Raw genomic sequence first — 63,121 nt, forward strand, 5'->3', positions numbered from 1 at the left:
CAAATCAATTCATAAACTTTTTGACATGCGTTTTTCTGGATTTTTTTGTTGTTGTTATTCTGTCTCTCACTGTTCAAATAAACCTACCATTAAAATTATAGACTGATCCTTTCTTTGTCAGTGGGCAAACGTACAAAATCAGCAGGGGATCAAATACTTTTTTCCCCCACTGTATATATTTTGATTTAGAACTTTTTTGTTACTGCATATACATGATTCCATGTGTTATTTCATAGTTTTGATGTCTTCACTATATTATTCTACAATGTAGAAAATAGTAAAAATAAAGATAAAGCCTTGAATGAGTAGGTGTGTCCAAACTTATGACTGGTACAGTATATCTTTTTTTGAGGAGTGGGAAAATATCAGATCATTAGGCAATGATGTCTCCCTGGAGTTAGACTGAACTGGATTGACTTGGCTCCACCTCTGGTGGCTGTATTAGGTTTTCTCTCTGTCTCCGTCTCTCTGTGCAAGTCTTATGGATGTGATTCTGAAGGTGAGTGTTGTTTGCTTATTTTATTTAAGAAGAAAACATTTCCAGAAAAAGTATTGGGGAGAAAAAAGCCCCCCCAAAAGGTATGAATGTGATCCTTGTAGAGTAAATCATCAACTTCAGTGATGTATTTTGATGCTGTTAACTTCTCCATCCTGACTCTCTTTAGGTGGGGGTGGCGATTGTCAGATTCCATGCAGTCAGTTGAAAACACAGAAAATAGATTAATTCAGTGAGTCAGCCTCACAGGAACTGAATAGGTCCCCGTTTGTGCTTTTACAATAATCAATGGCTCAGCACAGAGTCAGAGGGGCCACACAAGCTTTTGTGCTATAATGGTGTATGTGTACATGCATCTGTCTGCCTTTCTGTTTGAGAGTGGTTCATGCTACAGAGGGATTCCTGTGTTGAGGCAGAAACAGTGTCACGTTCGTGTGTGTATAGACAGACCAAGGCGCAGCGTGAGTAGCGTTCTACATCTTTATTATAAAGTGAAACTTAGCAAAATACAAAACAGACAATAAATGAATAAACAAACCGTAACTACAGCGACGCTACGTGCACTAACTCAAAACAAACAATATCCCATAACCCACAGGTGGAAAAAATGCTTCTTAAGTATGATCCCCAATTAGAGACAACGATAGCCAGCTGCCTCTAATTGGGAATCATACCAAACACCCAAACATAGAAAAACTAAACTAGAACCCCACATAGAAAATAATAACTAGAAAAAAAAGTCGCGCCCTGACCTACTCTACCATAGAAAATAAGAGCTCTCTATGGTCAGAACGTGACACACAGATTGTAGTGTGCTGTTCAAGTGGAAGGGGTCGAGATCTGAGGACAAAATTATGTAGATTTGGAAGGAGAAGTGGTATTCCTTGATTATGTATGGTTGGATGGATAGAGGAGGAAGGGTTGGAGAATAAGGGTTAGTGCTCCAACAAGAGAGAGAGATGGAGAGAGGGGTGGTATTACTGTAATATCTCTGATCACACCCACGTTCTTGGTCGCTCGATTTCCCTGCCCCCAGTGCAGCCCTGACTGGAACCCTCCAGTAGGTTTTCTCAAGGAGAAAGCCTACACATTTATGTGAAAGATAATAAAACAAAACATTATAGTAAATACTACAGAATACTACAGTCCGCAAAAACACTACAGTAAATACTAGTGATAGGGAAACTAAGCTTCCTGAAGCATTGAGGTTTTCCAGACAATTGTGTCAAAAATAAGTTAATTATTCAAGACTTTGATCAACACATTGTACAGTAGTGGCACCTGCTGAGCAGCCAAATGAATATAGATAACATCCCACACCTTTTTGTCTTCTACCAATCCAATACCAAACTAATCAGGTGGTTGTTCGACGAAACTAATCTTCAAACGTCAGTGATCACGTACTTCTGATAAAGGGATACAGGCATCGACACATTGCTTCGAAGTACACTGCTTAGCGATTCCGACGCATGCCTTGGAGCTCCGGTATCAAACGTAGTAAATACTACAATATAGTACAGTCCGCAAAAACACTACTGTAAATACTACAGTATACTACAATTTGCAAAACACTACATTAGTTACTATAGTGTATACTACAGTTTTTTACTATAGTATTTATACTATAGTTAACTGTAAATACTACAGTATACTACAGAATTCACTGTAGTGGTTTTGCAGACTGTAGTTCACAAAAACACTACAGTGAATACTACCGTAAAGTCAGCAAAAACACTACAGTGAGTACTATAGTATTTATACCATGGTATACTATAGTATTATTTCATGTAGGTTGCTCAATTAGACTAAGTTAGTGAGAGCTGTGAATTTATGAGGCATATTATTTACGTGACATGAGCAGCTGGGATGAGTGACAGGTTTGCTAGGCAGCTCTGGAGTGTGCTGTCACAGAACATAAATCCTCAGATTGGCTGCTGAGTTTATTTATTCACTGTTAGCACCAGTTATTGTTGATGTTCATAGATGAACAACAAAAATGACTTTTTTCCAACTCAAATATGAATCATTTTCAGATGTGTTATAAAAGTGAGACAGCTTGAGACTATTCGATATCCAAATGCAACATATACCCGGTATCCAAATGCAACATGTACCCAGTAAGCAAAATTACTTTGAAAATATGTATTATTTTCCAGACGTTTGAAGTTAGGTTCATTTTAGGTTCTGAATGAAAGGTGAAAATAAGCTCCAGCCATTGCCAAGAGCCCGTCCTCCCCAATTAAGGTGCCACCAACTTCCTGTGTTCCATATACACAACTGTGTTTCCAGCGTATAATTGTCCGGACACTAGCCTGTAAAGCACGGAAGGAGTGTTTGAAATGTATTCGTAATCAGTTTGAGGCCCAGACAAATAATGAGATAATTACACCCATGGAGATTTCTATCAGACCTAACCCACATGGTGATGTGCCACCAAAGCCTCTGCACTGTTCTCATCAGAATAACCATTCTAACAAAGTGTGTGTTTGCGTATGTGTGTGAGTGTTTGTGTATGTGTGTACACCTTTACAGTGTCAACCCTGCATTTATTTCTCTCTCTCTCTCTCTCTCTCTCTAGCAGCTATTTGACCTCCTGCTGGGGACATGCGTTATCACGAGGGGTGTGTGCTTGTCATTAAATTCTGGAGGTGGCAAAGAGTCCTCCTTCAGGACCAATAAAAGTGCAAGGAGAGAGCCAGGATCTCTGCCTACGGCTCCTCTGACAGGTCATGCAGCATCTCGGCTCACATGGGAATTGAGATAGGCACAAGGGGGTTTGGCTGGATACAATTCTGGAGATATTGCTGGTACGTGGTGATGTTTTGAACAACACTGTTTCTGAACTGGTATGTCAAATTAAATTAAATTGTATTAGTCACATGCTTCGTAAACAACAGGTATGGACTAACAGTGAAATACTTACTTACGAGCCCTTCCCAACAATCTTTTTTCCAAGATGGCGTAGCAGTCAGACGTCTTTGTCCTGTCGTGTCCCTTGTATATATCTTTTTACATCTTTTTCTTCGCATATCTTTTAAAAATATTTTCCTAAACCTCAACTTCTAAACACTCTCCTGCCACCCGCCACACCCAATGTGGCGTGGATCTGTTTATAATTTTTTTTCTAAAGTATTTATATTTACTTCGGATCTGGAATCCCTCAACTGAAGCTAGCCAGCTAACTACCTACCAGCTATCAGTCAGCAAACCATTGCTAGCGGTCATCAGCTAACCTTTAGCTCGGAAAGCTCTCGCCAGTTCGAACAACATGACTCAAACCAGAGCATAACGGACCTATTATTATTTTATATATTTTTTTCCCCATATCCCCGGATTCCTACCGCAAACGCTGAACATTTTCATCTGGATCTTCGCAACTAGCTAACCGCAATCCCAGGTGACTACTCCTGGCTAGCGTTTCCATCCCGGAGCAAGCACCAATTAGCCTGAAGCTAGCTCGGCCATGGCTCCTGTGCTACCACCAAAGCCCACTCCTGGGCTACAATATCCAGACCCCTTCTACTGCCGGTACGGGGCACAGAACCCCGCCGATCCTCTACGACTGGAATACCATCATAATCTGCCCGAGGATTCCAACAGGCCTCTCAGGCGCGACGTCCGCTGAAGGCCCATTCTGCTAACCGGCCTGCTAGCTATCTAGAGTTACTTGAACCCTACTAATTCCACGACTGGTTTATCGACGTCACCGCACGAAGAGGCAAAAACAGACTTACCTCCATCGCGACTTCCCCCAAAGGCTAGCTTGCCTGCCCCGGTCTGCTAACTGCTAGCTTGCCTGCCCCGGTCTGCTAACTGCTAGCTTGCCTGCCCCGGTCTGCTAATTGTTAGCTTGTTAGCACCGGCCTGCTAACTGTCTGAATCGCCGTGTCCCCAGTCAGCCCAACCAATCACTGGACCCATATGTTCACATGGTTACGCATGCCTCTCTCTAATATCAATATGCCTCGTCCATTACTGTCCTGGTTAGTGATTACTGTCTTATTTCACTATAGAGACTCTAGCCCTGCTCAATATGCCTTAACCAACCATGTTGTTCCACCTCCTACATATGCGATGACATCACCTGGTTTACACGTCTCTAGAGACTATATCGCTCTCATCATTACTCAATGCCTAGGTTTACCTCCAATGTACTCACATCCTACCTTACCTTTGTCTGTACACTATGCCTTGAATCTATGCTATCATGCCCAGAAACCTGCTCCTTTTACTCTCTGTTCCGAACGTGCTAGACGGCCAGTTCGTATAGTCTTTAGCCGTACCCTTATCCTACTTCTCCTCTGTTCCTCTGGTGATGTGGAGGTTAATCCAGGTCCTGCAGTGCCTAGCTCCACTCCCACTCCCCAGGTGCTCTCATTTGTTGACTTCTGTAACTGTAAAAGCCTTGGTTTCATGCATGTTAACATTAGAAGCCTACTCCCAAAGTTTATTTTACTCACTGCTTTAGCACACTCTGCCAACCCGGATGTCTTAGCCGTGTCTGAATCCTGGCTTAGGAAAACCACCAAAAACCCTGAAATCTCCATTGCTAACTATAACATTTTCCGCCAAGATAGAACTGCCAAAGGGGGCGGTGTTGCAATCTACTGCAAAGATAACCTGCAGAGTTCTGTATTACTATCCAAGTCTATACCCAAACAATTCAAGCTTCTACTTCAAAAAATTCACCTTTCCAGAAACAAGTCTCTCACTGTTGCCGCTTGCTATAGACCTCCCTCTGCCCCCAGCTGTGCCCTCGATACCATATGTGAATTGATTGCCCCCCATCTATCTTCTGAGCTCGTGCTACTAGGTGACCTAAACTGGGACATGCTTAACACCCCGGCCATCCTACAATCTAAGCTTGATGCCCTCAATCTCACACAAATTATCAATGAACCTACCAGGTACAACTCCAAATCCGTAAACACGGGCACCCTCATAGATGTTATCCTAACTAACTCACCCTCCAAATACACCTCTGCTGTTTTCAATCAAGATCTCAGCGATCACTGCCTCATTGCCTGCATCCATAATGGTTCTGCGACCAAACGACCCTCATCACTGTCAAACGCTCCCTAAAACACTTCTGCGAGCAGGCCTTTCTAATCGACCTGGCCGGTGTATCCTGGAATGACACTGACCTTATCCCGTCAGTAGATGATGCCTGGCTACTCTTTAAAAGTGCCTTCCTCACCATCTTAAATAAGCATGCCCCACTCAAAATTGAACTAGGAATAGATATAGTCCTTGGTTCACTCCAGACCTGTCTGCCCTTGACCAGCACAAAAACATCCTGTGGCATTCTGCATTAGCATCAAATAGCCCCCGTGATATGCAACTTTTCAGGGAAGTTAGGAACAAATATACACAGGCAGTTAGAAAAGCTAAGGCTAGCTTTTTCAAACAGAAATTTGCATCCTGTAGTACTAACTCAAAAAAGTTCTGGGACACTGTAAAGTCCATGGAGAATAAGAGCACCTCCTCCCAGCTGCCCGCTGCTCTGAGGCTAGGAAACACTGTTACCACCGATAAATCCACTATAATTGAGAATTTCAATAAGCATTTCTCTACGGCTGGCCATGCTTTCCACCTGGCTACCCCTACCCCGGTCAACTGCCCGGCACCCTCCACAGCAACCCGCCAAAGCCCCCACCATTTCTCCTTCACCCAAATCCAGATAGCTGAAGTCCTGAAAGAGCTGCAAAATCCGGACCCATACAAATCAGCTGGGCTAGACAATCTGGACCCTCTCTTTCTAAAATGATCTGCCAAAATTGTTCAACCTCTATTACTAGCCTGTTCAACCGCTCTTTCGTATCATCTGAGATCCCTAAAGATTGGAAAGCTGCCGCGGTCATCCCCCTCTTCAAAGGGGGTGACACCCTAGACCCAAACTGTTACAGACCTATATCTATCCTACCCTGTCTTTCTAAGGTCTTCGAAAGCCAAGTTAACAAACCGATTACTGACCATTTCGAATCCCACCGTACCTTCTCCGCTATGCAATCTGGTTTCAGAGCTGGTAATGGATGCACCTCAGCCACGCTCAAGGTCCTAAACGACATCATAACCACCATCGATAAGAGACATTACTGTGCTGCCGTCTTCATCGACCTGGCCAAGGCTTTCGACTCTGTCAATCACCACATTCTTATCGGCAGACTCGACAGCCTTGGTTTCTCAAATGATTGCCTCGCCTGGTTTACCAACTACTTCTCTGATAGAGTTTAGTGTGTCAAATCGGAGGGCCTGTTGTCCGGACCTCTGGCAGTCTCTATGGGGGTGCCACAGAGTTCAATTCTCAGGCCGACTCTCTTCTCTGTATACATCAATGATGTTGCTCTTGCTGCTGGTGATTCTCTGATCCACCTCTACGCAGACGACACCATTCTGTATACTTCTGGCCCATCTTTGGACACTGTATTAACTAACCTCCAGACGAGTTTCAATGCCGTACAACTCTCCTTCCGTGGCCTCCAACTGCTCTTAAACGCAGGTAAAACTAAATGCATGCTATTCAATCAATCACTGCCCGCACCTGCTCGCCCGTCCAGCATCACTACTCTGGACGGCTCTGACTTAGAATACGTGGACAACTACAAATACCTGGGTGTCTGGTTAGACTGTAAACTCTCCTTCCAGGCTCACATTAATATGGCTAGGGGGCAGTATTTTCACGGCCGGATGAAAAATGTACCCAATTTAAACCGGTTACTACTCTGGCCCAGAAAATATAATATGCATATTATTAGTAGATTTGGATAGAAAACACTCTGAAGTTTCTACAACTGTTTGAATGATGTCTGTGAGTATAACAGAACTCATATGGCAGGCAAAAACCTGAGAAAAATGTAACCAGGAAGTGGCAGAAATGAGAATTGTAGTTCTTCTTTTGAATCCCTTGAGAAACTACAGTGACATAGGGGTCACGTTGCACTTCCTAAGGCTTCCATTGGCTGTCAACAGTCTTAAGAAACTGGTTTCATCCTTATCCTGTTACCGGGCAGAAAATTGTGGCTCAGTCAATCAGTGGCCAGTCTGAGGACAGGTGTCTCGTGACGCGCATGCACGCGAGCTCGCTGTTCGTTCTTTTTCTTCTGGGATGAATACCTATTGTCCGGTTGGAAAATTATCGCAATTTTACGTAAAAAAATACCCTAAAGATTGATTGTAAACATCGTTTCACATGTTTCTACAAACGGTAATGGAACTTTTAAACTTTTCGTCTACAACCCCTCACGGCATTGTAATAGTGTTCTGGATGCGCCAACAAAACGGAGGTATTTGGACATAAATGATGGACTTTGCAGAACAACTGAACATTTCTTGTGGGAGTCCTTCCGAGTGCATTCCGCCGAAGATCAGCAAAGGTAAGAAAATATTTCAAACATATTTTAGAGATTTGTCGAAGCCGTGGTTGTAGGCTAAGTTCTGTTCTCAGAATATTGAACAATGTGCTTTCTCCGTAAAGTTATTTTGAAATCTGACAGAGCGGTTGCATAAAGGAGTAGATTATCTATAATTCTTTAAATAATCATTATAAATTTTGTCAACGTTTATGATGAGTATTTCTGTAAATTGATGTGCCCATTCAACAAAAGTTATGGGGAGAATACATTTTATGAACGTCACGCGCCAATGTAAAATGAGGTTTTTGGATATAAATATGAACTTGATCGAACAAAAAATGCATGTATTGTCTAACATGATGTCCTAGGAGTGTCATCTGATGAAGATTGTCAAAGGTTAGTGCTTAATTTTAGCTGTATATCTGGTTTTGTGACGGCTATCCGTGCTTGGAAAATGGCAGTGTTTTTTTTTTGTTGCTAAGGTGCTATCCTAAAATAATCTAATGTTTTGCTTTCACCGTAAAGCCTTTTTGAAATCGGACAATGTGGTTGGATTAACGAAAAGATTATCTTTAAAATGCCGTATAACACTTTAATTTTAATCTAGAGATTTTTGTGTTTTGAATTTCGCACCGTGCTATTTCACTGGTTGTTGTCCAACCAATCCCGTTAACGTGATTTTATCTCGAAGGGGTCCTGTAAGCATCTCCAATCCAAAATTAAATCTAGAATCGGCTTCCTATATCGCAACAAAGCATCCTTCACTCATGCTGCCAAACATACCCTCGTAAAACTGACCATCCTACCGATCCTCGGCTTCGGTGATGTCATCTATAAAATAGCCTCCAACACTCTACTCAACAAACTGGATGCAGTCTATCACAGTGCCATCCGTTTTGTCACCAAAGCCCCATACACTACCCACCATTGCAACCTGTACGCTCTCGTTGGTTGGCCCTCGCTTCATACTCGTCGCCAAACCCACTGGTTACAGGTCATCTACAAGACCCTGCTAGGTAAAGTCCCCCCTTATCTCCAGTCTCTGCTAGGTAAAGCCCCGCCTTATCTCAGCTCACTGGTCACCATAGCAGCACCCACCCGTAGCACGCGCTCCTGCAGGTATATCTCACTGGTCACCCCCAAAGCCAATTCCTCCTTTGGTCGTCTTTCCTTCCAGTACTCTGCTGCCAATGACTGGAACGAACTGCAAAAATCTCTGAAGCTGGAGACTCATATCTCCCTCACTAGCTTTAATCACCAGCTGTCAGAGCAGCTCACAGATCACTGCACCTGTACATAGCCCATCTGTAAACAGCCCATCTATCTACCTACCTCATCCCCACACTGTATTTATTTATTTATCTTGCTACTTTGCACCCCAGTATCTTTACATTTACATCTTTACATCTTCACATTCATCTTCTGCACATCTACCATTCCAGTGTTTAATTGCTACATTGTAATTACTTCACCACCATGGCCTATTTATTGTCTTAACTTTCCTCATTTGCACTCACTGTATATAGACTTTTTGTTTTCTTTTGTTCTACTGTATTATTGACTGTATGTTTTGTTTATTCCATGTGTAACTCTGTGTTGTTGTATGTGTCGAATTGCTATGCTTTATCTTGGCCAGGTCGCAGTTGCAAATGAGAACTTGTTCTCAACTAGCCTACCTGGTTAAATAAAGGTGAAATAAATAAAATTTAAAAAACAATGTAGAGAGAAAGAAAATAGAGAAATAACAGAAAAGTAAAACACACAGTAATAAATACACAATGAGTAATGATAACTTGCCTATATACAAGGGGTATCAGATGTGCAGTGGTATGAGTTAATTGAGATAGATACAGTTGAAGTCAGAAGTTTACATACACCTTAGCCAAATACATTTAAACTCAGTTTTTCACAATTCCTGACATTTAATCCTAGTAAAAATTCCCTGTCTTAGGTCAGTTAGGATCACCACTTTATTTTAAGAATGTGAAATGTCAAAATAATAGTAGAGATAATTATTTATTTCAGCTTTTATTTCTTTCATCACATTCCCAGTGGGTCAGAAGTTTACATACACTCAATTAGTATTTGGTAGCATTGCCTTTAATTTGTTTAACTTGGGTCAAACGCTTCCCACAATAAGTTGGGTGAATTTTGGCCCATTTCTCCTGACAGAGCTGGTGTAACTGAGTCAGGTTTATAAGCCTCCTTGCACGCACACACTTTTTCAGTTCTGCCCACAAATGTTCTATAGGGTTGAGGTCAGCGCTTTGTGATGGCCACTCCAATACCTTGACTTTGTTGTCCTTAAGCCATTTTGCCACAACTTTGGAAGTATGCTTGGGGTCATTGTCCATGTGGAAGACCCATTTGCGACCAAGCTTTAACTTCCTTACTGATGTTTTGAGATGTTGCTTCAATATATCCACATAATTTTCCTGCCTCAAAATGCCATCTATTTTGCGAAGTCACCAGTCCCTCCTGCAGCAAAGCACCCCCACAACATGATGCTGCCACCCCCGTGCTTCACGGTTGGGATGGTGACATTTCTCCAAAAAGTACGATCTTTGTCCCCATGTGCAGTTGCAAACCGTAGTCTGGCTTTTTTATGGCGGTTTTGAAGCAGTGGCTTCTTCCTTGCTGAGCGGCCTTTCAGGTTATGTCGATATAGGACTCGTTTTACTGTGGATATAGATACTTTTGTACCTGTTTCCTCCAGCATCTTCACAAGGTCCTTTGCAGTTGTTCTGGGATTGATTTGCACTTCACACCAAAGTACGTTCATCTCTAGGAGACAGAACGCATCTCCTTCCTGAGCAGTATGACGGCTGCGTGGTCCCATGGTGTTAATACTTGAGTACTATTGTTTGTACAGATGAACGTGGTACCTTCAGGCATTTGGAAATTGCTCCCAAGGATGAACCAGAGGCACTGAGTTTGAAGGTAGGCCTTGAAATACATCCACAGGTACACGTCCAATTGACTCAAATGATATCAATTAGCCTATCGGAAGCTTCTAAAACCATGACATAATTTTCTGGAATTTTCCAAATTTTTTAAAGGCACAGTCAACTTTGTATGTAAACTTCTGACCCACTGGAATTGTGATACAGTGAAGTGTTAGTGAAGTAATCTGTCTGTAAACAATTGTTGGAAAAATGACTTGTGTCATGCACAAAGCAGATGTCCTAACCGACTTGCCAAAACTATAGTTTGTTAACAAGACATTTGCGGAGTGGTTGAAAAACGAGTTTTAAAGACTCCAACCTAAGTGTATGTAAACTTCCGACTTCAACTGTATGTACATATAACTAGGAAAAAAATGACAGATAGTAAACAGTAGCAGCAGCGCATGTGATGAGTCAAAAAAGTTAGTACAAAAAGGGTCAATGCAGATATGCAAAAATAGTGAACATTGAATTGCCAAAACATTGAAAATATTCTATTGAAACTGTCAGGTCCACATTGAGTAGACATCAATCGAAAAATAGGAAATAAAAAAATTATTTTGAATTCCTTAAAGTCATCTCATCTCTGCTCAGGCAGTAGGAGCCAAACAGCCAGGTAACGTTATCTCTGAAGCCTACTCCCCATACTGTTCTGTCTTTAGTCATGCAGCTGCAGGACTGTCTGACAAAGATAAGGCATGCTTTCACTGTCACCCGTTTTGAGCCCCACCAGTTCAGCAAAAATAAATAAATTAATGTAAATCACCTGTTTTGCATGTTATTTTGGCATTCATTCATGTCACATATCAGTTTGCAAACAATGTAAAAAATATATAAACGTTATTAATAAAGCACATACAAACATGGTCTCTTTCTTGAGTAAGGCAGGTCCAAAATGCAGGTGTTTCAGCCAAGCTCAGTGCTTTCTGTGGTCAAGGGGCAGCCAGCAAAATACTAATCAAATCAAATTTGTCACATGCGCCGAATGCAACAGGTGTAGACCTTACCCTGAATTGCTTACTTACAAGCCCTAAGAAAATATTTACTAAATAAACGAAAGTTTAAAAAAAGTATAATAAAGAAGAAAAAAAGAACACTAAAATAACAATAATGAGGCTATATACAGGGGCTATGTGCGGGGTACAGGTTAGTCGAGGTAATTTGTACATGTAGGTGTGGGTAAAGTGACTATGCATAGATAATAGACAGCGAGTAGCAGCAGTGTAAAAACAAAGGGGGGGGGGGGGGTCAATGCAAATAGTCCGGGTGGCCATTTGATTAATTGTTCAGCAGTCTTATGGCTTGGGGGTAGAAGCTGTTAAGGAGCCTTTTGGAACAAGACTTGGCGCTCCGGTACCGCTTGCCATGCAGTAGCAGAGAAAACAGACTATGACTTGGGTGACTGGAGTCTTTGACAATTTTTTGGGCCTTCCTCTGAGCGTACAGAGTGTATGCGTTGGTAATCTTTATTTGCGCTGTGATTGGCTCATGGTTCTGTCACTCATGGGGACACTACGTCACTGCAAAATCTACAGAGAGAGCTAGGCAGTTAAAGCCCACTTGGGTGCTGCCATAGAAGTGCCCAACCAAGAAGGCTCAAGGTCATTGGCCACAGATAAAATGGCGTCAAATTTACCATAGTTTTGATTGGACTGATCATGTTACTTTCAAAATCTTAGGCAGGCAAGCAGTCATCATCATGAATCACGTCGACAATCTAGTGGCAAATCCTTTTCAATCCTTGACATATGAAGATAAATTATAGATAAAAGGTATCGGGGCTCATTGGCCATTGGACATACACATTACACAGTCGGAAATCGCAAATTCAACAATGAGTAGTTTGGAAGGAATCAGTGGCTAAATGCAAGCATTGCAAAGCAATAACTATTTTGCTTTGCGTGCCTGCTATTCGGTGGAGAGGGTGTGTGGTCCAAGTCTGGATTTAAGGATTTAAAACATCTGTCTAAAAGGGTCTCTTTTCCAAGCTTAAAAGGATAAACATTCGCTCGCAACACCATGGGCCAGAAAAGGTTGAATACATTGGCCATGCTGTCAATCCAGCATGACTTCTGCCGCGTTCAAAACAACTGGAAACTCGGACCTGGGAAATCTCAGACTTGGCCATACTGACAACTGGGAACTCTGAAAAAGCCTAGCTTCGACTGGGAAAATATGTTTGGGAATCCAACTCAGAATTCCAAACCGGGAATTCAGGCCTCTTTCTAGAGAGCCAACCTGAAGATTGCTGACGTTTTGATTCAACCTTGTTTTTTTAGAGTTCCCAGTTGTCTTGAAAGCACCTTTGATGACAAACTTTGCCCACAAGAAGGACCGCTGTGCCTCCTTCCTGTTCAAGTGAGCACAGCACAACAACGGTGAGTCCAAAAATGTCTTGTAAGCTGCTTCATAAATGAGTGCATGCGCTTTTCTTCACCAGGACAAGATACTATATAATGTTGTTGGGTCTGTAACCATGTTTGCCAGTGACAGTCTCTACCCATTCAAATATTTGTTTTTTTTTAAAGTTCAGTAATAGACCCATGTAATTCTAGTTGATATTGCAAGGGTTGTTTTTTGTTTTGTTGTCACCGTTATTGTGCAATTAATGTGTAGTGTAGTGGCTTTGCTGGCATGCATAAAAAAATTATACTTTGCCCGACCAAGATTTACATGCTAAAACAACCACTGTGTACATTCCTCTCTCTATGCCGTCTGTGTGTGTCGAGGCATAAACATGTATCCATCTCTGCCTGAGTCGGAAAAAACTGTTGCAATTGATTATGGTAATTGTAGTTAATTACCACTTTATGCACAAACTAGGTTGAATATTTACTTAAAAAAACTACAACTCCCTTCAGCCCAGCGTCCCACCTAAACTCAGCAAAAAAAGAAATGTCCTCTCACTGTCAACTGCGTTTATTTTCAGCAAACTTAACGTGCAAATATTTGTATGAACATAACAAGATTCAACAACTGAGACATAAACTGAACAAGTTCCACAGACATGTGACTAACAGAAATGGAATAATGTGTCCCTGAATAAAGGGGGGGTCAAAATCAAAAGTAACAGTCAGTATGTGGTGTGGCCACCAGCTGCATTAAGTACTGCAGTGCATCTCCTCCTCATGGACTGCACCAGATTTGCCAGTTCTTGCTGTGAGATATTACCCCACTCTTCCACCAAGACACCTGCAAGTTCCCGGACATTTCTGGGGGGAATGGCCCTAGCCCTCACCCTCCGATCCAACAAGTCCCAGACGTGCTTAATGGGATTGAGATCCGGGCTCTTCGCTGGCCATGGCAGAACACTGACATTCCTGTGTTGCAGGAAATCACGCACAGAACGAGCAGTATGGCTGGTGGCATTGTCATGCTGGAGGGTCATGTCAGGATGAGCCTGCAGGAAGGGTACCAAATGAGAGAGGAGGATGTCTTCCTGTAACGCACAGCATTGAGATTGCCTGCAATGACAACAAGCTCAGTTTGATGATGCTGTGACACACCGCCCCAGACCATGACAGACCCTCCACCTCCAAATCGATCCCACTCCAGAGTACAGGCCTCGGTGTAACGCTCATTCCTTCGACGATAAACGCAAATCCGACCATCACCCCTGGTGAGACAAAACCGTGACTCAGAGCACTTTTTGCCAGTCCTGTCTGGTCCAGCGACAATGGGTTTGTGCCCATAGGCGACGTTGTTGCCGGTGATGTCTGGTGAGGACCTGCCTTACAACAGGCCTACAAGCCCTCAGTCCAGCCTCTCTCAGCCTATTGCGGACAGTATGAGCACTGGTGGAATGATTGTGCGTTCCTGGTGTAACTCGGGCAGTTGTTGTTGCCATCCTGTACCTATCCCGCAGATGTGATGTTCGGAAGTACCGATCCTGTGCAGGTGTTGTTACATGTGGTCTGCCACTGCGAGGATGATCAGCTGTCCGTCCTGTCTCCCTGTAGCGCTGTCTTAGGCGTCTCACAGTACGGATATTGCAATTTATTGCCCTGGCCACATCTGCAGTCCTCATGCCTCCTTGCAGCATGCCTAAGGGATGTTCACACAGATGGGCAGGGACCCTAAGCATCTTTCTTTTGGTGTTTTTCAGAGTCAGTAGAAAGGCCTCTTTAGTGTCCTAAGTTTTCATAACTGTGACCTTAATTGCCTACTGTCTGCAAGCTGTTAGTGTCTTAACGACTGTTCCACAGGTGCATGTTCATTAATTGTTTATGGTTCATTGAACAAGCATGGGAAACAGTGTTTAAACCCTTTACAATGAAGATCTGTGAAATTATCTTTAAAAGACAGGGTCTTGAAAAGGGACGTTTCTTTTTTTGCTGAGTTTATATGGACGATGTGGTGATGGTGATGACAGAGCGGAACGGACTAAGATACAGTAGAATAGTTTAGAATACAGTATGTACACATAAGATGAGATATGCCAGATGTGTAGACATTATTAAAGTGACTAGTGTTCCATTCCTTAAAGTGGCCAGTGATTTCTAGTCTATGCCTATAAGCAGCAGCCTCTAATGTGTTAGTGATGGCTGTTTAACAGTCTGATGGCGCCCGAGAAGAAGGCTAACGTTTTGCGTGTTCCTATCCAATTGAGTTTATTTTTTTTGCGTTGTTTGTGACTTATTATTTTACTTATTTTGTACATAATGTTGCTGCTACCGTCTCTTATGACCAAAAATAACTTCTGGTCATCAGAACTCCGATTACTCACCACGAACTGGCAGAATCCTTTCTTTAATGAGTCCGCCAGATCCCCGTCATTTGCGTGAAGAAAAGGTGGAGAAAATGTGACCGGAGGGCGGGCTGCCTTCTGAGAATTTGTAGACGATCGAATAAACCCCCACTTCCTTCCATTCTGCTAGCAAACGTGCAATCTTTGGAAAATAAAATCGATGACCTACGTGGAAGATTAAACTTACCAACGGGACATTCAAAACTGTAATATCTTATGCTTCACGGAGTCGTGGCTGAACGACGACATTATCAACATACGGCTGCTGTTTATTCGCTGTATCGGCAGGATAGAACAGCGGCGTCTGGTAAGACATGGGGCGGCGGACTATGTATTTTTGTAAATAACAGGTGGTGCACGATATCTAAGGAAGTCTCAAGGTTTTGCTCGCCTGATGTAGAGGATCTCATGATAAGCTGTAGACCACACTATCTACCTAGAGAGTTATCTGTATTTTTCGTAGCTGTCTACATACCACCACAGACTGACGCTGGCACTAAGACCGCAATCAATGAGCTGTATTCCGCCGTAAGCAAACAGGAAAACACTCACCCAGAGGCGGCGCTCCTAGTGGCCGGGGACTTTAACGCAGGGAAACTTAAATCGGTCTTACCAAATTTCTATCATTTTACATTTTAGTCATTTAGCAGACGCTCTTATCCAGAGCGACTTACAGTAGTGAATGCATACATTTCATACATTTTTTCTCCGTACTGGTCCACCGTGGGAATGGGGGCATTCTATCAGCATGTTAAATGTGCAACCAGAAGGAAAAAAAAAAACTCTGGACCACCTTTACTCCACACACAGAGACGCATACTCTCCCTCACACTCCATTTGGCAAATCTGACCATAATTCTATCCTCCTGATTCCTGCTTACAGACAGCATAATGAACGCTAAGTACTTGGTGTTATTTGGACATAAATTATGAACTTTGTCAAAAGAAACCACATTTGTTCCGGACCTGGAATGCCTTCCGGACCTGGGATCCTGCCTTCTGATGGAGATAATCAAAGGTAAGGGGGTATTTACAATGTTATTATCGATTTTAGATGATGCTAACTGTATAGCATAGCCTGTTGTTCTTAGCATAGCACCCCGTTTATTGCAAAATGTGATTTCCCAGTAAAGTTATTTTGAGATCTGGCCATTCGGTAGCAATTACGAGATGATAATATATTATTCTTTGAATGACAATATTATAATTTACCAATGTTTTCGAATAGTAATTTTGTTATGTTCACCGGAAGCATTTCAGAGAAGAAAAAATCTGAATTTCACGCTACTGTAAAATGCTGTTTTTGGATATAAATATGAACTTGATGGAACAAAAAATGCATGTATTGTATAACATAATGTCCTAGGAGTGTCATCTGATGGAGATTGACAAAAGTTAGTGCATAATTCAAGCTGGTTTCTGCTTTTGGTGACGCCTGACCTTGAATTGAAAATGGATGTTTGTACTTTTGTGGCTATGTACTGTCCTAACATAATCTAACTTTATGCTTTTGCCGTAAAGCCTCTTTGAAAATCGAACAATGTGGTTAGATTAAGGAGATGTTTATCATTTAAATTGTGTAAAATAGTTGATTGTTTGAGAAATTGAAATTATTAGATTTTTGATGTTTTGAATTTCCAGCCTTGTTAGCAATCCCGGCTCGGGGTTCATTGCTAACCTGTAGCCCCAACAGGTTAATTCATTCCTACTTAGATTTGTGGGTATTGAGTATATGTTGTGTAATTTGTTAGATATTACTTGTTAGATATTACTGCACTGTTGGAGCTAGAAGCACAAGCATTTCCCTACACCCGCAATAACATCTGCTAATCACATGTATGTGACCAATAACATTTGATTGGATTTGGATTTCATATCTAAACTGTTGGAGTGCTGGGTAGAGTGAAGACTGTGAGGATCACGAGAGGCGGGCTTGTTTAAAAAAATGTATGCTTCCGCGGATCAGAAGAAACGTGTTGTGTCTCACCCGATTTGATAAGTTTGAAGTGTTGTGTGTGTCTCTTAGGAACAGGGCATCCCTCAAGTGGGTTATATCTGGTGTCTCTTGGTAAATCGATGTTGAAGAGATTCAAAATATTCCTAGAGTGATTCATGCATGTCGGATTAATCGTGTGGTGAATGAAGAAAAAGTGAAGTCTCTGTTCTTTTGGTTTTTGATATGGAGTCTTTCCCTACTCAAGTGCAGTTAAGGTATATTAACTACAGTCAGAGCATTTATCCCAAGACCAATGCAGTGTGATCATCGTAAAGCATTTGGTCATGTTTCAAGTGTTTGCAGAAGGGATAAGCCGAGGTGTCAAAGTTGTGGAAAAGATCATATCATGTGTTATTGAAGTGATGAAAATGTGACAAGAGAATGAGGTGGCCAAAGTCAGGGCTGTCCAGAGCATTTCATATGCAGCAGCTGTTAAAAAGGTTAAGGGTTTGAATGGTGCACCTGAAGAGTCCATGGCGGTAGATAGGCCTTCACTGCAGGCTGCAGTGGTTGCCTTTCACGTGCAGGATCCTGACATTTTAAAGGTTAAGAAGGTGGACTTGGTGGCCTTTATAGCTATGGTGATTAATGGCACTGCCAAGTGGAGAGAAGATCCAGCAAGATAAAACTCATTGTGGATGTGGTGGAACGGTTCCTGGGGCTGAAAGATTTCTCGGCAAAGGAGTTACATGGAGCCGTACCACCCTCTCTGGTCCTAGAACCTGAGAAGGGAGATATGGAGATTTGAAAGGATAAGTGGGAGTTTGGTTTTGTCAATGTACTATTTTTATTTGGGTGGATTAAGTTAGTTTCCCTATTATGTATGGATTTTTTTTTTATCATGTTTTGGTTTCAAGCTGTCCAGTTGGTGGTGGCAATACACCTTTTTGGTTTGTGGTCAGCCTTGAAACCCACAGAAGAAGAATATCACACATTTCCGGGAAATTTCATCACGTTTGTAGCTATTTGCCATCAGTTAAGTTATACTTCTATTCAATACTTTTTGATAAACATATTTGTAGCTCTCTTCACGACAACAGACACGGGTTGGTTCCTTGAAACGGGCGTTTATTGCATTGCACGTCTTTTTCTCCGATGCATCCACGTCACGCCGTGAGAACTATATGTTTGAATGAACACAGTAACGTTGATAAATTATACAGTACTGAAACAAAGAAATACAAATGGCGCTTGGCGCGACAATACAAATGGAACTTGGCGCGACTTTAAACAAAGTTCTATAGGTTGAACAAAATACCTCGTTGGCTGCTTGTCCTGAAAAGAGGTTCTTGAATTCTTAAAGTCCCTTGAAAGTCCCTTTACTGTCTTTCTTAGCCTCTGCCATCAACAATTATGACTCAGACTAAGATCTGCTTAAGTTAGATTGCACAGTCAATTAACAAATTCCGTAGCAGTAACACAACAGAGAACGTTAGTTCCGGGATGGAACATAAAAACACAATCAATGGCCTAACGTTAATTTACCTGTTACATCACATTTAAATTCTTATCTATACATCAATAAATCATTTATTTATTTACTACATCAAATAAACCTTGAATTATGTATTAATCATGCATAGTGAACACAGCATCTATGTAACAACACTTACAATATTTCATCAATCTTAAATTAATAATTGTTAGTTTGCAGGAATGTTGATTAACGAGGCTTTTCAGAGACAATTATCTACCATTGTCGAGGTATTAGTTGCAGCGGCAGTTGCGGAGATGGGCAGACTCCTCGATGAGTGCTCTGCTGCCGTTATGCCTCTAAAGTTGGTCCAGCAGAATGAGGAAAGTATTTTGCTGAAGAGTAGGCTTCAACGTGCTAACAAAATCAATACAGTGAGTGCACATTTGGTCGTCTACCGTTGGGAAAACGAGTTTGCAGATGACTGACGACAAACTTGGCTAGCTAGCAAATTGTTATTTAAAAACTTTTACCAGAATCCTGTAATTTTTTTAAAACCGTGTACTTCAAACGCAAATATAAACTTGAGTTTATAGAATAGAATCCATATATACATATGAGATGAGTAATGCAAAATAAGTAAACATTATTAACGTGGCCAGTGATTTCAAGTCTGTGTATATTGTGGAAGTGTGGTTTCGTCGGATTGAGGCAAGCATAGCTGGATGGATCTGTGTTTATATTTGAAAAATTCCATTAGGTCCATCGCAGCTTGGTTCTATTTGTTTCCTAAACGGTTTCCGTTACAATACGTAATGAATATACCCCATCAAACGTTAGTTAGTTACCTACTAGTCTCAAACTATGCGGCCTTCTCCCTACAGTTTTCAGCCAAGCTTCGCCCACAACTGCCTCATCTGAACTACAACCCCGACGCTGTGTGTTTAGAAACGTCAATAATCATAGCTTGCGATACGGTTTTGGAAATATATGGCCCATAAATTTCATCAGGTAGAAAGAATCCTTGAGTTTTTCACAGATCCATACAGCTATGTGGTCCTCAATCCGACGAAACTACACTTCCACAATATACACAGACTTGAAATCACTGGACACCTTAATAAGGTTTACATATTTTGCATTACTCATCTCATACATATATATGGATTATATTCTACTGTATCTTAGGTTATGCTGCTCTGGCATTGCTTGTCCAAATATTTATATATTCTTAATTCCATTCCTTTACTTAGATTTGTGTGTATTGTTGTGAATTAGACTGCACTGTTGGAGCTAGAAACACAAGCAGTTTGCTACACCCGCAATAACATCTGCTAAACACATGTATGTGACCAATAACATTTGATTTAGATTTAGACTACACTTCCCCAGTTACGCTTACACACAGGTGGTTAGAGATTGCTAGATAGCTTAATAGAACAGGTCTCTGTTCTGTAAACAAGCTCTGTAACAGATAGATATGGCCGTGTGGGAACTCTAACCCTATCAAGGTGTGTATCAATTTAACCTTTTGTTTTTTGAAAATTATTTCTTGGTGATATGAAAGATAAGGTCCTTATGCTAACAAAACTGTACCGCAAGCGATGCAGACTGAGCGTCTGGTGTCTTAACAAAACTACGTCCAATGACTTATGTGTAATGGAACTGAGTCATTGTCAAGTGCTAGCTACTTACTTACTGAACCAAAGATACTTCCCCTTTCATCTGTGATTGAACTGTCGTTAGCTCACCTAGCTAACCTGCTAGGTCATTAACTTCATATTTTAATCTTTCAGAGACAATTTTCATCATTCATGGAGATGTTGGGTAAAACATTGTTGGGAAAAATGGCAATGTTAATGAATGTGATCATGGTCGAAAAGGAGAAGACTGCCACAGGCATGAGCGCCCAGAGGCGTGTCAGTCGGGCAAGGGGGACAGAGGAAGGAGCACCAAGAGGTACACACCCATAGGGAAGATTTTCTTGTCTCCTTCTCAAAAGGTCAGAGGGGAGGGACCTCTGCAGGGCCTAAAATTAACACCCACCAAATGCGGGTAGATTTTGGCATTGGCGGGAAAGATGTCTATTTCATCAGCAATGCTGGTGAGTGGTCAAGGCTCCACAGTGTAAGCATTTAACTTGAATTTGCAAATACAAAAACGTTCAAAGTCAAGTATGAGCACATTAATAGTAAAGTAAATGCTGCATTAGTTGTTTACAAAGTTTTGTTTCATAGCTGGTAGACAATGACACAAACTACAAATCCTATAATAATATTACACCCAATTGTGTGGAAATTGACTCAACTTTGTCCTTATTGACTATTTACATTGTTTGGTTCACAAGCTCCCGCCCTTAAAGGGGCAGCTGAACATTTTGTCTTGTGATATTTAGTTTAATTTTTTTTTTTAATGAAATAACATTGAGCAATATACCACAACACTTTTAACTAGTAATACATTTGTTTTAGAAACATTACCAAGCATGCTCATCTGTCTTTTGGGGGGGGTTGGTGTAAAATATATATTTTGACTGGTAAAAAATCGGAGTGGTTGGTAGTTTAAAAAAAAATCTAACTCCCACAGTGGCTGGTAAACCAAAAGGTTAGTTTTAGGCCCAGGACCTCTGACCTCATCCAATGGGTTTTCATAAGGAGACGAGGAGAGAGGGTGCGAGGAGTATGTACAGTGCATTTGTAAACTATTCAGACCCCTTGACTTTTTCCACATTTTGTTACATTACAGCCTTATTCCAAATTTGATTAAATCATATCAGAAATACTTGAGAAATTAGCAAAGTGTTTCCGGCTATGGCTGGGCAATGTATGTTTTTGCGCAATATTCCAAATGTCTGTATTGCAATTTTTCCAAAAACATTTTATGAGCGTTTCTGTCCGCTTGTTCTCATGTTGTCTTTTTGGTCTTGTCTCCGTCGCTCCTTCTGTGCTGTTAGCACCTTCCCAATTACACCAGAGATCTGTATATAATGACGAAATGCCCATGTCTCTGCGTTAACTATGGGAGATGTTATTCCCAAAGGCGGGAAGATGGGCGACAAGCTTAAGTCCAAAATTAGCCCACAGAAACGCATTGGCCGTATTTTGCCGAGAGTGAAACATCTTACTTCAAAGGGTTTAGGTTAAGTGCATTAAGACACATTTCAGTTCAATGCATTCAGTTGTACAACTGACTAGGTATTCCCCTTTCACTTTGCCTCTTCCTTTGTTTACACACACACACCAAGCCCCTGCCACTCACACAACAAAGAAATCACTTCGTCCTCTTGACAAGCGGTTTCAACTCGCTATTTGCATTTGAGGTTTGGTCCGACAATCGGTCATATGGACACCAACACATTGAGACATTATTTTACTGTAATAGAGAAGTGAACCTTTCTAACAAAACCCTGGTCTATTTCTATGGGTACAAGTACTGTTCACACCCCTCTTGTTGGTGGAGAGAATTTAGCAGGTTTAAAGCTTATTTCCCGCAATTCTACACATTTTGTCACCCCCCCACATTTTGTCACCCCTGACACCCTCCTGCCGACATCTCGCCCCACAGTTTGGGGACCACTGTTCTAGCCTAGTGCAATTTGTACTCCTAACTGACCCACTTAGCTAGCTACCTCACCAGATAATGGTAACAACAAACAGTGCACGTGTATTTGTATGATGTAAATACTAGGCTGATTTCTAGCCATATCTATGACTAAAAAGGAATATGTTTTACAATGGGAGTTCATTATATCAAACACTGGAGTTAAATTCTTAGCTATCTGATTTTGAATGTGGAGTATTCTTATGGTGTTTTTGATGCATGTCTTTTTAAATATTGATACTGTTTTTTTAGGGGACAGTCTTCATTTCCACAACTACTGCACTGACCCTGTCTCTGAGAGTGCTCATCAAGAGGAGGATGACTTTAACCCCCAGACCTCACCTGCCTCAGAGACACAAGACGACCAGAGAAACACGGAGCCAAACTCAGGCAGGAATGGAGAAGATGCCCAGTGTGGAGGGGAATCTATTGGAGGTATGGGCAGAATTACACTGGATATAGTGAAGTCAATTAGCCATAACGTGTGCTGTAATTTTATGAAACTTAGTACTTGAATCAGTAAGCTAATGACATTGTGGCACCACTACCATTAAGCCAACTTTTGAAGTAGTGTTTGTCCTGACTATACTTAATCATAATCAGTCAAAAGCCTATTTAATGTTCCTTTGCATTTATTTGGAAAATGCCACCAATTAAGCCATATTCAGACAGGTTTAGTTTTACTGGGGGAGGTCGGGTAATTGAATAATGTGCACGGGCACAAAACACCACAGCTGTAATTTTTTTGGCAGGAGAGTAATAATTCCACCCTGAATAACAAACCTTTTTTGTTGTTGTCAAACTCCAAGGTCCTCTGATAATACTATATCTGTCCTGTGTGAATCAACATCCCTGTGTTTGAGGGGTATTAGTGTTAACATGTGCTGCCCGCATTTTGGGTAAGATCATGGGAACAAATTGATGCTTAAAACAAAGTGCTAACCACATAGCCTAAGTCTTCTGTTTACACACACCAAGCCTCTGCCACTCACACAACAAAGATGAGATATCACTTCTTCACCTCTGACAAGCGGTTTCAACTCGCTATTTGTATTTGAGGTTTGGTCCAATAGAATGGGTCACATGGACACCGAAACACATTGAGACATTATTTTACTGTAATAGAGAAGTTAACCTTTCTAACCATACCCTTTTTTATGTCTCAACTGCCAAAATGACATGCAGAGTAGACACCACTGAAACAGCAGTATCAATGAACGTTGATTCTGGAAAATGAATGCACAGTTTGTCACACAGCATTGAAGTAGCGAAAGCGGCACTCTAGTCAAAGACTGTTATACTAGCTGTCTCAAATTTTTTCGCATTTTTTAAATATATATATATATATGTGTGTGTGTGTGTGTGTGTGTGTGTGTGTGTGTGTGTGTGTGTGTGTGTGTGTGTGTGTGTGTGTGTGTGTGTGTGTGTGTGTGTGTGTATGTGTACAATAAGCATAAAGACTTATTTATTAAATTGGCAAGTCGTTCTCATTCTGAGAAATAAGGTAGGCCACTTCTTTTTTAACATCTTAACAAAGTGGACAGGCTAGCATTCTGGTCAAACAGTTGGAGACGGACAGAAGGGTGTGTTTATAACAATTCATCTGTTCTGCCTTGTAGGCTAGCAAATATATCCAAGTTGGCTTAACTTGAAATATAAAGATTCCTTTAAAGATTGTCTGGCTACTATCAAGCTAGCATGTGGGCTTGTGCTTGAGACATTGTTCGAGACCTGTGTTCATTTTCTATAATGTCTGCTACAAGAAGTTAGTCATTATTCGTGAACGTGCATTATGCATGGTTCTGGTTAGTTGTAACAAAAAAGGCATTTTCATAGACTTGAAAAGCAGATCAGTTAAATTATTTGATAGCACAATTACATTATTAGTGGTGGAAGGCTTATATTTAGCCAAGGTATAATTTCACAAGCCCCGAATTCATTAGATTATTGCAGATTGTTTGAAATCAAGTGTATCTGACCTTTACTTGTAGAACAAAGCTTATTTAGAGAACATTAAAACGTCTAGAAAAATATTGTGTATCGCCCGTATTTTGGAGAAAATCTCAAGGAGATTTTTTTTAGGCCATATCACCCAGCCCTATTTCTGGCTATATCAGAATAAAGGTTTCTACTTACATTTGATCATTTAATCATTGGTCATTCAAAGGTGTGTGTGTGTGTGTGTGTGTGCTGAAGTATGCTAATTGTGTAAAATGTATCCAAATTCAGCAAGTGTTGTAGCCTAGTGCAATTTGTACTCCTAACTGACCCACTTAGCTAGCTACCTCACCAGATAATGGTAACAACAAACAGTGCACGTGTATTTGTATGATGTAAATACTAGGCTGATTTCTAGCCATATCTATGACTAAAAAGGAATATGTTTTACAATGGGAGTTCATTGTTTCAAACACTGTAGTTAAATTCCTAGCTAGTTAACTTCGAATATGGAATATTTTGATGTGGTGTTTTTGATGTATATCTTCTTCTTTTTTTAATATACATACTGTTTTTTTTAGGAGACAGTCTTCATTTCCACAACTACTGCACTGACCCTGTCTCTGAGAGTGCTCATCAAGAGGAGGATGACTTTAACCCCCAGACCTCACCTGCCTCAGAGACACAAGACGACCAGAGAAACACGGAGCCAAACTCAGGCAGGAATGGAGAAGATGCCCAGTGTGGAGGGGAATCTATTGGAGGTATGGGCAGAATTACACTGGATATAGTGGAGTCAATTAGCCATAATGTGTGCTGTAATTTTATGAAACGTAGTACTTGAATCAGTAAGCTAATGACATTGTGGCACCACTACCATTAAGCCAACTTTTTTGAGTCAGTGTTTATGATTTAAGGATACTCAGGAGAATCAGTTACACCCCCATTTAAAATGAGTGTTCCTATGCATTTATTGGGTAAAATGCCACCAATTAAGCCCTATTCGGACGGGATTCGTTTTACTGGGCGAGGTCGGTGATGTAACCTTTACACTGCAGTTGTAATTTTAGTCCCGTGTGAATCTGCCACATCAGTCATTTTCACATTTCTGGAGAGTAATAATTCCAGGCTGAATAAACTACAGTTTTCTGATGAGATCTTCTGATAATACTATATCCCGTGCGACTCGACATCCCTGTGCTGTGAGGGGTATTACAGCGTTTACCATGTGCTGCCTGCAGTTTGGGTAAGATCAGGGGAACAAATTGATGCTTAAAACAAAGTGCTATGCACATAGCCAACAGATGAGATGAATGATCTGTTTTGTCATATAGCCTGTCACCTTTCCCAGTGCTTATTTCTCTTTTAAAAGATTAATCTGATTTATATTGTGCCAATTAATTGATAAATTGGCAAATACGTCAGTTAATTTAATGTCTGCATACAGTTTATGTATGCATACATGTTATTTATTATATTATTTAGAATATTTAGAATTTGTCTGAAATGAAAGCCAGTTGAAATCATGCTCTGGAAAAACATGCTGGCGTAATAACTACATAACCAACGTTCTATAGTCATTCAAGTGCCGTTGAATAGGGCTTTAGACTGTTGAGGAATACCTTTCTTTAGGGTGGGTTTATTGTTAGCTGTTTAAATTATTTCTGAGAAATGTTAGTTAATATCCACCATCTTATTCATACATGTAATGCAGTAGTTTGTTTTACATTTACACCTCAACAACGACAATGACCCTCTCTGTTGCAGATGTGGTATTGCTCTCTGAATTTGATCATCAAGAGGTAGTTCACCTTAATCCCCAGCTCTCACCTTCATCAGACCCAGAGAAACAAGACAGACAGCCCTCAAACACGGAGCCAAACCCAGGCAGGATTGGAGAAGATGTCCAGAATGGTGATTCTTCAAATACAGACCAAAATTCAGATGCAAGTGATGCCAGAGCAGTGAAGATGCCCTTCATTTGCGACTTTTGTGGAAAGTATTTCAATTGGAGATGCACTTTTAAAGCCCACCGTAATCATCACACCAAACCCTTTAGCTGCCCACAGTGTAGGAAAGGTTTTGGTACGAAGAATGGGTGTAATAATCATCTCTTGGTTGTGCATTCTACAGACAAGCCCTTCAAATGCACAGATTGTAGGAAGGTGTTTGCAATGAGAAATAGTTTGGCCAAACATAGGGTTCTCAACCCAACTCTGCACACCTGCACAACATGTGTGAAATCGTTCTGTGGGGAACGTACGCTAAAACGGCACAACTTCAGTGATCACCCGGAAAAGGCATACATCTGCTCTTTGTGTCCAAAAACCTTTCGGTCATGGCCAATATGGAAGCATCATAAGGCAGAGCACTCGGAGAAGAAGTATTGCTGTGAAACCTGTGGCAAGCTTTTCTGTTCATCTTCATCCTTGTCATCAGAGAACAGTTCATAGATGTCATAAGGCAGAACACTCAGGGGAGAAGGGGGAGAAGTATTGCTGTGAAACCTATGGCAAGCTTTTCTGTTCATCTTCATCTTTAGCCAGTCATCAGACAACAACTCATAGAGCAAAGGCTTATAGCTGTGATGTATGTACTAAAGGTTTCAGGGATGTAACCAATTTCCAAAACCATATGACCTCCCATATTAGAAAAGGCCATGTTAGTCTAGAAAAAGCTTTTGCCTGTAGTGTATGTGAGAAATGTTTCTCATGTGCACGCACTCTCAGAGATCATCTGACCATCCATACCGGAGTAAAACGTTTTGGTTGTAGCATATGTCACAAACGTTTTCGTCTTTCAACCAGTCTCAAAGGTCATATGACTTTACATACTGGAGAGAAACCTTTTGTCTGTGGTTTATGTGGCAAGAGTTACTGTCGTGCAAGCAAGCTCAAAGTGCATGCGCTTGCCCATACCGGAGAGAAACCTATGGCCATCACCCATACCAGAAGAAAAGACTACAGTTATGTCTGTGACGTATGTGGCAAACATCTCCCTGATGCAGCTAGGCTCAAATGCCATATGTTCGTACATACTGGTGAACAACCTTTTGCCTGTGATCTATGTGGCAAAAAGTTCAATCACCCAAGCAATCTCAAAAGACACAAGCTGTCTCACACAGGGCAGAAATTGTATGTTTGTAATACTTGTGGTAAAGGTTTTACTCGTTCAACAACCCTTAAGATACATCAACGCAGTCACACTGGTGAAAAGCCTTACTTGTGTGATATTTGTGGGCAAGGCTTCACCTCGCATGCCTACGTCAAGAAACACAAGATGATTCACCTGCTATCTCAACGTCATTCAAGACCGCAGAACACTGGGCCAAAGTCACATGTCTGCAGCTACTGTGGTAAAGGCTTCTGTTACAGATCTGTGTTGGATCAGCACATGCGCACTCACATAGGAGAAAAAACATTCAACTGTCTCATTTGTGGGAAATGTTACATGTTTAAGGCTACTCTTGAAATACACATGCGCAGTCACATGGGAGAGGCCATTCAAATGTCGCAATTGTGGGAAAGGGTTCATGTGTAAGAATACTCTTGTAATACACATGTGCACTCTCACAGGGGAGAGACCATATGCTTGTAATGAATGTGGCAAGAGTTTCTCCCAGAGTAGTCATGTAGTATTTCACCAGCGTGTGCACACTGGTGTCAAAGCATTTGTGTGCAACAAATGTGGGAATGCCTATGCCTGTAGCCGAAATCTGAAAGTTCATAAGTGCAAGTTCAACCAGAAAACAGTCCATGGACAGAATGTACAGGATCACTGAAGAAAACTGCTCACATGATCACTCTGGACCCAGTTTCCCAAAATAATCGTAAGGCTAAATTCATTGTTAGTCTTTGTAGGAGTATCGTTAAATCTCCAAGCTGTTTCCCAAAACCATCATTGCACTTAAACACTTATTTACCAACTGCCTCAGACTGCCCCCCCCCCCCCCATAGTTGCCAATGTCTTTGCAGTTGTTACAAACCGAGGATAAAAAGATGCTTCAACTGAAAACCGAGATGACTACATTAAATGATAAATAGGCCTATGGTGCAGCTAATTATTATTTAGCTAATTGTAGGCAACTATGTATTTTTTGCCTCAAAATATATATTATGTGTAACAACGTGCTCAATGATGTGCCAAAGTGCATTTTATAGGTAATGCTTATAAGCGTTAGAATAAGCCGCCTCAGTATTTGCAGTTATCGGTGATATCTCCAGAAACTGATCTGTTGTGTATATTGTTAAAATTCTAATGTTATGGTAAGATTTGAATGGTGAAAGCTGATCCGAGAGCAGCGCTGCTTTTCATACGATCATATCACAGTAACACGTTTCAACGACGCACTTGGCGAACATTCTCTGTGGTGTTTTGGGAAACGCATGTTACATCGCAGTTTATAGGAACGATGCATCGATAAAACACTTGTATGCCTAAATTCCATCGCTGTCGTGAAACTGGCCCTGGATAATAGGATGGGCTTACTTCATAGATGTTCCCAGTTTCATATGTTGGACTATAATTTGAATTCTAAATTAATAGTGGCAAGTGTTTCGCCCAGATAATTCAGTTTTTTTTTTTTCTGGAAATACATTTTGAAAGTATTTGGTGTTCAGGCTTTATCTGTAAATAAACCAACCACCTTAGTTATGGTGGTCATTTTTAAGGAAAGGGGACTCGTTTTAAAAAAAAAATTATATATACTTCAAGGCTTTTCCAGAAGGTTCTCTGACTACTAATAGTATGTTATTTTCTGATTCTTTGGGGGCATGATGGTATCTCTAAAAGTTTAAATTCAGATGCAGTTTGTAAAACATAACATCTCACAACACCTGGTCTTCAGCAAGTCTTAATACCCGTTGACTTATTCCACATTTTGTGTTGGCCTGAATTTGGAAGATTTATTACATTTATTTTTGTCACCCATCTACACACAATATTCCATAATGAGACATTTTTGCTAATTTATTGAAAATGAAATACAGAACTACTGTGTACTCCACAAGTATTGGGACAGTGACACTTTTTTGTTGTTGTTTTGGCTCTGTACTACAGCACTTTGGATTTGAAATGATACAATGACTGAGGTTAAAGTGCAGATTGTCAGCTTTAATTTGAGGGTATTTTCATCCATATCAGTTGAACTGTTTAGAAATTACAGCACCTTTTGTACATAGTCCCCCCTATTTTTAGGGGACCAAAAGTATTGGGACAAATTCACTTGTGTATTAAAGTAGTCAAAAGTTTAGTATTTGGTCCCATATTCCAAGCATGCAATGATTACATCAAGTTTATGACTACCAAGTTGGATGCATTTGCTGTTCTTGTTTGTTTCAGATTATTTTGTTCCCAATAGAAATTAGTCAATACATGTTCACCTTTGGCAGCTGTGAGTCTTCATGGGTACGTCTCTAAGACCTTTCCACACCTGGATTGTACAATATTAGCACATTATTATTTTTATTTTTTTAATTTCTTCAAGCCCTGTCAAGTTGGTTGTTCGTTGCTAGGCATCCATTTTCAAGTCGATTTAAGTCAAAACAGTAAGTAGGCCACTCAGGAACATTCAATGTAATTGGTAAGCAACTCCACTGTATATTTGGCCTTGTGTTTTAGGTTATTGTTCTGGTGAAAGTTGAATTTGTCTCTGTGTCTGTTGGAAAGCAGACTGAACCAGGTTTTCCTCTAGTATTTTGCCTGTGCTTATTTTTATCCTAAACTCCCTAGTCCTTGCTGATGACAAGCACACCCACAACATGATTCAGCCACTAGCATGCTTGGAAATATGAAGTGGTACTCAGTAATGTTGTACTGGATTTGCCCCAAACATAAAGCTTTGTATTCAGGTCATAAAGTTAATTTCTTTGACCCATTTTTTTTTACAGTTTTACTTTAGTGCCTTATTGCAAACAGGATGTATGTTTTGGAAAATTGTTCATTCTGTATAGGCTTCCTTTTCACTCTGTCATTTAGGTTAGTATTGTGGAGTAACTGTTGTTTATCCATCCTCAGTTTTCTCCTATCACTGCCATTAAACTCTAACTATTTTAGTCACCATTGGCTTCATGGTGAAATGCCTGAGCAGTTTCCTTCGTCTCTGGCAACTGAGTTAAGAAGGACGGCTGTATCTTTGTAGTGACAGAGTGTATTGATACACCATCCAAAGTGTAATTAATAACTTCACCATGCTCAAAGGTGAAGTGTCTACTTTTTTGTTTGTTTTTGCAATCTGCCAATAGGTGCCTTTCTTTGCGAGGCATTGGAAAACCTCCCTGGTCTTTGTGGTTGAATCTGTGTTTGAAATTCACTGCACGACTGAGGGACCTTAAAATTATCTGTATTTATGGGGTACACTATTATTGCACACAGTGAGTCCATGCAACTTATTGTGACTTAAGTAAATTTTTACTCCTGAACTTATTTAGACTTGCCATAACAAAGGGGTTGAATACTTTGACTGAAAATATTTCAGCTTTTCATATTTAATGAATTTATTTATAAATCTATTTTAAATTCAGGATGTAACACAACAAAATGTGGAAAAAGTCAAGGGCTGAGACTACTTTCTGAAGGCACTGTATTTCATTATTTTAATTTATTATTGAAATGACCAAATAAATATTTTAGAGAAATTGATAGTCGACAAAAAATAATTTTTCACAAACTGTGTGCACCGTAGGTATGGTGCTGGAGATAATGAATATGATTTTAAAAAGTGGTCAAAGAACTTGAATAATATTTTACAATTAATTTGAGTTAATCTTACTGAAGGAGAGTGATCTTCTGTGTGACTTTCTGTCGTACTGTAAAATACTATGCCCTATGAATTCACTCTTATGGTGGATGTAAAAGTAATTTTACAGTTGTGTCTACAGTGGATATATTTCACATACAGTATTTGTGTAGTGTTCCATAAGTTAAATTGTAGGTATCTAGTGGGGTCTTCACGTGCGCGCGGGAAGTGGGAAACCGCAAAGTGGTAAGTCATAGGTCTGACATGATTGTGATCATGTGCTTTTGAAGTCGGACCAATTATTCAACCAATAAGATTTTAGCTAACTTAATAAGCTAGCTAGATTGTTTAACATTGACAATATGGTCAAGCTAGTTACCTTGTCCATATAAGTTTGTAATTGTAAAACAAATTGATTTGTCTTCTTTTGGTTTCAAAAGTGAAAGTTCAGTCCTGAAACGCTACAACTCGGCATCTCGGGTAACAAAATGTCGTCAAAGTTTCTCACTGGAAATTACGAGTTGGAGGGTCGTTCAAATGAAACTTCCCAGTCTGAACTATGAACTTAAGATAACACGTGAACGCCCCCATAGACCTACAGTCACAGCAAGACATGCTGAAGAAAATGCTGCTTTTATAACCAAGTGGGGAGGTGGTAGTTACCAGCAGGGCTGGCATTATGGGCAGGCCTTATGGGGACTGGCTCGCCCTACTGTACCTCCTTTCCGTCCAAATAAAATATTTAAATATTGATCATTTATTTGACCGAGATGCGCGCTGACAAAGACATCAATCTCAGATAAAGTATCTGAGCGAGCGAAACAGCGCCCCTCTCTCGGTACGTGTTGCCAGTGTATCTGATGCTGTCTGAACAAAAATAGTATGGCATGTCATACTCTTTTTGGCCAGACAGCATCAGGTATATAGGCTACATATAATACGACAGTGGCGCTGTTTTGCGCTCTCGGATGCTTTCTCCTGTGAAATAGTGCGCTGTTCGGATTAGGGGTGTGCCTAGTAATCGGACAAAACGAGTATTGTAAAGGACATGGGCAATTGTCCTGATACCGTTATGATCCAAGTATTGTTTTGCTATTGTCCGTGATCTAAACATTTTAATTTTAGGATGTCGTTCACGGCACACATCTTTCAATGAAATGCAAGGTGCTACACGGTCTATATAACTCATCTGGCTAGTTTTTGCTTGTCTGTAAATAGAAGGGCGGGCTCTATGTTTGTCCTGCTGCTCTGATTAGATCGAGCGACGCTGTATTTCTATGTCCACTCAGTTCATAATTTCACCAGACCACTTCTCCTTGCATGTTTCAGTGTGATCATTTCTTTGATGCTGCCTTCTGTTAGCCTGCTACTATGATGCATCAAAGGGTAGAACAGCTCAAGCCATCAATGTGCATAGTATCTAATAAGTGGGGCGAGGGTAGGGAGAAAATATGAAACGTTTATGTGCATTCTGAGTGACAGAAAACTGCCCGCTGCAAATCAAGGACACAGACCTCTCCGTGCACAGCTCCTAATCTGCAGTTTATTTTTGCAAGGAGATTGGTATTTTGCCAACATCTATTTAGAAGTCTTAAAACACATCTGTGTTTTTACTATCACAAGTATCATCCTACTATTAACTGTTAATTACTTATAGGAGTATGGTCAGGTCGGCACACCCCTATTTCTCATACTGAAATTGTTTTGGAAGAAAGTACAAAGGTAACCTACTTTTTGAAGCAATTTTTTTTTGACAATCAGATCAAACCATTTGGTTGTGTTCGTTCATGCCACATTAAAATAATACATTTAATTGAAATTGTATAACTCTCTAAAACCCATTAAAAATTACACAGTAGGTCCAGTGAAGAAAAAAAAAGCATGCCCCCTATAGATTTTATTTTATTTAACTAGGCAAGTCAGTTAAGAACAAATTCTTATTTACAATGATAGCCAAACCCGACCGACTTTGGGCCAATTGTGCACCGCCCTATAGTACTCCAAATCACATCCGGATTCGAACCAGGTTCTGTAGGGATGTCTCTTGCACTGAGATGCAGTGCCTTAGACCTCTGCGCTACTCGGGACAGGAAATCAAATGACTGTCCGGCCCTGATGACCAAATCCAAAGAAAGGTTATTGATCATGTATGTACACAGTTTAGCAGATGTTATAGAGGGTGCAGCGAAATACTTGTTCCTAACAATGCAGTAAAATGTGGCCAACAAGCTATGACAATAATGCTTGTAAACAAATGATAGTGTTCAGAAACCATATTTTTGTATAAATGCTGTTATCGAAGGTAATTTCCTTAGTAGGTGACGTGACAAGTCAGCATGTGGGAGAAGTCTGAGTCTTACAAGTTTCCCACTAGTAATGGCAAACGTGTTTAAAGATGGCAGAGTACAGATGCGACACTTTTTTTTAGCAGTATCCAGAGTTTTTAAACTATGGGGCGCAACATAATTCAAATGTACCAATAAATCAGCACAATCTACTATCTCGTTTTTTCAAATTGCTTGCGTTTTGGGAGCTAGAATTGGATCATGGACACCGTGCTAATGCCGACACAAAAACATAATGTAGAGCCATCTATAATATGGCTAACATAGCAAACTAAGCATTTGTGATAAGTGCATCTTTATGCACGCCTGCTATTGCGAGTTGGAGGGACGTTCAATTGGATTTTCAAAGTAGTATGTGATAAATACCACCTTCCGACTTGGTTATGAATGCAGCAAAAGACTCATATCAATCTACACCGTTTCTGTCTAATCTATGCTGTGGCTGAAAACAGAAAAATAGCAAATTGGCCATCAATTGGAACCATTTACTAGGGATATCAGACCAAAACAGGAGCGGAATGTTTGAAGTGTAACGCCCCGTAATAGAATTTACTTTTTAAATGTTTTTTTTCCCAGGGCCATCCAGTTGGTGGCGGCAATACAATGCAAATTGTGGAACGCCATAAAATCTCAACGAAGAAGAAGCAGAGCACCATCATTTCCGCAAACATTTAAATTGCTGGTATTAGCTGTCGAAATCACTGAGGTATAATAAGAACCTTACATATTTTTTTGAGATTCATGAATCTTTTAAGAACTGTTAGCTTGCAGCAATGTTGATTAACGAGGCTTTTCAGAGACAATTATCTACCATTGTCGAGGTATTAGTTGCAGCGGCAGTTGCGGAGATGGGCAGACTCCTCGATGAGTGCTCTGCTGCTGTTATGCCTCTAAAGTTGGTCCAGCAGAATGAGGAAAGTATTTTGCTGAAGAGTAGGCTTCAACGTGTGAACAAAACCAAGACAGTGACTGCACATTTGGTCGGTTGTTGGGACTACGAATTTGCTGTCGAATGCCGACAAACTTGGCTAACTAGCTAAGTTACATAACAGTTTGCGAGTTACTAGTAACAGTTTGTTAAGCCCAGACTTTTACAATGGGTGTATTCGTTTGTCAAATTCCGTTGGAAAACGTTTTCCAACGGAAACAGTTGAAGCGTTTATTCAAGGAAACAAACAGAAAGAAACGGGGAGGGACCTACCAAAATTTGGCCAATACAAACTCGTTTTCTTTAAACGTTTGGAATAAACTGTTTACGGAATAACGATATCACCCCAGGGGTCGTCTGTTGTAAAACGTTATGCAGCAGATCGTATACTCCAAACGTTTAACGAAAACGAGTTTGTTATGGCCAAATTCTGTGAAGGTCCCTCCCGGTTTTGAAACGTTTATTTGGTTCTTTAACGGTTTCTGTTGGAAGACGTAATGAATACAGCCCAGCTAACCAGCTAACTGTAGATGGCTAACTAACAGTAGATGGGCATTGAATCAAAGATACTTCTCCTTTCATCTGTGACTGAATTGTCGTTAGCCAACCTAGTTAGCTACCTGAACATCAGTTGGAACCTGCTAGGTCACTAACTTCATATTTTAATCTTTCAGAGACAATTTTCATCATTCATGATGATGTTGGGTAAAACATCATTGGAAAAAATGGCCATGTTAAGGTGATCATGGTCGAAAGGGAGAAGACTGCCACAGGCATGAGCGCCCAGAGGCGTGTCAGTCGGGCAAGGGGGACAGAGGAAGGAGCACCGAGAGGTACACACCCATAGGCTATATCAGAAATACTTGAGAAATTAGTAATTTCTTGAATTATTTCTGGATATAGCAGCTAATAAATGCTTCCACGTACATTGATCATTTAATCATTGGTCATTCAAAGGTGTGAGCTGAAGTATGCTAATTGTGTGTAAATGTATAGCTGTCATCCAAATCCAGCAAGTGTTCTAGACCAGTGGTTCGCAAACTGTGGGGCGAGGGGGCGGCAGGGGGGCTGCGGAACTCAGTCCGGCTTTAAACTTACTCTTGAAAGTTGTAATAGTAGAGTGCACAAGCTGCAATTTCGAAATTGGGTAGTTCATCACCAGTTCCTCGTGTCATGTTAGTCATTGCATACCTTAGAGAGCCTTAGAGAGCTATTTATAACTTGTCAGAAATGTCCAGATGAACTAGCCCATGTCGGTTAATGTTTTATTTTTTTGTTTTTTTAGTAACCACAAGTGGAAAAAGTTTGGGAACCCCTGTTCTAGACTAGTGGGACTTAATGGTGCCGACAGATATGGCAGGTCTGCTTCTAACGCCTAAGCAACTTTGCAGTGTTTTGTTTTTTGTGTTATTTCTTACATTATTAGCCCAGAATTTTGTGTTATTACATACAGCCGGTAATAACTTTTGGATATCAGAGCAGCGGTAACTCACCAGCGTTACGACCAGGAATACGACTTTCCCGAGTTGGATCCTTTGTTCGTACCCCCCAGGGCAATTAAACTTATTCCAGAGGCTGTACCAAAACACCTCCGGCTGTGATGTATTCGAAGTGGACTTCTAGTCCGACAGGAGGTGTGCACACCATCCACCTCTTTGGGTATATTACTCGCTAATGTTCAGTTTCTGGACAATAAAGTAGACGAGTTCAGGGCGAGGATTTACATCCAGAGACATCAGGGATTGTACCATACATTGTTTCACAGAAACATGGCTCTGTCGGGATATACTGTCCCTGTCCATACAGCCAGCTGGGTTCTCAGTACATCACGCAGACAGGAATAAAGAACTCTCCGGGAATAAGAAAGGCAGAGGTGTATGTTTCATGATTAACTACTCCATGGTGTGATTGTGATAACATACAGAAACTCAAATCCTTTTGTTTACCCAACCTAGAATACCTCACAATGAAATGCTGACCGTATTACCTCCCAAGAGAATTCTCTTTGGTTATAGTCACAGCCGTGTATATTCCCCCTCAAGCCAATACCACGACTGCCCTCAAAGAACTACACTGGACTTTATACAAACTGGAAACCACATATCCTGAGGCTGCATTTATTGCCTACAAGCCCCCCCCCCCCCCTTAGGCAAATCTGATCATGACTCCATTTTGCTCCTCCCTTCCTATAGGCAGAAACTCAAACAGGAAGTACCCATGCTAAGGTCTATTAATCACTCGGACTGGGATATGTTCCAGGTAGCCTCTGAGAATAACGTTGACTAATACACAGATACGTTGACTGAGTTAATCAGGAGGTGTATAGGAGATGTTGTACCCACTCTGACTTAAAACCAACCCAAACCAGAAACCGTGGATAGATGTTTTAGCATTTGCGCAAAACTAAAAGAAGGAACCACCGGATTTAACCATGGCAAGGTGACTGGGAATATGGCCGAATACAAAAAGTGTAGTTATTCTCTGGTAAGGCAATCAAACAGGAAAAACGGTACAGAGACAAAGTGGAGTCGCAATTCAACGGCTCAGACACGAGACGTATGTGGCAGGGTCTACAGACAATCACGGACTACAAAGGGAAAACCAGCCCCGTCGCGGACACCGGCATCTTGCTTCCGGACAAGCTAAACACCTTTTTTGCTGGCTTTGAGGATAACACAGTGCCATCGACGTGGCCTGCTACCAAGGACCTTCTCTGTGGCCGACGTGAGTAAGACATTTAAGTGTGTAAATCCTCGCAAGGCTGCCGGCCCAGACGGCATCCCTAGCCGCATCTTCAGATCATGTGCAGACCAGCTGGCTGGAGTATTTACGGACATATTCAATCTCTCCCTATCCCAGTCTGCTGTCCCCACATCCTTCAAGATGTCCACCATAGTTCCTGTACCCAAGAAAGCAAAGGTAACTGAACTAAATGACTATCGCCCCGTAGCACTGACTTCTGTCATCATGAAGTGCTTTGAGAGACTAGTCAAGGATCATATCACCGCCGCCTTACCGGGCCACCCTAGACCAGTGGTCGCCAACTAGTCGATCGCAGAAGCGCCCCTTCAACCTCAGGAGGCTGAAGAAATTTGGCTTGGCACCTAAAACCCTCAAACTTTGACAGATGCTCCAATTGAGAGCATCCTGTCGGGCTGTATCACTGCCTGGTACGGCAACTACATCGCCCGCAACCGCAGGGCTCTGAAGAGGGTGGTGCGGTCTGCCCAACACATCACGAGGGCAAACTACCTGCCCTCCAGGACACCTACAGCACCTGATGTCACAGGAAGGCCAAAAAGATCAAAGGACAACAACCACCCGAGCCACTGCCTGTTCAGCCCGCTACCATCCAGAAAGCGAGGTCAGTACAGGCGCATCAAAGCTGGGACCCGGAGACTGAAATACAGCTTCTATCTCAAGGTCATCAGACTGTTAAATAGCCATCACTAGCTGGCTTCCACCCGGTTACGCAACCCTGTTTTATATACATAGACTTGGAATCACTGACCACTTTAGTAATGGAACACTAGTCACTTTAATGTTTATATACTGCTTTACTCATCTCATATGTGTATATACTGTGTTCTATTCTTTCATGTTTATATACTGCTTTACTCATCTCATGTGAATATACTGTATTCTACTGAATTTTAGTCAATACCACTCCGACATTGCTCAGTCTAATATTTATGTATTTCTTAATTCCATTATTTTACTTTTTAGATTGGTGTGTGTATTGTTATGAATTGTTAGATTCTACTGCACTGTTGGAGCTAGGAACACAAGCATTTTGCTACACCCGCATTAACATCAGCTAAATATATGTGATCAATAAAATTTGATTTGCAATTTGTACTCCTAATTGACCCATTTGGCTAGCTGCCTTAACATTATCTGGGAACAACAAACACGATGAATACTAGGCTGATTATTAGACATATCTAACTAAAAAGACAAGACCTTTTACAATCTGAGTTCATTATATCAAACACTAGAGTACAATTCTTAGCTATCTGATTTTGAATGTGAAGTATTCTTATGGTGTTTTGATGCATGTCTTTTTAAATACTCATACTGTTTTTTTAGGGGACAGTCTTCATTTCCACAACTACTGCACTGACCCTGTCTCTGAGAGTGCTCATCAAGAGGAGGATGACTTTAACCCCCAGACCTCACCTGCCTCAGAGACACAAGATGACCAGAGAAACACGGAGCCAAACTCAGGCAGGAATGGAGAAGATGCCCAGTGTGGAGGGGAATCTATTGGAGGTATGGGCAGAATTACACTGGATATAGTGAAGTCAATTAGCCATAACGTGTGCTGTAATTTTATGAAACGTAGTACTTGAATCAGTAAGCTAATGACGTTGTGGCACCACTACCATTAATTAAGCCAACTTTTTTTAGTCAGTGTTTATGATTTAAGGATACTAAGGACAATCAGTCAAAACCATTTAATATTATTGTTCCTATGCATTTATAGGGTAAAATGCCACCAATTAGACTGTTAAGGAATTATGTTTGCAATACTCGTTAGTATCGTGGCAAGGAAACAAAACAAAGCGGGTTTAACTTTAGGGAAACAGACCTAATGTTGAAAACATTGTCATCCAGTCACATTTATTCATTTCCCAAGCTATAGCGCACAATATTTTACATACAGCAAGTTTTTAAAGAACCAAAGATTTTAGCCATGGAAAAAATATTGCGATATTGGTATCGTCCCAGCCCTAATGGGTACGTTGTTTGCTGTTTTTAAATTATTTATGAGAAATGTTAGTTAATATCCACCATCTTATTCATACATGTAATGCAGTAGTTTGTTTTACATTTACGCCTCAACAACGACAATGACCCTCTCTGTTGCAGATGTGGTATTGCTCTCTGAATTTGATCATCAAGAGGTAGTTCACCTTAATCCCCAGCTCTCACCTTCATCAGACCCAGAGAAACAAGACAGACAGCCCTCAAACACGGAGCCAAACCCAGGCAGGATTGGAGAAGATGTCCAGAATGGTGATTCTTCAAATACAGACCAAAATTCAGATGCAAGTGATGCCAGAGCAGTGAAGGTGCCCTTCATTTGCGACTTTTGTGGAAAGTATTTCAATTGGAGATGCACTTTTAAAGCCCACCGTAATCATCACACCAAACCCTTTAGCTGCCCACAGTGTGGGAAAGGTTTTGGTACGAAGAATGGGTGTAATAATCATCTCTTGGTTGTGCATTCTACAGACAAGCCCTTCAAATGCACAGATTGTAGGAAGAAGTTTGCTTTGAGAAAAGCTTTCGTCAAACATAGGGTTCTCAATCCAACTCTGCACACCTGCACAACATGTGTGAAATCGTTCTGTGGGGAAGCGTACGCTAAAACGGCACAACTTCAGTGATCACCCGGAAAAGGCATACATCTGCTCTTTGTGTCCAAAAACCTTTCGATCATGGCCAATATGGAAGCGTCATAAGGCAGAGCACTCGGAGAAGAAGTATTGCTGTGAAACCTGTGGCAAGCTTTTCTGTTCATTTTCATCCTTATCTTGTCATCAGAGAACAATTCATAGATGTCATTAGAAAAGGCCATGTTAGTCTAGAAAAAGCTTTTGCATGTCGTGTATGTGAGAAATGTTTCATTTGCACGCACTCTGAGATCATCTGACCATCCATACCGGAGTAAAACATTTTAGTCTTTCAACCAGTCTTAAAGATCATATGACTACATACTGGAGAGAAACCTTTTGTCTGTGGTTTATGCGGTAAGAGTTACTGTCGGGAAAGCCAGCTCAAAGCACATGCTCTTGCCCATACCAGAGAGAAACCATTAGTCTGTGATGTATGCGGCAAGCGTTTCCATCTCCCACGCTCTTTTGAAAGACATAAAACCACCCACACTGGACAAAAGCCTGTCTGTAATTCATGTGGCAAATGCTTCAGGGGTGCAAGTGCTCTCAAACGTCATATGGCCATCATCCATACCAGGCAAAGAGACCACCGGTACGCCTGTGATGTTTGTGGCAAACATCTCCCTGATGCAGCTAGGCTCAAATGGCATATGTTCAGTAACGCAGGCAATCTCAAAAGACACAAGCTGTCTCACACAGGGCAGAAATTGTATGTTTGTAATACTTGTGGTAAAGGTTTTACCCGTTCAACAACCCTTAAGATACATCAACGCAGTCACACTGGTGAAAAGCCTTACTTGTGTGATATTTGTGGGCAAGGCTTCACCTCGCATGCCTACGTCAAGAAACACAAGATGATTCACCTGCCATCTCAACGTCATTCAAGACCGCAGAACACTGGGCCAAAGTCACATGTCTGCAGCTACTGTGGTAAAGGCTTCTGTTACAGATCTGTGTTGGATCAGCACATGCGCACTCACATAGGAGAAAAAACATTCAACTGTCTCATTTGTGGGAAATGTTACATGTTTAAGGCTACTCTTGAAATACACATGCGCAGTCACATGGGAGAGGCCATTCAAATGTCGCAATTGTGGGAAAGGGTTCATGTGTAAGAATACTCTTGTAATACACATGCATACTCACACAGGGGAGAGACCATATGCTTGTAATGAATGTGGCAAGAGTTTCTCCCAGAGTAGTCATGTAGTATCTCACCAGCGTGTGCACACTGGTGTCAAAGCATTTGTGTGCAAAAAATGTGGGAATGCCTATGCCTGTAGCCGAAATCTGAAAGTTCATAAGTGCAAGTTCAACCAGAAAACAGTCCATGGACAGAATGTACAGGATCACTGAAGAAAACTGCTCACATGATCACTCTGCATAATAGGATTGGCTTACTTCATAGATGTTCAGTTTCATATGATGGAGGAAAGACTTGGGTATACCTTTTTAAAACCTCTTAGATGTTCTGGTACCGCTTCTTACCGTCATGATCACTTCTAAATCGATCTGTGGACACCGTAGATCTTAATGGCTTGCATTGAGCGATAGCCCTGGTTCCCACGGACGCAGTAGTATTTTCTGAACCTGTGACGTAGGATGTGAAATCTGAAAGGACTTAAAGCTGGCATGTTTTTCCTACCATTTCATTAGCTCGTCTAATTGTCCTGTCTGAGTCCCACATCGCAGCCATTGACAAAGCACGTGGCTGCAATCATTACATCGTAATGCCGCAGGAGAGAGTGGTTTCGTCAGGGTAGCAGAGATCGATTTATAGCAATTAATCTAAAAAAATTCACATTTTTAAATACACTTTCTGTTTGTCATCGATGGACAAGCTAGAGCTCTGAGACGTTCACAGCGATGGGGGCAGACATTTTGATCAAGAGACCTTAAGAAAATATTCACATTTTCTGTAACTAAACATACAAATATATATTTTAGTTATATGGAATGTGAAATCTTAGTTGTATTTGATTTTGTTATATTTAGAAAGTGTATATAAGCCATTTCAAGACTTATTCATACAGTTTTGTTGAATTGGAAATGCATAAAATATTTCATTTTCTTAGGAAGAAATTAATTTGTTCAAAACTGTTACATTTTCTTTCTCTGAGTCAACTACTCAACACATTTAATGCAGTTCTAGCTAGCTGTAGCTTATGCTTTCAGTACTATATTAATTATCTGATCCTTTGATTGGGTGGAGAGCATGTCAGTTCAGGCTGCAAGAGCTCTGATAGGTTGGAGGACGTCCTCTGGAAGTTGTCATAATTACTGTAAGTTTATGGAAGGGGGTGAGAACCATGAGCCTCCTAGGATTTGTATTGAAATCAATGTACTCTGAGGAGGACGGAAGCTAGCTGTCCTCCGGCTACACAATGGTGCTACCCTACAGAGTGCTGTTGAGGCTAATGTAGACCTTATTTCCAAAAGTGTTTTAATCAATTACTTTATATTTAGTATTAGTTTTATCTAAGAAGGGTAACTGTTTAAGTGTTTTAGCATTTGTATGAAATTCACTGGGGATATGTCTCCTCTTCCTCCTCTGAGGCGCCTCCACTGTTTAAGACAGGCCTTTTCAAGGCTCTCTTGAGTCCTAATTGTATTATTTTCTGATGTTTTGGGGGTATGATGAAAAATGTATTTTTTTGCAGCAGCACTGTGCAAAAGATAAGATCAACACCTGGTTAAATTAAGGGATATATTTCTTAATTTTCGTTTGAAACGAATACACAGAAGAAAATTAAACATCTTTGGTATTTAAGTGTTGATCCCATGTTTCAATGGCAGAAATAAAAGATCCTAGACATTTTCCATACGCACAAAAAGGTTATTTCTCTGTTTGTGCACAAATTTGTTTACATTTCTGTTGGTGAGCTTTTCTCCTTTGCCAAGATAATCCATCCACCTGACAGGTGTAGAAAATCAAGACTGATTAAACAGCATGGTCATTGCACAGGTCCACCTTATGCTGGGAACAAAACAATTCTACTAAAATGTGCAGTGTTACAACACAATGTCACAGGTGTCTCAAGTTTTGTCACGCTGACTGCAGGAATGTGCTCCAGAGCTATTGCCAGATAATGTAATGTTAATTTCTTTACCATAAGCCGTCTCCAAACTCATTTTAGAGAATTTGGCAGTACATCCAACCAGCCTCACAACTGCAGAGCACGTGTAACCATGCCAGCCTCCCTCCATATCCTGTTTCTTCACCTGTTGGTTCCTAGCTCACAATACTAGCAAAGTTAACTGCTGTTCCTTGCATGCGATTGGCTGTGGTTTTGGGGGTGGCACGCAGCCTGGGAGACAGGGCTGACAGTCAGGCATCATTCAGGGCTGAAATACCCCAGGAGGGCTTAGTTGAACTACGAAGTCTTAGCTCAAGGTAATGGACATTTAGCTTGCTAACGTTCTAATTTATAAATGACAAAGAGCTCCAAACACATGAAAGCATAATGTTAAAATGAAATGTACCATCCCTTAGTGTAGCCATCACTAAAAAAGTATGTGCTGATCCACCGTGAGCTGTCGCTTAAGTTATACTGTCAATCTATCATCAATAGATCCAGTCATTTATCATTTCTCGTGATCTCGACAAAACGTTTGTTATGTAGCGGTCATGATCTCGGCATAACTAGTGAATATCTCTGGACTTCTGTACTGTTGACTATTTCACTTCCTCAGAACCCCAGAATGAATCTAAGATAACGTCAAAATTCATTGCGGATTTATTGAGTTTTTTCCCGAGGATGTTTTAGTTGCGCAATTTGACATCTAGTGAAGATGTTTGTTTTTTCTTAAGTAAAAAAATGTGCAACATGTATTATGTAGTCAGTCAGAGCTGCTGGGCAGGTCTGTCTCACTGTCTATGCTATTGGATAGAGAGCAATCACCGCAGCGGTACACACAATGTTAGTGGGTAAATGGACATCGTCAAATCAAAACCCAACCTTAATTTACCCGTTGGGATTCACGGATGTTCCAAACTGTTTCAGACGAGACTCACTTTATGACCAAAATTATCCTATTTACACGTTGTAGTACATTTTGACTCTCGAATAACTGTTTCTGACTCACATGGATGCCACATAGGCCGTTTCAAAGGTATTTGTTGATAAAAAAAAAAAATGGAATGGCTTATTTGCTCTAATAGAAGTTTCGTAATGCTTATGTAGTTACGTGTACTGATGTAATTTAGAGAAAAAACTTTAGCAGAGTTGTGCCTGTTGTTCACGTCTCACGACTGCCTTCCTTTTTTGAAGACATTTATTTTCATTATTGGAGCTACCACTTGAGTATCTGGTCAATGTAATGGATAATCTGTGAGTTGGACAATTTTTATCCCCATAATAATTAATAGGCTTTATATAGTTATTTTCTACCAACTGAGGTACTCAAAGCACTTTACATAGTAGGGTGAAATTCACCTCATTCAATGTGTAGTACCCACCTGAGTGATGCACAGCAACCATTTTTGTGCCAGAACACATCAGCTGGAGAGGTGATATATGCTAATGATTAAGGTAGCCATTATGGAATGGGGTCAGGTTGGGAATTTAGCCATGACACCAGGGATAACTCCCCTACTCTTACGATAAATGCCATGAGATTTTTAATGACCACAGAGATCTGGGACACCCATTGAACATCCCATCTGAAAGACAGCACCTTACACAGGGCAATGACCCCTTCACTGCCCTGGGATCTCTTTGGGGAAGAGTGCCCCCTACTGGCCCTTCAACACCATTTCCTGCAGTATCTGGTCTCCTATCCAGGGACTGACCCTGCTTAGCCTCAGAGGTAAGCCAGCAGTGGGATGCAGGGTGGCATGATGCAGGGTGGCATGCTGCAACACACTTTGAATGGCGGTGACCAACCTCTTGACAAAAGTGATCGAATGCGCCCATTGATTGTTTGGAGACAGCTTGTGTCAATTAAATAACAGCTATGAAATTTATACCTGCAGAAAACCTAATTGATCATGATAGAAATAAGTGCCAAAAAACCCTACCCAAAAGCATGCCTTTACGCTATGATGACGTTAACGTGGTGTGTTTCTTTAACACCTCATGAATAATATTGTAATATTATGGGGCGGGGTTGTATATAAATGATCCGCCATTTTGGACATACCGCATGCTCAAATGCTGTAGCCTGCCAGGTTCGAACTTAATGCAGGGGATGTTCATAATTTAATCACAGGTCAATATGTTTGTTCTTGAATCATTCGGTTCGTAAAAAACGTCATTAGCTTTAGCATTGTATGTAACCCAGGTTTTCTTCCAGCTGATTTTGAAAAACAGTCTCAACATGAAGGGTATAGTTGAAGATCCCACCGAAAGTGCTGGTTTTGGGTGCGCCGTGACAAACCGTTTTGGTCAGCTTTTAGACGACGAGGCCGACCCTTTCGATATTATTCGCCAGGCGCAGGTGGAAAAACAGAAGAAAAAGGATGAGCTAAAAAGAACTGATACATCATCCAAACCTGTCAAGAAGGAGTCTCAAAAGGACAAGAGAACTCCCTTGAATGCTGTGGAAGGCAACCATTCACAGGCAAAAATTGTACAGGGTAAGTCAATGCAATGGGTGTAGGCCTAGCTAGCTAATGTTGACGTGAAGATGGGCAGTATTGACGGCACGTGTCAGGTGCATTTAAGGTGTAACGTTAGTTATCTAAAACAATTCCGGCGTGTCAAACTTGCATAATTGACACTAATGATAATGAACTATTCCTGTACATGTGTTATGGAATTCCACGTTATTATGCACATGTTGTTCGTGGTCTGGCTGGCGTAGTAACTAACTTAACTACCTTGTTAGCTAACTAACTAGATTTCTAACTAGCCAACTTCAGTGCATCATGGGGGTTGTGCTAGGTAGTTAACTTTATATTTCCACTGGAACTTTCGCGGAGTTGTTAGCATGGTATAGCTTGTAAGCTAGTTCTAACTATATCAATCACATGCTAGCTAACAAGCTATCTAGTTAGGTTTAGCTAGGAATCTACAGTTGATGGCCTTTTTGAAGTGGCCAGTTTGGGGGGGGGGGGCGGTGGTGTGTGGGGTGATTGCATAATTTCTCGTCATTTATTTATGTGAAGGTCAGAAATATCCTCCTCGTGGTGCACCTGGCCAGGTGGAGGAGAGGGGGGAGAGACGAGTTGCCTTCCGGGATCGGAGGCAGAACGACAGTGAGGCTCCACTAGGATACTCAATTGAAAGGTAGTTAGTTATTATACACTATAGAGGTGGGAATTTTCTGGTTTGACCGATTGAATATGACATTGATTGCTTTTACACAGGCAGCCCAACCCCGAAAAAGACAGGATGATTAAAGGGCAAGTGTTATTTTCCAGAAGATCAATGGAAATAGTCCCATTCTGATCATTTTACACTGCCTGTGTGAACAGCCATAGGCTATTCAAGTATTAACATCTGCTATTTCCTTCAGTTTTCTTTCTATGCTGACCCCACTTTGCAGAGCTGAGAACTGGATAGTGGTATGCATGTTCACTCCAACTGGCCAACCAGTGCCTTCGGTGGAGCCATCATGCTCCTTACTAGGGGTGTGCTGAACTCTTCATACTTGTAATCCTATCCGTTTCACACTTGATAGGCAACTCGGAATTGTCTTTACTTGTGTTCGAAAAACCAAGAATTGCAGTAAAGCCTGTACTAAAGTGCTTCTGTTCCTTCACTCATTCACACATTGCTCACGATCTCGACATCTGAAATGCAGATGACTTACTTTCATAGTTCTGATTATCAACAAAATGGGTTCATAAATGATGCATGGCTGGCTACTGCTGCCTGCATTTATTCCAGATGTTCTCGCCCTAGTAGCCTAGGCTACATTGTTTTACTTTCGAGAGGAGCAAAATTTCTCTCCCAACATGTAGCCTATGCTACAACATTTGTGCAATCAAAATTAACTATTTAAATGTGTAATTTTATCTTCTAATGATCTGTCGTTTGGAGAACATGTCGGAGAAATAATCATGGTAAGGGAGACTCGCGTGTCTGGTGAATTTAGTTTCCGGACAAAGTACTAAACAAACTGCTACAACATGGCCTCAGCAAATCTGAAAATATAAACAGATCGATAGCTGGAATAATGCCTCGCTACTGATTTTGTTTGGAGACGGAAGGGAGAGTTGTGAGTGAAAGTGGGAGATGGTGCGAGTCCAGGACAAGAAGAGATGTTTGTTCTAATCAATCATGGCAGCAGGCAGCACCCTGCCGGTGTCTTTACTGACAGCTGAATCAGCCAGTTGGGGTTAAGTATTCTGTACGGTTTGAGTGACATGAGAAATGCTACCTTTTTAGCAACTTTCTCAGATTACAGATAATGACATAACATCGTTGTATCCGGCAAACTCCTCATATCCCTAACGATTCTCCTTTTGTCTCTGTACTTGGCACACCCCTACTCCTTACCCCAAAACTTTAATTAATATCTCAGGTGTTTCTTTGATTAATAAACTTAACACAACTGGAATGCATTAGACTGGCTATTTGAGCCAAGTGTCTATTTCCTTAATGCACTCAGCTTTTGCTCATTTGCGTAGTTGACTGTTTAATTCCAACATAATACATTTTTTCATTTCCTGCACTGTTTATCACGTTTCTTATGCCTCTATAAAAAAATTAACTTCCCTTGACTGAATAATTAGTCTTTGACTGTGCATCTTCGTCCATTTTTACTTTCACCAGTAGAGGGCGACGGCCTAATTTCTCTAGTGTTCTCTACTCCTGAAGTTGACTGTTTGTGTGCTTGACATTTAGCTAGCACTTCTCAGCTGTTAGCAGCCAATGGCTAGCAGTTTCTTACTGGCGATTACTGAATTATTTAATTTAACAAATTAAACAAAGGTGCAATATGCCAAGATCGCTCCACCATTTCCTGGTTGCTAAAATTCTAATAGTACACTTAAACAAGCAGTGCGGAGTGACTCATTGTACCATCTAAACCGCTCTAAAATGTGTTTTCAGTAACAAAAATATTCTATTTTTAGTTTGAAGCATGCCTCAAGTGTAGGGCTGGGCAATATATTGTGAAAACCGGTACAGATTGTTTACAATAGTCTAAAGGTATTTTTATACAGTGATAAATTACCAAGTGGGTCAACTTCACTGTCAGTTTTGTTCTAGTTTGGTTGAGAATAAAACCATACTGGAGAAAGCCTACTAAAACCACGTAGAATTCATTTTTTACCTTTCTAGGCTCATGCACAACTCCTAAAACATATTTAGAACTTCAGAAACAAAATGCTGCCATGCCATGAAATTCGCCAAAATATCATCGCACCGTATTTTTTTTATCGCTCTACCCAAGTGTCAAGTCTGGAGCGTGATGTCGCAATCTCTGCTGGTCGGCTACTGCATAGCAACCTAGCTATGCCAAAAGCCTTTGTAAATTACAATCGCCAGAATGGCCAAACAAAAACGTTTTTCCATAGCGCTGACATCATCCATGTATTCCTATCATCTACTGGTTTTAATGTCTATGGTTTGAAGCTGGTGCACAAAACCGAAAGTAAGATGCAAAAACAACTTAAGAACGGGAAGCTCGAAATAGAACAGATATAGCACAGAACAGCTGCGTAGACTTGTTTTCAATGAGAATGAGATCAGTAATTTGTATTTCTGTGAGAATTTGGTCAGGTCGCCCAGTAAGTTATATGGCAGCTTTAACCTGTAAACAAGGTAACCTCTTTCATGGTAACCTCTTTTAAACAATCTATTTAGAAACGGTTGATTATTTGCTGAAATGTGTACCTTGCCCCCCCCCCCCAAAAAAAAAAAAAAACAGGCCTGTGGATCAGGGTGAGCGTGCCGCAAGGGGCCGAGGTGGTGGCCGTGGAAGAGGAATGCGCGGCAACAGCAACTTCAGATCCACAGATGGCTTTGACCAGAGAGGCAAAAGGGAGTTTGAGCGCCACAGTGGCAGCGATAGAACGTAAGAACAATACTTATCACATTGCTTTTAAATCAAGTTTGTCTGTTTCACAATGCATCTGAGTGTTGTACTTGGATTATGAGAAAATAGTTTAGGTTGACATTTAAACTTTTGCCTGTTGCAGTGGTGTCAGGCCAGAGGAGAAGCGAGGGGGCAGTGGTCCACGTAACTGGGGATCCATGAGGGACCACATGAGGTGAGTACGCACATTAGGACTCTAAATGTGAGACATTTAACTGTGCCTCAGTGTTTGAGTAGCTATAGGTGTACTCTGCTGTCCTAGTTTGGACTATTAGGAGTAGCCTCAAACCCAGGCTTCTCACATTCTGTTCCAATGCCTTGAAGTCTTCCTCAGGAAGACTATAAAAAGGGGTATAGTCTAGGTGAAAACCAGTCAAATATTTTGCATTGATCCAAACAGGTTTCTGACTGGCAACAAGCTAGCTAGTGAAGGTAGCGCTGCATAGGCTACTAAAACATTGTCCAACACTGTTGGAAAAGACTGGGACACAACAACGAAACAAAGCTCAAACAAGAAAATGCCCCTCCTGATGGGCAATATCATTTCTACTCGCACCCAATCAAATGTGAGTGTTAAAAGCCAGTGCTCTCATTCAAATGTACAATCCCGTACGGAAGTTGTTCAGACTTCAAATAGTTGTCAACAAGATGAGATTTGGATGGAACTAGCCAAGCTGTGGCTTGTCTCTTGAAAAAATATTAAAATGAGAGCCAATATATTCCTTTGGGTCTCATTGAGGTGGGTCTCAACCAATGTGATGGCATGTCTTGGCATGTCTTCATCAGCACTTTCATATGAATTGTCTTGAATGGTTGTTACTGTAGTTATACTGTTTATGCTATTTTAGTGCTGCCGCTGATGGGGCTCCCACTGAGGGAGGGGATGGAGATGAGGTGGCGGATTCCGCAGAGACTGGAGCAAATCGGTGAGAGAGCCAAGTGACTGACCAGCGCAGCAATGTTAATCAGACCACACAGTGAGACAGTGCAAATAATATACATGTGTAGCTTACTACTTTATGCAAATCCTTTACGATACTCACTTCATATTCTGGTCTATACATACCCTGAACTCGGACGTTATCATTTTAAATGCTCACATTTACTCTAGTTATAGAATGAGTGTCAGGTTTAGATTTCCATCCCCATAGTAATCTGTTGATTCTCTGCAGTGCCTCGGAGACTGAAGGCGAGGGGGAAACAGTGGTGGAGGTTTCCGTGGAGATGTCTCTGGACGAGTGGAAAGCCCTACAGGAACAAAACCGGCCCAAGAAGGAGTTCAACCTGCGCAAGGCTGATACCATTGTGCCCTCTGACTCTGTGGTCATCCACAAGTCCAAGAAACAGGTTGAGGTGAGGATTTGCACAAATGCTGCAAAAACAGGATGCTTAATATCACTGCTTGTTTCTTTTGGGCCTCATTGCATTACAGCAAACTGAGTTATATGGTGCTCGTTTCTCTTGATCAACAGGAGGAGGTTGAGGAGGATGACGCTGCAGCCCTCCGTCGCCCCGCCAATGACATCACAGCCAAGCTGAAGATTGACTTTGGCAGTCTGGGACGACCCTCACGGGGGACCAGAGGAGGAGGAAGGGGTGGACGAGGTGGCCCAGCCACACGGCCAGAGACCATTTCTCCCCAGAAGCCTCCTGAGAAGGTATGTCTGGACTGAATGGGTCCTGTTAGATATACATCAGGTGTTTGAAACCATTGCCAAAGGCAGCAAGGATGGTGGGCAGGTTCAGTTCGACCTGTTGCCTTTCTGCCTGTCTCATTCAGTTGAGTCGCACTGCAATAGGCCTTTGGGCAGCATATTCCTTACCCATGTGTTGATACACAGGTATCCCATAAGTTGACTGATTGATTCTCCCTAGGCCCGATTCCAGCAGGGACAGGCCCCAAACCCTGACGACCCAGAAGACTTTCCTGCCCTTGCCTAAAGGAAGCGGACCAGAGCCCAGTCTACAGGTGGCCCTTCACCTGTACTGTGCCTTAGTGGATTTGGCTGCACTTCCCAAGAGGAGCAGGAAATAAACTGGTTATGCTCGTATCTATCCCAAAGGACTGTATATATCAGAGTTCCTATCTGCTCTGTATAGTTCAGATGAATAGCCTTTCATTCTAATGGGAAATATGAATACTTGACCTGTTTATAAAAAAAATAAATACTGTTGACATTGACATATGACTTAAGATACTATTTGTTCAACCACAAGTGTAAACTGACAGTGGTAGACCCCTTGGTTTCTCCAGTGACGTCTTATTAAAGCACATGGATTGCTTTATTGAATAGCCATTTGTGCCAATGCCTAGACAAGTGTGCCTTTCAGTCAGCACCAAGGGGGTGTATCAAGACTGTTCTTTGAGTCATTACAAGCCATCTCAGATCCACCTCACACCAAACAACCCATCTAAATAAGAAACAAATGTTTAAACAGCATGGAATACTTCACAGTACATGATTAGTTTGGTGTTCATCTTTATTGTATGATATCTTTGACAGGTTTTTATAAAGGATTTCTCTGGAAATGTAACCTTCATGAATTTCCATTCTGTGTGAGTCGTGTCCAGGACAGAGTGCCTCTACCCTACTAGTAATGAACTAGAATGCATGAGAACTATTCTTGTTGTCAAAGGCCTACTGGCGGTGCCACAGCCAGCTTTCCCCTGTGGCACAATCCCATGTTCGCTAAGCTGAGGTCACTTAATGCCATTTTATTGAATGTGCAATTTAATTTGGTGTTTTAATGAATGTAGGGTAACTGTCCCCTAATGAGGAGATTCGGTTGTAAGTTAAGTGTTTGTGGCCTTACTGTGCTTTTGAACAATTCGAATCTGTTCAGGGAACAACTCAATGGTTTGCTCATTTTAGCTATTCATTGACTGTGACCTGTCTGATTTCTTGGAAGGAAATCAACCGGTAGTCTACATAAGGTCTGCTTCTTGGTGGTCATCTTGATGCCTAACACAGTCCCCTGGGCCTCTGACTATTGGGTGATGGATTGGAGAGAACCAATCGCCATGCTGGCGGATGGCCAGTTCCTCTGTTAGAGGATTTGAGATCCAAATCAGCTGTATACACTGATGTCTCTGACCTTGGCTACAAACACCATTAAATTAATTGGTGTACGGTATAATAGTCTCACATGTGGACTCATCAATCAACTGAGGTTTATGGGAAATGGTTTTAATCACAAGTTAACAAAGCAAATCAACAGTATCTCATCGACATGAACGGCACAACTAAAGCTGATTTGCATGTAGATCTTCTGGAACTGAGTCATTTGAGGGAAATATAACTGGTTTGGAGCAAATGCAAGACTCATGTCTACTTTTCTTCCTGGAGGGCTCATTGTATTGATTAGCAGGAAATGGCTGCCATCCTGGGGGCTTTAGAGGGGTTGATATTTCATCTTAAGAAAATCAAAACAAGCCTCTTAAATCAACCCTATGGGGCGTGGAGCCCCATTACTCCCTGTTAAGGATGTGAGGGAAGTGTTTTCTTTTTCTCACAGGAGAGAGCGCATGAGTCTGCTGTTCATCTGCCAACAAAGCCGTCTGGTTATTTACAAGGAATTTGTAAATGCACAAGTTAACATAAGTCAAATGGCACTAAACATTTTAATTTTTTTGTTCATGTTAAGGTAGCAATTCAATTAATCATAATGGATCGTGCTCAGACTCATGTACATGTCACAAAGGGAGGTGGTGGAGAATGAGTGTGAATAAATGACCCACTAGGCTGGTTACAGTGCACAAAGACCACAGTAAGGTTATTTTTCTTGGCTTTATCCTGTACTCTGATTATATCAGTTTGTTTAGGAAATGAGTGTTTGTGTGGAGAAAGCCTTCTACTCTAATGGAGAGCATGTTACTGCCCTGCCAAGTTAGGACCTTGGGCCAGAAGATGAAGAGCAACATTTTGCTCTCTGAATAATGTCTAATAAGATCTTCAAAGTGCTCAGATGGTAAAATCAATAGGCCCACTAAATCTGAATGTTGCCATGGCCACATAGCTGCTATACAGAGGATAACAATAGCAAACCTAGGCTTAGGAATATTGAGCTCACGTGTATGTTTATTTTCAGTAACAAAGATGAAACAATGATTAAGTCTACAAACTAACATTGCCAATATTTTACCCAATACAAGATAAGCAGTAATGCTTATTTTGAAATCAAATTCACTTCAAAAGGAGCAGGGCCTCAGTTAAAATGTAAGCTCACTGCTGCTGGTTCTGTTCCTTGCTAAATCTAAAAGCCTTATCCTTGATAGTCACTTGATACCCCCTCTTGAGTCTTTGAAGGGGTTATTTTTCTTTTGCTCTTGTTTAAATAGCATTAGCCAAATAATCCCGGTGACTGTTTAGCACAGTGCATGTTTATTTTAAGAGCCCTCATCTCACTGACTAGTTTTATATGGACAGGCAGAAGTACACCTAAAAACTACCAACAGAGCTAAACCAGACTTGTGTAGGTAAACAGTTTTGAGTTGTCGTACGTAAAGAGACAGTACAGTACAGAGCTATAGACACAATTGAAGACAGTTTGACCTCAGCAGAGAGCCCAGTACCAACAGAGTATCCCAGCCTAGAGGGTTATTTCCTGGCTGGCCTGCCAGGTGTTCTATTAGTGAGGTAAACGTGGAACCGTGATCCGTGAGCACACCGGCAGTCTGCCTGTCTCCAAGGAAACAATTAGGACTCTGTCTTCATGGAGTGGCATCACCACCCTTACCTTCAGCAGAGAAATATCTCACACATTCACAATGTCAGGGAGTATTTAGCCTGGTTGGCCTTGTGTAAGTGCACTTGTGAACATTTCTTTTGTTTTATGTTTTGCACACGCAGAGGCTAGCAGTTGTGTGTGTGTGTGTTCCTGCGCCTCGGATAGACAATTGTCTCCTCTGGTTCATCAGTATCTGTTGGTTTCTTCACGGCCAGAATCTACCATCAGTTTTTAAAAGAGGCCTTTGTTGCCTAGAGAGGTCACACTGGGTAGCTCTCGTTCTCTCTATTTCTCGCTCTCCTTCCCTCCATCATTTCTCCATCTCCATTGTGGGATGTGTGTCAAGGTTACCCTTCACTGCAGGTGTATGTGAGCCTCAAAGAACCTGTTATATTGATTTAGACTTAAGGGCTGATGCTGTCAGCAGCCTTGAATCCTGAGGAACAGATAGCGGAGAAGAGATTCTTGAATTAATCCATATTTCTACTGTTTATTTAACTGGCAATATATACAGTATTTAGGTTTGAGGGAATTATGGAGGTCTTGAGTCATACATTTATGATGAATCAATATGGATATCTCAGTTTAAACCGTACTTCATATACAGTAACTGCTGTTTATATGCACCTGTGCAATAGAGTAATTTCAAGAGTCCTCCGTAATGAACAGATGCCTTCAAGGAAGATATCAACACCACTAACAGGTGTCAGAGATGTAGAGATCTTCATTTGGGCTGATGGGAACCTGGCATAACACCACAGACACTGTAAACATATTAAGCTAATTTGTTTGCTTCAATGGCACAGAGACATTTTTAACAGTTTATTACAATTATCAGAGGAGAGGATACAGCACTACTGAAATTTACTGAACCCCCCCCCCTTCCATGTAAGCATTTTCAGAACACATACAGTCTAGTCTTTCAATTGAAAAAATAAACTGGACAGTGGGGCATTGCCAAACTATATTATTTGATCTGAGAGGCTGCTCTGTGTGCAGAGCCACCTAGATAATTCTGTTTTTACCAATGGTTATGCAGTCCATCAGGGCAGGTCGTGCTGATCTATAGATCACAGTGGGACACAATGGCTCTCAGCACCAAGATGAGTGGGAAAGGCTGCCTCCTGGTGTTCCTGAAATGAGAGATGCAAAGTGCTCTCGTCGTGAAATGAAAGCAAAACCGGAGGCACCTTAGCAGGATCTACATGCCTGTTGACCCAGGGAGAATGGGATGGGAATGTCAAAACAATATTGTCTCTATGTATTCCAGATGGAAATAATATGGGTAACAATAGGGCAGGGGCAGGCAAATAGATTCAGCTGTGGGACGACGATGGTCGGAGTGATGGTCGGGGGGCCAGAACGTCATAATAATAATTTGTACATGCAAGTTGACCACCACTAACCCCAATAAGAGATTGTATTTGAAAATAGCAATCATTTCATACTTGATTGTATGTATGTCTCTTTTCTTCAGGGTATGGCTAAGGCACATGTGATTGGACAATGTGTGTGTGAGAGTGAAGAGGGTGTCACAGACTTGCAGAGAGAAGGGAGGCCTGCGGTTAATAATCAGTAATGAATTTTAATTATGGAGAAGTCTGGCTGCCCGGAGCATGATCCACTCCAGTGACTTGTCTGACTCCTTCAGCTCTCCTCCTCCTCCCCCTGGTTAACCTGGGAGCTCACGAGGTCAGGTGAAGTACCATTCCTCAGCCTGAGCATCGACACAGTGACAGGATGAAACACAAGACGCTGCTGCTCATCTCAGCTCAGCTCTCATGCTACTGATTTGACGATGTAATCAACCCGACAGCCCTCTGCCTAAAGATAAACAACAGGTTCTTCAATCTGCATTAGTCAATGGCAAATTAGGTTTACACACACACACACACACACACACACACACACACACACACAACAGGCATATCCATCACATCTTAACTGAAAACCATGGTAATGGTGTCTATTGATTTTTTTTTTCTTCCCTGGACCAGTCAAGCATGTAGAGAGAATGAAATTACCTTCACTCTCGAGGTTGTCAGGAAAATGTTACATCAGGAAAAGGCCTTTATTGTGTATGTGGCAAATACATTCATTTACATTCAACAACATTCTTGCCTATTAACATCTTTCATCAAGTCAGCAATTTCTCAGTGCCATTTTTCTCTCATTAACACCGCTTGATAATAGGCCTATACAACCTCCTCAAAACGGTAACAGTCACTCTCAGCCAAAGAGATACAGTACAGTGGGTCAGCTCAGCTCTCCTCCCCTCCCAGACTATGACAGGCATGCGGCTATACTATAGTGGTGTATAAAATCCGACCCAGGGCAGAGTGTGTTGGGCCCTGCCTGCTGTGTGCGTCTACATCCCCCCCTCTGCTCTGCTCCCACTGAGCCGGCGGCTCTGAATCAGTAAACACAATGCCGCCTTTAATTAGCCCTCCGTTTCTAATTGATTAAAATTCCCTGTGGCGCAATTATGCTGCCATCGCATAGACATGCTCCTCTCTCTCTCTCTCTCTCTCTCTCTTGCTCTCTCTCTCTTGCTCTCTCTCCCTCTCTCTCTCTCTTGCTCTCTCTCTCTCTTGCTCTCTCGCTCTCTCGCTCTCTCTATTTCAGCGAGTCATACTGAGACAGGGTAGTGTGTCAGAGTAGACAGACTGTTTTGGACCACTGCCAGCTATCGTGACTAGCACAGAGGCACAAGATACTTTACCACATGGGTTGGCAGGGTGAAAGGAAACGGGCATAGCTTGGCTAATCTGCCCACCTTCTGCTGTGCTGTGCTTGCCTGAGCACTGTGAAATCATGGGTGTTAAATGGCCACCTCATCATAATTCTGTGTGGGATGCATCTCTCAGCAGTGGTACAGCAGCTATGAGGTCCGTATTATTGGGAGAGAACAGGCCCATGATGAGAAGCCATTCCACCCCATTGAAATAACACTCAGACAAATTACTCCAGGAACACGACTACAGGCTACACCCTCATCACAGAGTAATTTCTCCCTGAGTGGCAATAATGCACCATCATGCACACAGACACCTCATGAATTTCAATGAGGACACAATCACATCCGACTTTTAAACAATGGCTGAGGAGGACATTTGATGAATGGGAGTTTCTTTGTCTGTGTGCTGCTTTTACTGTTTGGTTGGTGGTGACATTTCCAACCACAGTTGGACTGTGGAGGTTAAAACCCGGAGATGCACCTGAGCAAAATCAGCATCACATATACAATGTCACAGCTCAAAAACACCCTGTTCACTCATCCATTGACTTGTTTTCATTGAGTCGGGCTTTTCAGCTCATCGAGGAAATCTAGCTGTTTTCCATCTCCTGTGTATTGAGGAACCAAGGCCATATTTAGATACATGTATTGTGAGGCAATATGTCCACTGTATTAGCATGCTGCAGCAATGAAGATTCCACGTCTGAATTATTATGCATGTTTGAATTATTATGACATTGAGTTTATATATATTTTGTTGAGTACATGAATCCAAATATTATTGATGTGTAAGAAGAATGATTCCATGCACCTGGTTACCAGGTTTGAATGACTAGGAACCCATTAATGAAAACAATAGTTGTAGGATACAGTTACTGTATGTCATCTACAGATACAGAACATTTATTTGACCTGTATGACCTTTGTTTGAGGTCAGGACCAGGAGGACTATAATCTCTTTATCAATCTCTAGTCACAGACGCAGCTGTGCTGCACCTATCCCAGCACGCTTCACTCTGGCTATCAGGCCAAAACCAACTGATTCTGCACGTACTCAGGAATGACTCAGACACAGTTTGACATTTGGCATATGGAGAACATATATTGGATTTATAATTGAATTAGTGTGTAGAGAACTCTTTCAGGGACTTGTTTCAGTGAAACAGAACGACAGCGTGGTTTTCTCCCTTCTATTTGTACTGAAAATACACTATTACCTCAGCCTTGGCTGTGGCAAGTGACACACGCATGGATTCCATTTACTATGATTGAAATCAGTATTTATCAAAATTAACAGTCATGCATTTTATTACAGCTAGCCACAGAGTTAACTTAGCCAAGAACAAAAAAGCTGAAGCATATTTTCTTCTGTACATACATTTTCACTTCATTGAGGGTAAAATAATAGACAAAATATTTGGTGATATTAATGTTCATGTTTTGTTGAATAATATCGTGATAATTACAGTATTTCCTTGACTATTATTTCATACCTCAGATGAGTCCTGAGGGAAAACACACAGGATCCGGAAATACCTGTAGTGTTTCTAAACGGCTCCATTTATTTCCACACATGACAACTGGATGGTTCTCTTATTAACCTGGCTCAGTTCTTTTTGTTCTTTTATTTTTTTAAAGTACCCCCTTTTTCTCCCCAATTTCAATGTTGTCTCCACTGCAACTCCCTAACGGGCTCGGGAGGGAAAGGTCGGTGCATGTGTCCTCCGAAACATGACCCGCCTAACCGCACTTCTTAACACCCGTCCACTTAACCCGGAAGCCAGCTGCATCAATGTGTCAGAGGAAACACTACTGACTACTGCAGTCAGCCTGCAGGCGCCCGGCCCGCCACAAGGAGTCGCTAGAGTGCGATGAGCCAAGTATAGACCCCCCAGCCATACCCTCCCTTAACCCGGACGACACTAGGCCAATTATGCGTCGCCCTATGGGACTCCCGATCACGACACAGCCCGGGATCAAACCCAGGTCTGTAGTGATGCCTCTAGCACTGCGATGCAGTGCCTTAGACCACTTTGCCACCCGGGAGGCCTAACCTGGCTCAGTTTTATGTGCTGGGAGGCACCAGCGCTAGCCTTAGTATTCCCCTCTTGCTTTCACTGTGTAATTTGATCAGGTTATTCATAACATTCAGCGGACGTCTCTCCCCAGAGTTAGCGTGACATTGCTATTTGCAGAGGATAAATGCATTAGCTGGCCCACTGCTAGGAAATTGAGCATTTAATATTTGCACTTGATGGGATGTACAGGTAACTGCCAAAATAAAGGAAACACCAACATAGTGTCTTAATTCAGTGTTGGGCCACCACAAGCCAGAACAGCTTCAATGCACCTTGGCATAGATTCTACAAATGTCTGGAACTCTACTAGAGGGACGTGACACCATTCTTCCACATGAAGTTCTATCATTTGGTCTTTTGTTTATGGTGGTGAAAACTGTCTCTGGCGCCGCTCCAGAATCTCCAATAAGTGCTAAATTGTGTTGAGCTCTGGTGACTGAGACGTCCATGGTATATGGTTTACATCGTTTTCATGCATAGCCATGGTAGCCAAAATAATGGCCTACCCAGAATTTGTATACATGACCCTAAGCATGATGGGATGTTAATTGCTTAGGAATTGCTCAGGAACCACACTTGTGGAAGCACCTGCTTTAAATCTACTTTGTATTCTTCGTTTACCCAAGAGTTTCCTTTATTTTGGCAGTTACATGTGTATCAACAGACAGATTTACAGGAACTTGGGTCCTCGATTGACAACTGATGGGCAGAAGGCATTTGGATGTGAAGGCAAAGCAGAGAGAGGGAGATATAATAACAACAATTCATATTTGTGTTTTTGTCTGTTGGAAAGGAAGCCTGCTGGTTGCTGGCTCTGGCTTTACAGAGGTGAGGCGGTAGACCGCTATCAGTAGGAGCCCAGTGGCACAGCGTCCGCACGGCCAGCTAATTTCAGTCACAAGGCACCGGATAAATAAATACACTGGCTATTTCTATTTCCCAAAAAGGGATGAGGGTGAAGGATTTTTTTTGAAGTTGTGCTTTTAAGGCCCAATCACTGAGCATCTGTTCAAATACAGAATAAAGGCAAACAACACCTTCCCTGCACATAATAACTTACCTGCAGGCGATATCTCAGCCCTATTTCTTGTTCCCTTAGAATGAATAAAACTCTTTACGAAGGTCTGTGCTGGTGGTGGTGGTAGCAATGGGATAAACAACTTAAAAGGCAGAGCCTAGGCACTACTGGTGCAAGGCTAGCTACATTCCCACTGGTAAGGAATGTTTAACTTAATTGACACTGACTGGGTCACATTCAATATTGTCTGTGTAGGTGTTGTTTCAGTAACTCTGTACAGTGTGAGATGTTGAGAGATAAGGAAGCCCCATATGCACAGGGCATCATGAGACACCACTCTGACCCCTGCTCTGCCCCCCTTCCTCCCTGTACCACACTGAGTGACTGGTGGGCAAAGAAGTTCTCATATCCTGCCCAGTGGTTCCCCACTGGCTGTGCTGACATTTTTCCCAGGTTCATATGTCTTCCCTGCTGGCAGCCATCTCAGGACCACCCCCCTTTGCTTCTGTGTTGAGGAGTTCTGCCCAAATACACAACAGTGTCTCACCATTTGCTAAACATTGTAATGTATTCTGCCACCATGCATCCTTTATCTTAGGCTAGCACTCTGTTTACCTGATGGGGGAAATGGTTACAGGGTGTCCACGGAGGGACAGAGCATGGGGCGACGGAACATTAGGAGAATGTAACAAAATACAGTGGAGGCAGTGATATGGAGGGAAGGAGAGGTTGAGTGGTGGATGGAAGGAAGAGCAGGCAGAGGAGGTAATTAGACGGTGATTCATCCCCCTCTCTCTCTCTCTATCTCTCTGTCTGTGGAATGGGTTTATTAATCAGGCTTTGATAAGAGGACAGTATTCAGACCTGTGAACGGTTGATGGGGAACATGGCTCTAATGCAGCTGCCTGCGCCCACTCTCCTTTTCCTCTCCTCTCCCCGTCTTTGAGACATACATGCGTGACATGCAGCAGCACGAGGAGGGCGCTGCCTGGTGAACGACACCCTGGCACTACAGGAGCCTTTACCTGTGATGATCACACTGTGTTCCCTGCGTGGTCAGGCCCGCTGACAGCCCTGCTTTAATGAACACCCATCTACAGCAGAAATCCGTCATTACAGGAGAAATCCGTCACTACAGGGTCACACAGGCTGGCACGCGGGAAGGGAGGGAGAGATGGAGGGATGGAATAAGTCAAGCAAGGGGCATCATTTGGAGGAGGGCATGGAAGAAAGTGGGCAGGTGCCATCATTAGCCCTTTTCACGGAATTGTGTGAACCCACAGCTCTTCCATGCCCCTGATCAATGCCCGATTCCCACTCTCATCTTGGTCAATAAATAATTAAGGCAGGGAAATTGGAATACAAAGACGTTAGGCCAAATGAATGACATAGAAATGGATTGTGGTATAATAAGTTGCTGTAGTCAAAAAGTCCTCCCTATAGAAATCCTGCATGTCCTGATTCCCTCCGTAGGATGTTGGATTACCTGCTCCCATCACAGAAGCGGAACTGCAGGCCCTTGAGTAATTGGCACGTAACTGCTTTCAACAAGCCTGTCTCTTTAGAATGAAGTGCTAATGTTGCATTACATTGCTCTAACCATTAGTCCAGTGAACCTGCCTTACTGTTCCCCATCAACCTTAATGCTATTGTTCCTCATCACGTTGAGTGATCTGCTCATAAATGTTACCTGAGGTCTGAGCCGGGGCCCGCTGGTCGCGCTGTCTGCTCTCATTACGCCTTGGGCTGTTAAAGGCCTAATGAGGTGGATTGAAGTGCTGTTATCCCCCATCAGGACCCAGGCACATCTCAAACGGACCCTTTACAGTCCCGCTCAGCTCCTCATGGTACGTTGTTGTTCTGTTTAATTACAGCAAACGAGCAGCATAAGCTGGAGAGACAAGAGTAATGTCAGGGGTGGTTGAAGGGAGTTGTGGTTGTGCTGTGGATCCTCTACCTCCTGAGCCTTCCCTGTTGCTCAGTTGGTAGAGCATGGTGTGTGCAACGCCAGGGTTGTGGGTTCGATTCCCACGGAAGACCAGTACAATTCTTATTTTTTTTAAATGCATGAAATGAAAATGAAATGTATGATATGTATGTATTCACTACTGTAAGTCGAGTCTGGATAAGAGTGTCTGCTAAATGACTAAAATGTAATGTAAATGTACCTCGGTTTGTATAGGGTCAAACAGGCCTTGAGGCTGGTATTTCTATGAACAGTATATTGATTATCATATTGCAGTTCATACATTGTCTACCCTATGCCTGCCGTTGTGGATCTAAGGGTGGAAGATGAAGAAGAAGACTGCAGGCAACAGTATGCCATACTGTTCAGGGAAGTCAGGAACCAATATACTCAGTCAGTTAGGAAAGCTAAGGCTAGCTTTTTCAAACAGAAATTTGCTTCCTGTAGCAATAATTCCCAAATGTTTTGGGACACTGTGAAGTCCATGGAGAATAAGAGCACCTCCTCCCAGCTGCCCACTGCACTGAGGATAGGAAACACTGTCACCACCGATAAATCTACGATAATCTAGAATTTCGATAAGCATTTTTCCATGGCTGGCCATGCTTTCCATCTGGCTACCCCTACCCTGGCCAACATCTCAACACCCCCTGCAGCAACCTGACTCAATAGCCTTGGCTTCTCAAATGACTGCCTCACCTGGTTCACCAATTACTTCTCAGATAGAGTTCAGTGTGTCAAATCGGAGGGCCTGTTGTCCGGACCTCTGGTAGTCTCTATGGGGGTGCCACAAGGTTCAATTCTCGGGCCGAGTCTTTTCTCTGTATATATCAATGATGTCGCTCTTGCTGCTGGTGATTCTCTGATCCACCTCTACACAGACGACACCATTGTGTATACATCTGGCCCTTATTTGGACACTGTGCTAACAAACGTCCAAACGAGCTTCAATGCCATACAACACTCATTCCGTGGCTTCCAACTGCTTTTAAATGCTAGTAAAACTAAGTGCATGCTCTTCAACCGATTGCTGCCCGCACCCTCCCGCCTGACTAGCATCACTACTCTGGACGGTTCTGATTTAGAATATGTGGACAACTACAAATACCTAGGTGTCTGGTTAGACTGTAAACTCTCCTTCCAGACTCATGTTAAGCATCTCCAATCCAAAATTAAATCTAGAATCGGCTTCCTATTTCACAACAAAGCCTCCTTCACTCATGCTGCCACACATACCCTCGTAAAACTGACTATCCTACCGATCCTTGACTTCGGCGATGTCATTTACAAAATATCCCCCAACACTCTACTCAGCAAACTGGATGTAGTCTATCACAGTGCCATCCGTTTTATCACCAAAGCCCCATATACTACCCACCACCGAGACCTGTATGCTCTCGTTGGCTGGCCCTCACTACATATCCGTCGCCAAACCCACTGGCTCCAGGTCATCTATAAGTCTTTGCCAGGTAAAGCCCCGCCTTATATCAGCTCACTGGTCACCATAGCAACACCCACCCGTAGCACACGCGCCAGCAGGTATACTGCACTGGTCCTCCCAAAAGCCAACACTTTATTTGGCCGCCTTTCCTTCCAGTTCTCTGCTGCCAATGACTGGAACGAATTGTAAAAATCTCTGAAGCTGCTGTCTTAAATCTCCCTCTCTAACTTTAAGCATCAGCTGTCAGAGCAGCTTACCGATCACTG

At 41.8% G+C, this 63,121-nt stretch overlaps 3 protein-coding genes and 1 long non-coding RNA gene across 5 annotated transcripts; 3 read left to right on the plus strand and 1 right to left on the minus strand.

The window, feature by feature from the left end:
- Window positions 1-18,591: 18,591 nt before the first annotated feature.
- LOC123725516 (uncharacterized) lies at window positions 18,592-19,144 on the minus strand. The gene is made up of 2 exons (XR_006758016.1): window positions 18,795-19,144; window positions 18,592-18,656 (listed from the first exon to the last, which is right to left on the minus strand). It is a non-coding gene; the product is annotated as an uncharacterized lncRNA (long non-coding RNA).
- Window positions 19,145-20,714: 1,570 nt separating this feature from the next.
- On the plus strand, window positions 20,715-27,086 carry LOC106566635 (oocyte zinc finger protein XlCOF7.1-like). 2 transcript variants are annotated; one of them, XM_014134849.2, is made up of 4 exons: window positions 20,729-20,909; window positions 22,803-22,985; window positions 25,070-25,252; window positions 26,256-27,086. In XM_014134849.2, the coding sequence occupies exons 1-4, from the start codon at window positions 20,765-20,767 to the stop codon at window positions 26,939-26,941; spliced, it is 1,197 nt and encodes a 398-aa protein (XP_013990324.2). In that variant the 5' UTR covers window positions 20,729-20,764; the 3' UTR covers window positions 26,942-27,086. The 2 variants fall into 2 exon arrangements, with proteins under 2 accessions (XP_013990333.2, XP_013990324.2); XM_014134858.2 differs by lacking the exon at window positions 25,070-25,252 and having other exon boundaries at window positions 20,715-20,909.
- Window positions 27,087-34,163: 7,077 nt separating this feature from the next.
- LOC106566644 (zinc finger protein 554) lies at window positions 34,164-42,719 on the plus strand. The gene is given in 6 exon segments (XM_014134881.2): window positions 34,164-34,534; window positions 35,172-35,229; window positions 35,232-35,330; window positions 38,587-38,769; window positions 39,370-39,860; window positions 39,862-42,719. Coding segments are annotated over 6 exon segments (1,233 nt in total). The 5' UTR covers window positions 34,164-34,342; the 3' UTR covers window positions 40,072-42,719.
- A 2,356-nt stretch (window positions 42,720-45,075) lies between these two features.
- On the plus strand, window positions 45,076-51,068 carry LOC100286733 (Intracellular hyaluronan-binding protein 4). Its single transcript, NM_001146673.1, is given in 8 exon segments — window positions 45,076-45,477; window positions 46,009-46,129; window positions 48,720-48,866; window positions 48,991-49,062; window positions 49,736-49,813; window positions 50,060-50,240; window positions 50,360-50,545; window positions 50,763-51,068. Coding segments are annotated over 8 exon segments (1,110 nt in total). The 5' UTR covers window positions 45,076-45,218; the 3' UTR covers window positions 50,829-51,068.
- Window positions 51,069-63,121: the final 12,053 nt, after the last annotated feature.

Source organism: Salmo salar, chromosome ssa01 (assembly GCF_905237065.1).
Source record: "Salmo salar chromosome ssa01, Ssal_v3.1, whole genome shotgun sequence".
Classification (NCBI taxonomy): domain Eukaryota; kingdom Metazoa; phylum Chordata; class Actinopteri; order Salmoniformes; family Salmonidae; genus Salmo; species Salmo salar.

Excerpts from the sequence above, each read along its gene's own strand:
- LOC106566635 (XM_014134849.2), top strand. The coding sequence starts at position 20,765 with ATGGAGATGTTGGGTAAAACATTGTTGGGAAAAATGGCAATGTTAATG. Across the intron at positions 20,910-22,802 it reads AGAGGAAGGAGCACCAAGAG|GGGACAGTCTTCATTTCCAC; the intron begins GTACACACCCAT and ends CTGTTTTTTTAG. Across the intron at positions 25,253-26,255 it reads TGGAGGGGAATCTATTGGAG|ATGTGGTATTGCTCTCTGAA; the intron begins GTATGGGCAGAA and ends TCTCTGTTGCAG.